Source organism: Zosterops lateralis (genome assembly GCF_965231275.1).
Source record: "Zosterops lateralis genome assembly, chromosome: 21".
In the NCBI taxonomy this organism is placed as follows: Eukaryota; Metazoa; Chordata; class Aves; order Passeriformes; family Zosteropidae; genus Zosterops; species Zosterops lateralis.
Genome location: NC_139781.1, coordinates 6,523,301 through 6,594,079, shown reverse-complemented (window position 1 = coordinate 6,594,079; position 70,779 = coordinate 6,523,301). Strand labels below are relative to the sequence as shown.

General features: G+C 50.1%; 1 protein-coding gene across 1 annotated transcript; it reads left to right on the top strand.

Annotated features, from left to right (window-relative positions):
* Positions 1-20,534: 20,534 nt before the first annotated feature.
* On the top strand, positions 20,535-60,060 carry LOC310917783 (gamma-aminobutyric acid receptor subunit gamma-4; the record flags this gene model as incomplete). The annotated part of the gene is made up of 9 exons (XM_083876318.1): positions 20,535-20,590; positions 25,812-25,960; positions 26,146-26,213; positions 48,400-48,620; positions 49,322-49,404; positions 51,459-51,596; positions 53,348-53,500; positions 56,231-56,433; positions 57,791-60,060. 9 exons carry the CDS (start codon positions 20,535-20,537, stop codon positions 58,082-58,084), a joined length of 1,365 nt encoding a protein of 454 aa, XP_083732444.1. The 3' UTR covers positions 58,085-60,060.
* Positions 60,061-70,779: the final 10,719 nt, after the last annotated feature.

The window sequence follows — 70,779 nt, the reverse complement described above, 5'->3', positions numbered from 1 at the left end:
CACAGGGCAGGTCTCCTCCAAGGGGCACGGACAGGAGGTCAACATGTAGAAAAATAAACTTCCTTCTTTTTTGCTCTGACAACTTCACTGCATGCATTCATTTCATGTCCTACAGTGACTCCGCCATCACAGGTGTCCCAGGTAAGGAGCAGAGATGTGCAGAGTTCAGGTAAGGATGCTCCAGAGCACATTGTGTGCTGTCCGTGGGGAGCTCAGGGTGGCCAGGAGTTGCATTTCACCCACAGCAGCCACTCCTCTCCCTTTTTGGGTTGCCATTCAGGCAGCGCAGTGCAAACCAACCTCCTGGGAAGCTGCTGGGGGTCAGCATCCCCCTGTGCCTGTCTGCTGGGATGGGCAGGCAGCTGGGTAGGAAATTCAGTGTGGGAATGAAGCCCAGTAGTCACAGGGCAGGTCTCCTCCAAGGGAGGTCAACATGTTCAGTGTTTTTCGCAGAATTATTGCTGGGGAGTCGGGTGACATTTTCCTTCCCTCGCTAAGTTTAGCGAGTAATTGTTGTGCTGCTTGTTTGGGCTTTTTTTTTTTTTTCAGTCCTGCTGTCTGGGGGCCTCATTTGGGTAATTTTTTTCGGGTCCTGGCTAATAATGACGTCGTGTAAAACCAATTCATCCTGCTGGACTGAGAGTGGGCTTCGTCGTCATGGTAACTTTTGATTTGGAGGCTTGCAGGAAGGAGACAGGTAAGTGCCTGAAATTGCCATATTTCAGCATGGTTTCAAATGCCTCGGACGTCTGAGGGCCATTTTCCATAAATGAAATTTCAAGCCTTGTTGAAGTACTTTGTAAACAAAAATTCATTTATTGCCTGAAGAAAAATGGAGGGGGATTCAATTGCAGAAAATACTTTCAGAAAAAAAAAAATAAAATTAGGGTTTCATGAAGCGCTCTGCAAAATAATGGGAGTTAAACACAAGCAGAATGTGCTAATGCTGCTTTGTTCCCAAAAACCAGCCCTGGAGAGAAGTGACCCTTTCCCTGTGAGGAGACAAAGTCCAGTGGCTCTCAGGGCTGGTCCAGCAAGGCTCAACTTTTGTGCTGGGGGAGGTAATGAAGAGGGACAGAAGCAGCTCTGATGGGAGCAATTTCTAATTAGTTTCAAATGCATCCCCCCCCCCAGAAGTGTGCTGTGTTCTACCTAGTCTGAATCAATGAGCCTCTCTGCTCCCAAAATTTGGGTCAATGTGTACTATAATAGTCAAAACACTCTGGAAGGCGAGATATTCATTCAGGGCTGGGTATCAACATGCTTGTTTGGAGCTGTGATTCTGAGTGCTTGTGGCTTCCCTGGAAATCAAACGGGGATGATGATCCCCTCTGGATACAAGTTACTCTGAACTGAGGCTGTAGGGGGATATTTCCAGCTGGGAAGCCCTGGGCTTCTGAAGAAAGGTTTCCAGTTTGGAGAGGCCGTGTAAAATCAGCCAAAGCTGTACAGAGCTGATTTCCTTTCCAAGTGAGAGTCAGCCTGGACCCAAAGGATCCCAGGAAAGGCAACGCTCAGCATTTGGCATCTGGATCCAGCCAATGCTCTGCTGTTGGAGCCTTTCATCCTGCAGCCCCTAAATGTTCTCCAAGGGGACATCCAAGGTCTGTGAATGCAGTTGTTTGGCCCATCACGATGTGAAAGGAGAACCTGGTGCATTGTTGTCACCAGGATCTGGGTTGCAGCCTTTACCCAAACCCTCTCCAGCATCATTTCTATATTCCTCTGAAGTGCTGTGTCTCTTCCTCTGCTTGGAACGGGGTGGCCATTGGGGGAACTTCCCTCCAAAGCTAAAACAATCCCCTGTCATTTAAACTGTTGCATAGAAAATGGCATTTTCTTCAAGGCAGGTGGTAAGAGAAACTGTTTAAGCCCAGCTGCAATTGGTGGTTTGGGGAGGGAGGGTGATAATGAGAGGAAATTAAATGTTCAAAGTCAGTTTGGACAGGGCTCAGAGCAACCTGGTGTGGTGGCAGGTGGTCCTGATGGAACTAGATGGTCTCTAAGGTCCCCTCTAACCCAAACCAGTCTGTGATTCCATGGCTTTATGAAGCCCAGGTGGGTCTGCAGAAATCCCCAGCCCAGGTGCAGCCTGTGGAGCCCCCACAGCTGCTGCAGGGAGCAGAGGAAACAGCTGGAGAATATTCAGGATGTGGCTCAAACAGAGGATTGCTGCTGGTGCAGGGATGGGCAGAGCTGGGACTGGTTCAGGGTTCTGCTCCAGCCCCATGGAAGTTCAAAAACCCTTCCTGGGAATTGCAGCAGCCCTGGCAAAGGAGGGACATTCCCCCAGCAGGATGGAGTGTGGTGGTGAGGAGGGAGCTCTGAGCAGATCCCCAAATTGGGCCGTGCTTCTTTGGGCTCCCAAAGAGCCTGTGCCTGAAATGGAAACACTTTGGAAATGGTGGGAAAGGAGTGGGTTTGAATGGCTACAACCCTTCTCCATGTGATTTTCTCAAACCTTCAGAGAAGTTGTTGCTTCTTTTGGTGGCAGAAGCTATTCGAGGAACTTGGACTGATTTTTTGCACCACTTTAGGCTGCTAGAAATTGCATTTATTTAAAGGAATAAGTCATTTGCTGGAAACACATTGTCCTGCTATGCAAAGGAGAAAAAAGCAGGTATTCCTAAAATTACCCCACAGTCAGTGCAGGTGTTTTCTGGGCTCCCAGTCTGCAGGCACTAAACTGGGAGAGCCCAAAGCCTTATCTAAAGAGTGATTTGTGACAGCACTCCAACAGCAGATGGTCCCTGTGATCTTGGGCTCTCACAGATCCTCAGCAGAGCACTCTCCCAGTGATCTGTGGTGCAGGGACTTGCCTGCAGGAGCCTCAGCCTTGTGCTGAATTATGGTCCCCCTCAGTGCTCTCTGCAGCTTCCTGGGCAGGGGAGGGAGGAGCTGAGCTCTTCTCCCTGTGATGGGATGTGGGGGAGAGGTTCAGAGCTGTTCTAGGGGATGTTCAGAGTGGATGTTAGGGAACATTTCTTTCCAGAGAGAGTGGTCAAACACTGGAACAGCCTTCCTGGAGAGCTGGCGGATACCCCAAGCCTCTCAGTGCTTGAGAGTTGTTTGGACAATGCCCTTAATAATTATTTTCACCTTTGCTGAGCCTTGAAGTGGTCATGGAGTTGGACTGAAGGATCATTTTTGGTCCCTTTGGGCTGAAAATCTCTGATTATAGTAACTCCTGATGAGTTCGTGATTTGGTCTTGAACTCACCCGTGACCACAGAAAGTAGTTTCTTGTTTTAATTGTGGTACAAAACCCCCACTTTATTTAGGTTTGGGGGCTCTGGTTTTCCCTTCCATTTGATGTCTCCTTGCCTGCTTTCATTAGAAGAGAAGTTAAACCCTTGGTCTCTGCCCATCCAGTGCCTGCCTCACACTATAATACACGTGGATTTTATGCACTACTTAAAGAATCACAGAATGGTTTGGGTTGGAAGGGGCCTGAAAGATCACCTAATTTCAATCCCTGTAGGCAGTGACACTGTTGCAATAAGACACAAAATAAAGGTGTCTGGCTCCAGTCAGGAGGCAGTAGAAATCAGAAGGTTTATTTACAATTCATTCAGCCCTTTTATAACACACTGTGCTAAAGGCACGTTATTGGTCCATAGGGCTGACACCTCTCCATTGGCTCAGGAACAGAAATAGCAAACAACTCCTGTTGTGATGGGAAAGGAATATTGTTCACACAAGGTTGTTTTGGGAAAAAGAAAAACTGTTGAAAAGTTTCTCTTGGGAAGAGCTCAGCAATTCTCAGGCTCAGAAAATATTGAGTCCACAGGACACCTTCTACTAGAGCAGGTGTTATCCCAATTTAAATACCTCAGTCATGGGGGCAGAGGGAGCCAAGGGCTCTGCACAGTGACATCCCAGCCCAAATCCCCACAGCAGGAGCTGAGTGTGTCCCCAGCTCTGGGCAGAGCTCACCCTGGCCCTGACAGGCTGCAGTCACAGCCTCCAGGGCTTCCTCAGCTCCTGGAAAGAGCTGCAGGAGCTCAGAGCTCGGTTTGGGCTGCTCTGTGTGCTGTGGGACCCTGCTGAGACGGAATTTCCACAGGACAAAACGAGGTTTTTCTGTAACTGGATAAGATGAGAGTTACCTGGGGGCAGTGGCAGTGCCTGGAGGTGCTGTGCCCCTGCTGCCCCAGCTCCCTACTCTGCTGGGGCTGTCACAGCTCTGACGAGGCTTTGCCCTTGCTCTGCTCAGCTGGGGCTCTCCAAGCTCGAGCTGAAGGATTCCCATTGTCCTGCTCCCAACTGCTGCCTGCCAGTCATGCCCAGTTCCCATGCAGGGGGTTCTAAAGATGTAGATAAATATTTCTTGAGAGCAGAGTTCACTTTATTAGTGATCAGCACAGCTTTTCTGGGACAAAACATGGATTTAGAGCTTAATCCCCGGCTCCTGCTGTGTTGCAAGCTCTCTCTAAAACCTTTATGGACACCAAGGCCATTTTGGAGTTTCAAAGTTAAACAATCCCTCTCTCCCCTGCATGTGAACACTGGGAGGATTAGAGAACCAAAGCCCCAGTTGTGAGTTTATTCTGGTTCTCAGGTGTCTCCCTGCCTTGAACCTGCTCGTGTGGCAAGACTCCAAATCTTCCCAGCTGATTTCCTGTGCTCGAGACTAGAGCTGGTCAGGGGAAAATCAAAACAATCACAACCCTCCTGAGGCATGAACGTGCTGTAAACAAAAGGGACAGCAAATTTTAGCATAAATAAATATTAATTTGGGGTGCTTTTTTTGGAAGCTTTTCATTTATTTGCCATCTGCGATTCTGCTGATTAAAAAAAATCATCCCATCATCTGATCCAAGACAGCAAAGGTCTGGCTGGGGCTTGGCTTGGCTCACTCTGTGGCACAGGGATCACTTTGGAGGCAGATGAACCCTGTGGTTAATTTGTGCCCGACAGGCTGAAAATGGCTCATCAAAAGTATCAGGCAAAGAGCTAAAAAATCTGCCAGGGAGAATTCAACAAGCACAGGCAGAGCCCAGTGCAGGGTTCATGTCCCTTTTAGGTTTGGGGGGCTCAGATCAGCAAAGCCCTTGCTTGGAATTGCACTTTCCTGGCCTTGCCTGGAATTCTGGAAACATCCTCCAACCACAGTAATTTGATGTTGGAGAGAGAAAGAGGGAGGGAAAACACAAAAGATGACCAGTAAAGTAAATGTGCGAGGAAGAAAAAAAATCAGTGGACAAAAGGCTTTTCTCTGCCAGCAGCCATTCAGGCAGCCACAATAGCTGCTCCCTCCTCATCCTGAGCACCCCAGCCCTGTGCATTTGTGGTTATTATCTCTCCTGGACCAGGCTGGTGTTGACAAACAAAAACCCCATGTAAGCTTTGATTTTCCACATGTGCAGGGACAGGGGGAAGCTGCCCCCTGCCCCTCGGTGCCTGCTGCTCTCACAGTCCTTGCTCTGCTTCATTCCCCTGGAACAAAGGCCTGAATGGTGGCAGAAGAGAAATTAAAGGGTTGAAAAACTATTAGAACAATTAGGCAAAGTGCAGGGGGAGAGCTGAGGAGTCCTTCAACGGCTGGAGGGCTCTGAGGGTTGGCTGGTGAGGCAGCAGGTCCTCAGGAGAGGAAGGGGAGGACTGCAGGAAGCCAGGAGTGGTGGTGGTGCTGCCATCAGCTGTCCTGTGCCTGGCTGTCCAGATAAGGGGACCCGACAGCCAAGGCTTTGTTGGCTCCACTTCTCCATCCTGAGCTGCCGTGGGCAGCAAATCCCTGTCACAATCACGACACAAAAGAATGACATTCACCCATCAGGTTGAGAAGTGAGGAGAGAAAAAAGTCACTTTGTTATGATTTGGGGTTTAAATATGATTTGGAATTTGATCAAGGATTGGGGGATGAGGGGACCACCTCCCTGACCCCAGTGGTCAACACAGAAGTCCATCAATTTGTCCTCCCACCTGGAAAGAATGTTGTTTACAAAACATCAGTCTTTATTTATTTTACAATTCATTACAAACTCCAGTAGAAATACAAAAACAATCAGAAGGCTGAAAAATCAGAGCGACAAATCCCAGCCCTGCCAAGGGAGGGGGGCAATGAGAGCCTAGAAAGCAAACAGAGAGGACAAGGGTAACTCCTGAGAGCTGACTGAAACCTGGAGGGTTCTGGAAAGGGAGGGAGTGTCCCTGCACCTGCCCCTTTCCTCAGCATCTCCTCTAGGAAGATGGGAAAAGAGGCACAGCAGGAACCTGCCTTTACCTGCCCTGGCCTCTTCTAAAATGGGCTGTTACCGTGCAGAGCTCCCTCCTTATTTCCTTGGGAAGGAAATTTTCTGCAGGAGGACAATGGCTGCTGAGAGCAGTGCAGAGTTCCTTGGTGCTCAGGGCACATGCTGGAGATCAGGATTATTCCTTCCATTACACGGCTGGGGAGCTGAGCACTGAGAAATCCCCCGCAGGCTCCAATCAAGACAGTTCAGAGCTGCAAACAGCCCCAGACCACGACATTTCTCCATGGAAAATGCTGCTTTCTCAGGATGGGATGAGAGGCTGAAATTCTCTAGGGTACCTGGATGGTAAGAAATAGCAGCGTGGATGGGGAGAACAGAAAAAACCCACAGAGCCAAGTCGCTGTCATTAATTTAATGTTTGTTAGATGTGCTGGGAGGCTGAGTGGTCCATAGGTTTCCCTTCTGCGCTACTGTTCCCAGAGCACTCTGTTTATTCTTTAGCCCAGGTTTGGAGAAAAGCTTTTATTTCCCCAAAATCAGCCTCGGTGTCAATGTAAAATGAGATCATTACTTTCTTGCTGGCAGAGTGGTGTGAAACAATGGTGACTCAAAAAATAGTAATCTCTGTAGAACCAAGGCCTGCTCTCGCTTGGCAGGTGTTATTTATTTTTCCTAGCAGAGGGAAGAAGAAACCATAGCTGGAATCTCCAGTTGGCTTCCCAAGATACTCCTGTGACATTTTAATGATCTAATTCCCCTCAAAGGTGGCATTTTCACTCGTTCCCCTGACCTATCACTGTACACTCGTCGTGAAACAAACTGTCTGCTATCAGCCCTGACATCTCAGGCTCAGAGGAAAATAAAATAAAATAAAATAACTCTCTGTGAGCCCAGAGCAGTGAATGGACTCTTCCCCCTGTAAATCCTTATGAGACAATGGGTTCTTTGGGACCAAGTCAGTGCCACTCACCTTGGCTGTGGCTTGGGGTGCACCCTGAGATCTCCTGGCCAATTAACACCCTGTTCCACTCATTAACACATGGCTGAAGTTGTTGTCCGTGCTGTGAGACCTTTCTCTTCTCTTCTCTTCTCTTCTCTTCTCTTCTCTTCTCTTCTCTTCTCTTCTCTTCTCTTCTCTTCTCTTCTCTTCTCTTCTCTTCCCTTCCCTTCCCTTCCCTTCCCTTCCCTTCCCTTCCCTTCCCTTCCCTTCCCTTCCCTTCCCTTCCCTTCTCTCTGCCTTGTTTGGAGGAGTCAGAGCAGGCAGAAATGCTGTTTGTGATGGGCATGGCTGGGATGAGGTGACCTGCAGAGGATGTGGCTCCCAGGGTGCCCTGCCCCACAGCCAGGCTCTCCTTCCTGCTCTCTGGAGAAAAACTGGTTCATGCTGGTGCAAAACGTGTGCAATGAATAACACAACTACAGCAAAATAGTTTATGTAAAGCACTGATGTGGGAGAAGTTTCATAAGAGGTTTCATACCTCAAAAAGGCCTTTTGTCAAAAATAGAAGCATTTTCTGTAAGGGGGGAAAAAAAAATCAAGTTTCTTGCACAGTCTTCCTGTCGTGCTAGCTGCCATGGAGACCTCCTTTCCTCCCAGAGTGCAAGATGCTGCTCCAAGTCCTTCAGTGAGCAGGACAGAGAGCAGAGGCAGCCCTGTGGGGAGTCACTGGGCTGGGGACACCAGCTGCAGGTCCTGTGAGATGTTCCAAGGGGAGCAGTGAGTGAGCCCTGCCTGGTGGGACACAGCTCAGGAATGGCTGAGTTGCTGGGAGGGAGCAGAGAGCAGAAACTGGCTGGGAAATTGTTGTGGGGAAACCTCCACCTCTGCCAGGAGGGTGGGACACACAAAGTTCTGGGTGCAGGTGCTGCTGAAGCTGCAGGTGAGGACCAACAGCTGGGTCTCCTTCCCCTGGGGAGAGAACACAGCAAAACCCCCAAAAAAGAGGCAGCAAACCAGTGCTCAGCTCCAGAGGGGCAGAGCAGCTCCAGGGACAGGAATCCAGGCAGGGAAACCAGGCCATGGGAGTCAATGCAAATGACTTTGATCACGGAGTTTCGAGCCCATTTGCTCTGTAGGAAGCAGGGCTGTCAGCAGGGATAGGCAGTGAGAGGGGTGGGATCTCACAGCTTGCAGGATGAGATGAAGAATGTGGCAGATGCTTTTTTTTTTTTCCCCCTCCCTTAGCTTCAGAAATCCCTTGGCATCACTTTAGGGGCCCAGAGGGGGCTGATTTCCATCTCCATGCCCCTGCTCCTCTGCCCAGCTAAGTGCCAGCACTGTGGGCACTGTTGGCATTGCTCCTGCAGGGTGATGGGATGGACTCCAGATGGAATTGGAGATGGAGCACTTGGATTTGGGCAGGCTTGGAGCACAGGAAAGCCCAGGAATGCCCTGGGAGGTGCCTGGTGAAGCAGCAGAGCCCCTCCAGGAGCCAGAGGCAGCAGCACGGGAAGGGAAATGGTACCTGCACAGGGCTCTGCGCCGGCCCTGGGGACAGCTCCAAAGAGGAAAAGCTCCAGTTCTGTCACTCATCATTTCTAGGCATTTTTAAAAAGAAATCCCTCCGGGGCAGAGGCTCTGTTTTCATTCAGAGCTGCACATGATGGGATGTGTGCCTTTGCTCTAGTTTCTGAGTGCCACTGTTGTTGTAGGTTAATTATCATTAGTAATTATTCACCACCACTCACAGAAAGGCTTTTCCCTGCTGGTCAGGAGTCACACAGAGCAGTAACAGCTTTTTTTTCTCCCCTGCAAACCCAGCTCCAGTTTGATTCAGGGACTCTTTTGGCCTTGGCAGCTGCCTTGGAGCCTCACAGCCCCTTGGAAGGTGGTCAGGGGGAGGCTGGGTTGTTGTCCTGCCTGGTAACTTTTTATTTTTTAACACACTTTAAGCACAGGTAGCTAAATTCTTTCCATGAGAAGCGTTGCACAGACTCTTCTAGACTAAGTCTTGTTGACTTTTTCCTTCCTTTAATAAGTTTCTGATGCAGTGAAACAGCTGAAGGAAAAAAAAAAATCTGATGATGCATCCAGTGGCAACACATCACTTTTCAAAGACGTAGCTAAAAAAAAAAAAAAAACCAAGTAACTGTAGCTACTGCTTTCACCATAATTGAAAAATAAACCCAAGATGAAGCCAAGGGAAGGAAGGTGGTGGCATCAGGATGTTTCTGCTGGAGAAGGAGAGACCCCAGGAGAGCCAGTGGCCTGGTTGTCACTCAGCCATGGGCACAGCCATGAGCACAGGGATGTCACGAGTGCTGCCACTTCCAGCACTGGCCTCTCCACAGCACTCTGGGGCTGGTTTATTTTTTCCCTCGCAGATCCAGCAGCCAAGATCCTAAAGCAGGTCAGGCATATGGGATCATGGCATGAGCAAACTCGGCTGGCTCCGGCTCAAATTTACAAAGAACTCAGTTACCATTTTATCTTTTTTTTTTTTTTTTTTTCATCCCCCTCTTCTCTTCCAACTCCAACCAAACCCCAAACACAAATTACACCAACCAGGCTCTTCCTGGCGCCTGCAGCTGCTCAACAAAATTGACTTTTTCCGTCAGCGCTGCTGCTGGGAGCACAAACCTGGCAGCTGAGCACCGGGCCCGGTTGGAGCCCTGCTTTTTCCCCCAATTCAACAAAAGTTCAGCCAGCTCGGAGCATTCCAGACTCAGCGAATTATCCCTCTGAACAAAGCCGTGGGTTTCTCAGGGAAATTTCCGGCCGCCTCTAATTGGGACAGCTGTTAAGGCGGCAGTTTTCACAAGAACCAAGAGTCGATTTCAGATGAGCGCAGCTCTTAAAACGGCTGCCGCTTTGATAGCTGCTCGTCGCCTTTCTTGTCTGATTATTGGGCTTAGTATCTCCCTGCAAGCTAAATTAAAAAATAAAAAAAAAAAAATCCACTTTGCCTGTTTCATCTTTCCCTTCTCTTCGCCCAACATTATCTCCTGCCCCTCCTCCTACTTCAAGGAGACTCTGTCAGTTTGAATTTGACCCTAAATCTGAGCTTTGCAAAAATTAACGTGTGGAGCGTTTCAGATTAAGAGAGTATCTCTTTCTCTCTCCCTCTCTCTCTCTCTTCTTATTTTTATTTTTTAGCCCCCCCAGGGTTCCCAAACACTGTTGAGAAGTCTAAGTAAACATTTGCCTTGTTGCTTTAACATGGGAGATCCTGCCAAGAAAATTAACGGGGCCTATCTCCACGAAGGGAGAAAACTCATTTCCTTCTGATGGGGGTACTGAGAGACTCGCTGCCTTTCCGTAATGACTTTGTTTTTAATTTAATTGTTTTTTTTTTTCCTTTCCTAATCCCACATACATTTTTTTGCCACTTAGCAAAGAAGTTGAATAAACCATACGAAGGTTCCTAAACAGCTAATTCAGCCCCAGAGTCTGTGAGCTGGAAATTTTATGTCCTTAGGGAGCCTTGAAGGCTTGACGAAAGCCCTTGAGAAAACGAGATTGAATCTTGCTCTGATCTGCTGGGAATTCCCACCAAGCCCACCTTGCTCCCCACGTGGCAACAGGAAGACCTGGAGCCCCAGAAGCCTCCAATGTCCTGCAATACACACTCCAGATAGGAAAATTGCTTTGGAGCAAAGTGAGGAATGGATTAAATTTGGTTCATATTGAATAATTTTTTTTTTTGTTTTGTATTATGGCTTTCCAGTGAAAGGGGAAAAAATGAAAAAAATTCATCTTGTCATTTCAGTATGTTGTTCAAACCAAAACAGTGGTTCTTTTTCTGTTCTTTTATTTAAAGAAAGTCAGGTTTTATATGAACAATGGTGTGCTGGAGTGGAAAAACTTGAAACATTTAATTTAGAACATGGATCGATGAAACATTTTGGCATTCTTAAGCAGAACATTTTATTTCAAAACAGGTAGGGGAAAAAAGGCTTTGATTGCAGCTGGTTTTGCTCGGACTGTGGTTTTGTTTGCCTTTCTTCTCGTTTAAACTAATTGCCAAATTCTGCCTATATTCACCAATTAATTTGATGCCCGGGGACTCTGTTGTGCACCAGACTTGCGCTTCATTTGAAATGAAAAATCTTTGCTCACAAATCATGTGTGTACAAGGAGCTAATGAAGGTCCTCTGACTTCTGCAGGGTTTTTTTTTTTTTCTTTTGGTTGTGCCTCCTGCCAATCCCCACGGGCAGTTCTGCTGCCCTTCACAACTTGGGAAAACCAGCACAGCCAACGCCACCCCTCTGGTTTTTCCTCACCAGGAAAAGCTGCCCAGGACCTACAGAATCCACACCTCAACTGGATGTGGGGTGTGGATTCCAGCTGCCAACCAGAGCCCCATCCATCCATCCCTGGGTGGCAGAGGGAAGGGATTTAAATGGAGTTTCTATTTAGAGCCGGGGGTTGCTCCTTCATCAGATTACGCCTGTTTTAAGTAGGTCAGGCGGGAGACCCGAGATATCCGAGTCCCCTTCAAAGGCATCCGTCCGTCACTTATTATTCCAGGCATTTCCCTTTCTCCCTGCCTTCCCTTCACAGCCCTTTGTCGCTGCTGCTGGGCTGTGCTGGCTCTCTCTGTCCTTCCCAACACTCCTTCCTTTCATTGCCTTCCCCACTCCTCCTCCTCCTCCTCCTCCCTGCTGGCTCTGGGACAGCCCTGGGGACAGCAGTGGCCTCAGCTGTGTCCCCAAGCCAAGGGGCACCCAAGGCCACTGCTCTGGGTGCAGCCAAGAGAGGGGAGGCTGCTGGTGTGGGGTGCTCCCTCAGCTGGGTTTTTAACCTGAGCACACACAGGGTTAGGTAAAAACCAGCGATGACAGCAAGAAAAACAGCCAAAACCTCAAAAGAATTGCTCAGACCTCTCTGTTTAACCCTATTCCAGGAAAACAATTTCCTGCTCAGCCCGAGAGCACCTGCCTGCTCTCCCCAGCAGCCCTGGCACCTGTTCCAGCCACTTTCCCCTGTAATCAATCCTAATAATAAAGGTTCTGGGCACGTCCTCCTGCACGCTCCTGGGCTGCCACACAAACAAACGCACACGAGGAGAACACGGGGTGCTGTCACAGGGCTCTGGGATGCAGCAGCCCTGTCACCTTCATTACCCACCAAGGCTGAAATCCCCCTCCTTCAGCACGGGCAGGTCTGACAGGGGCGGGTGCAGCAGAGCCTCAGGCTGCTCCTCCAGCAAACACTTCAGAGCGCATCACGTTGTGCTTGCCCAGCTGACTGGGGTTATCTGAGTGCTCCTAATTACAGATTTTATGGGGTGGTGGCAAGGAGCTGGCACCTGGGAGGAGAGGGGCAGGTCAGCAGGGCCCTGTGTCACCCATCCCAACCTCCCAGGCTCTGCTGGGGCTGGACCAGACCCTCCTGTGGGTCACCCTAACACATTCACCAGCCAAAATCACCATCAGGTCATCCCCTCTAGGATTTTTTTTTTTGAGCCATATTCTTTGCTCACTCCCAGTCTATTACGTTTTTCAACTCTCGGTGGAATTTTTTTTTTTTTTTTTAAACTCAAGGCCTCCTTCAAGCTGATCACAAGGGAACGCTGAGTGCTTGTTTTTTAATATTCTGACAGGTGCTATTTTGCTATTTGCTTGTGATGATTCAGGACATTTGCATGTCTTTGTCCTTAATTAAAAAGCACTTCACCCTTGCTGCAGGGGTATGGAAGACTTCTCTTGATCTCTTCATTTTGGGGGACTTTTAATCAACATATCCACTCTGTAGATGCGGGTGCCTTTCTGAGAGGGGAGTGAGGCAGTGTGGAGAGCTGCGTGGGTGTAATTATGGCTTACTCCTTCTTGTTGGGGGGTGGAGGGGAGAGAGGAGGGTGAGTTTTTGCTGCAGTTGAAAGGCATTTTCTAACACCCTCGTGGAAGACAGGAGTCCCCTGTCCACCAGGCACATGGGCAATGACAAAGGCAAAATTTGCTGCAAAGGCTGGAGCTGGCAGAGCTGCCTGGGGAGTCAGCACTCTGCCTCCCTGACACAGGCTCTGGCCAGCAGCCTGCAGACAGACTGACAGACTGTCCCCCAGCCTGCAGCACCTTCTGTAGAGCCCACCCTGCCTGCACAGGCAGGATCTGCCTCAGCTCACTCATCTCTGCAGGGCAAACCCCCGGGGCTGGGCATTTCCCCCTGCAGTGTGTGGGGCCCCCTTTTCTGCATTTGGATCATGCCATGGATGATCCTTGGTCTCCTCCAAACACAAGTATTCTTTGCAAGGTGAAAAGGCAGCACCTTTCCCAGCAGGGCCTTTTTCAATGGCAGCACGTGTTGCCTTGGGCTGTCAGGGAGGCTCCAAATGAGTTTGGAGGAAAAAGATTCAGCAGCAGCAGCTCAGCCGGCAGTGACAAGGGCAGAGTCTGAAAGCAGCTCCCACTGCGGGAACCTCCCAGGCCTTAGGGGAGGATATAAGGGGAGGGGAGAGCCCTCCAGGGATGTCCCTTGTTTGGGGGTGAGAGGGTGCTGGCACAGGGGTGGCAGGAACAAGGTGATGCTCTGCCCTGGTGATGGGACCCAGGCAGAGGCATCAGCCCGAGGTAATTCCTCTCATCCCCTCAGTACAGGCAGGTTTTTTGCAGCTGTTCCCACCTGACTGGATCATCCTCTCAGCTGGGGCAGTGGGAAGGGGCTGCAGCCCCCCCTGGAGGGAGTCACCCAGGGAAAAGCACCCAGCCCCTCCTGTGCTTCTGCTCTGTGTGGCCCTCACCCCCATGGGGAAAAGGGAACCAGCCTTGGGGACCTGAGCCTGCCAGGCAGAAGAGACCCAGGGAAGGGCCAAACCCTGCATGCTAAGATCCCATAACTGCTCTCTGATATCCCAGCCTTGACATTTCTATCTCCTCCTAGAAAACACCAGACTGAAAAACAGCTCCTGCAAGGCTCAGTGTTTATCTGCTCTGCTTTTCCAGGCTGGGGAGCACAGGCTCGTGGGAACCTTTGAAGATTATTTCTCTTCAGTTTTCTGAAGAGACTTCAGCCTCCTCTTGAATCTTTTTATTTTGCCTCCTTTCAACGCATCGGCCCGATTTCTCCGAGACTTAACAGCAATGAACAAGATTAAGATTGGAGCTTAGAGAGTATTAGGAGGCGATCTCTCCTTCCCTGACGTGCTGGCAATTGCCAGATCCCAGTGCCAGCATCCCTCTCTTGGAGAGGCTCTGTGTGTGTGGAGGCATTTCTGCTCCGATGGCTCTGGGAGCACAGGAGCTGCAGGGCAGTGTCTGCTCCTCTGCACTTCAGCTGCCACTGATTGCTGCTGGCACAGGGGCTGGGGTGGAGAGCAAACCAGAGGGGACAGGGCAGGTGGGTGCTGGACACGGCAGCACTGACTGTTGGCGGTTTGGGTTTGCACACTTTGGGTTGGGAAGGAGAATCCCGGAGTGGGGTACCTGGGTGAGGCAGCCAGAGCAGCACAGCCCTGTGCAGCACAGGGTTGATGTAGGTCAGTGTTTCACAGGGGATCCTAGAGCTGAGGAGCACAGCAGTGCTGGCATTTCTCCATGAACTCCTGTGAGCATGGAGTGAGGAGCAGCAGGATGGGGGAAAGGGGGCAATGGCAGCACCAGCAGTGGACAGAGAGCAGCTGGGTGGGGTGTGGGCTGGGGAGCAGCTCTGCCCAGGGACAACACCCCAATGGCAGGATTGTGGAGCTTGCAGTTATAGCAAACAGATTTTACCAAATACCTGTCTTTTGAGAAGTACAAAATATCAATCTGTCAGTAAGTATATCCTTAAGTGCAATTTTACGTCAGTAATGTAGGGAAAATGAAAAGAAAATCCTTTAGTTTTGATCAGAAATCCAGCATCTTGGGGGGCTCTCAGGGCTGCTGTGGGGCTCAGCTGTGCTGCTGTGTCCCACCTGGACCAAGAGGGCATTGAGGAGAGGCAGTCCCGTTGAATCCCCCATCTGGGAGTGGAAAACAGCAGTGCAGCACATGCTCCCTTCTTCCTGCATGGATGATGCTTTGGGACAGGGGTGCAGGAGGATCGGCCAAGCTGCTCCAGGAGCTGCCCCTGCCCTCAGCCAGGAGTGCTGGGGAGGCCAGAGGCTGGATGGGCAAAGTGCCTCTGTGTCTGCCATCCCTGTTCTCAGCTGGTCACTGAGCTCTTGCTGTTGGGGTGACACTCAGCGCCACAAAGGTCCCAAGCACTGCCTCCCCCAAAACCAACAAAAAACAGCCCATCCAAAATGTGTCCCTCGAGTTCAGGCATTTGAGAGAGAAGGGTCTTTCCCTCTTTTGCACAGGAGGCACTGGAGCTTCATGCAGGAGGAAATTAAAGAGGCCTGGAAAATGTCTAAGATCTCCCAAGAAGGAAAGAGGCGTGAAGAAAAGGGCTTGCTGCAGGCAACCGTCACAGAGCTTCAGAGTCAGCCCCAGCACAGGCAGCACACAACAGCTCCTGGGACCCCAGATCAGGCAGCACCTGCTGCAGGAGGGAAGGAAGGAAAGCTCCTTTCCCTGTTTTCTCCGCTTGTCAACAGTCCTGCATTATCCTCAGGCTGACAAAATGTCAAACTGCCAGCAGAGCACAGAGCCGGGGCGAGAGGAGAGCGGAGAGCAGGGCTGGGATCAGCAGGAGAGGGGAGGGCTGTAATTGAACATCCACACTCGGACACAGATGAGCAGTTCCCATTATTTACTGGTGTATAAACATTCCTGAGCCGGTGTACAGAGGAGGCATTGAAATCCCCACGCCCCTGGGCAGATAATGCCTACAGGTATTAACAATAAAAGGCAACTGTGCCTCCCTCTCTCCTTTCCTCAAATCCTTGGGGGTCAGCAAGTGCTGATGTGGCCTCAGCTGTGCCCTCAGGGCTGCAGCAGGGGAAGGGCCAGGCAGAGTCACTGCTGGCCACGGGGTTTTGATGGTCAGCACCACCTTCCACGTGTTGTCTCTGCTCTGAATCCCAGCCTGGCCTCTGGAGAACCCCAAGTTTTCCCCAGCTGTTGAGCAACCCTGGCAGGAATCATTGTGCCAAACACAGTTTGCATCCCAATGAGAGCATTTCTTGGATCCATAACCTTCCTGGCTGCTTTTCCCCTTCCCTGAACCACTGTGGCATGGGGTGACAAAGAGTACTGCACCTCCATCCAGAAGCAGCCACATTTCTGCAGTGAGGAGAAGCAGCTGTTCCTGTTCCTGCAGCTGCACATCCCCAAAGTTTGTGTCAGCAGTTGCACAGTATTCAAAATAAAGATGGGAGTTATTCTGAGGTCTAAACTACCAGCTCATGGTCCTGTGCTGGACGTGTCACATCAGATGTGCGGATGGCAGAGCTGCAAATTCCACTCAAAAAAAGTATTGAAACACCTGGTGCTCAGTTTGCTGAGATTTTTCCCTTTTTTTTCTGTCAAATGCTGCCAGTTCTCTTCCACTTCCCAACCTTTCTCATGTACATTTTCTCTTCTTTTGCATTTCATCCCTAGGAGAAGTGTAACATGTTAAGCCCTGCGTTGGGGAGGGTTTCAGAAAAGCAGAGCCATAAAAGCACAGGAAATGGCACCTTTCCCATCCCCAGGGTGACAGCAAGAGCTCTTCTGACACACAGGATCAGATCACCTAGCATTTGGTGATCTCTTCCCACTAAGAAAACTAATTTTGAAGAGGGGCTGCCTGCAATGGGAGGGGAGCAGAGGCTCCTTCAGGCCTGGCAGAGGAGCAGAGGATGAAGGTAAAGTTCTCGCTCCCGTCAACGCTCTCATCACCCCCGGGACAGGCTTGCACCAGCTCCTGCTACGGCCTGGGCTGTCCTCCCACACCCTTCACTCTCCTTGGAAAAATATTCACGTCACATTTGTTCAGCCTCCAAACACTTTTTTTTTTTTTTTTTAATCTGTCAGCAATGTGAGTTCACTCCAGCACCTAAAAACCGAACTGTGCCCTGTCTGCTTCATCTATCATTGCTGTCCATGAAGGTGGGGAGGCAGAGCACAGCTGAAGCTGTTATTGGTGTCATATGAGCCCAGATACAGCATCTGCCGCTGTGCCTGGTGAGCCTGAAAAAGACAAAACCTGGGTTATGTTGAACAAAAGCCCTGGTAGAGTAAACAACTGTTTCTACTGCACAGGACGTGCCCCAAGTCAGAGAACAGGGCCAAGCCTTATGCAGGGTTTTTCATCCTCCAAGTTTTGCAGAGGGACGCTGTAACCAGCTTCTCCTCAGCTGTCCTTCCCCTCTTTCCTCCAGGTGTGTCAGGAGAGGGACCAGCCCCTGCTCTCTGCCAGAGCACACGGCTCTAACCGTGGGGAGAGGGCTTGGCCTGACCCTGCGCTGCCCCCAGGGGATGCTGCGGCTCGGTGACAGCTCAAGGACCAGTTCAGTGCCAGGAGGACAGAGAGCACCAAGGACAGCGGCTCTCACCGTGCTCTGTCCTCAGCCATATGACGTGCGGAGTGAGGGAGGAGGGGAAGGCGAGTTCACCTCCATGCAGCCCTTCAGAGCAGTCTGCTGCATGGCCCTGGCACTGCTGCCTGTGAATGCCCTGGCAGCTCCTTGTCCTGGAGTGCCCAGCTCTGCCAGCAGTGCTCTCCAACCTGACCTGTCCCTGCAGAGCCCCGTGGGGTCTGTCTGTGCCTGGGGTCCTCCAGCCCTGCTGCCGGTGCTCCTCCAGCCTTGAGAGACACATATCTGTGTGAGGGAGCTCCTGCAAACACCAGGAGCCTGAGCTCTCTCAGAAATGAGCTCCTCAATACTTTGGGATAATACTTTTCCCCACTCTGATGTAGCCTGGAAGAAGAGCAGCCTCCTGAGGTGAGCAGTGACCAGCCCTTTGCACAGACAAGAGGAGGCAGAGCTTTGCCTCCTGCCCTCCCCTGCTGCTCCAGCCTGAGCCCCAAGCACACCCCCAGAGCAGGAGCAGCACCACACACCCCAAAAAGGGGCTCTGAGAGAGCCCAGAGGGGTTTGGAAAGGGCTGCAGATGTGCCCAGGCTCATCCCTCCCAGAGCACTGCCATCCTTGCAAGGTTTGGAATCCTTGGGCCAGGGCTGGAATTGTCTCCTTGTCTCCCAGAGCTAAATCCTGCAGTGAGGACTGCACTACCAAACCCTCATTTGCTGTGGCAGCTTGGCCCCCCAGGCTCTGAGATCATGAGGACTCTGTAAATAATAGGTTTTATTAGTTTTCCAGTTAAACTGCAATACCAGAAGGGATAAAAAACATCTTGAATAAAACATTGCATCTCCTGTTTAAGTTTCGAATCTCATGACAGTAGACCTCAAAACAAATGTCTCTTCAAAGTGGAAAATAGGGCCTGCTCCTTCCCAAAACATAAGAGCAGGACATTTTGTCCTTCTCAGCATTTGGACTGAGGGTGGTTTTCCTGGTCAGAACCATTCACTGAGAATTTGAAATGGATTTATCCCCAGCTGAGCCTGTGCTGCTGATAAATAAGGTGTTTGCTTGAAAAGCAGTGCCCTTGCTCTCCAACAGCATCAACAGGCTTCATTCTTATTCTTGGTTCCAGGAAAAGACTCGGCACCAGTTACAAAACAAAACCCCTGAAAATAAAGAAGACCAGAGAGGAGAACTGCCTGGAAGCTCCTGCTGCATAAAACTGCCTGGAAGGTGTCCCCAAAACAGCATCATGATTAGGGAATCTGTGATTCCCTAACATCTCCCAGCCCATCTGCACTGCTCCAAGCACAGATCTCTCAGTTCTCCAGCAGCAGAACGGGGCAGTCAAAAGAAATTAGTCCTGTGAATTTCCCCACACACCACTTCACATCCTGCGTCTTGAGGGGGAGCTGAAAGCACATATATGAACCCCTGGATTTCCTGTGGTCTGCTCCTGACCAGAATCCTTGACAGCTACATCTTCCCTGCAGCTATTCCTGCACCTTTCCCAACTTCAGCTTCATCTGGATCCCTGAAGAACTTCTGGAACAATCCAGTGGCTTGCTTTGAAGCTTAAAGAGCTCTTTTCCACCTTCACTGCTGCTTTGATATTCATTATTTACTCTTTTGACATGTGCTTCCTGTAAACTCTGCCATCCAGAGCTGGCTTCTTTGCATGAAGTGAAGGCAACATCATCTGTAGCTGCTTCACTCCAGGGAAATTCCATCTCGGAGCCCTGATGCCTGCAGCTGCCTCTTGTGGCTTTGGGCTGCTCAGATCTCACACTCTTGAGGGGTTAAGGTGGTCATTGCAGACATCAGAAAGGGAGAGAGGCTCAGAAAACCACCCAGATGTGCTGTTACTGCCTGAGTGTGCTCCTGTGGCATCCCCATCGCCCCCGAGACTGGTCCTGGCTGGGAGGAACTGCGGGAACGGGAATCTCTTTACTCTGAGCAGCACCAGGACGCTGCAGGGGGAAAGCAGAGGAGTGATTTGCCCCTGCTCAGGTGGGGAAGGCTGTGACAGGCCCAGCAGTGAGAGGAGAGATAGAAGGGATGGTCCTGCTCCGGTCCAGAGGGGCTGGATGTGCCCTCAGAATCCCCAGAGCTCCGGGAGATGCAGGGCCAGGCCTGTCTGAGGAGCAGCTCCTGCCCCTCAGCCTGTCACTGAACAATAAGGGACAATTACCGGCACCTCGTGCAGATCTAACAAAGTTTATTCGGAGCAGCTCCCACCCCAATCCCCCCCGGAAGGAATCCATCATTGCTCTTTGCCGGCCGGGTGTCGGCAGAGGGAAGAAACACCCCAGATGCAAACCCTGAAATGGCACAGAGCGACAGGCAGGGAGCCCGCAGCCCACCCGGCTCCTCCCCGCACACCCTCCCGCCTGTTTTTTGCGGGACATCCGCCCCAACAGGTGGGAAAGGACCCTCTCTCTTCTCTCCCCGCTGCATCCTCGCTGGCAGCTCATCCCGGCGGGGCCGGCCGCCTTTGCGTAATTTAGCGATAATTACCCACTCTTTCTTTTTTTAGACCAACACCCCAACTGCCGTGCATTGGAACGAGGAAAAAAAAAAAAAAAAAAAAAAGTGGGGGGAGTATTAAGAGAAATCCAACGCCTCGTTAGGCAGAGGGGGAGCGCGAGCTGCTGGCACCACGGAGGATGCTCGCTCCCCGGCGGCGCGGCCCCGGCAGATGCGCGGGCGCCTCTGGGCGCTGCCCCCCGCCGGCGCGGAGCCCCGGGGCTGCGGGGGAGCCCGGCCCCTGCGCGGGGCGGTAGGAGCCGCCGCCGGCCCCTCCCCGCCGCCGCCGCCGCCGCCCGGAGAAGAAGAGATGCCCAAGTTTGCGGAGCGCGGGCGGCGGCGCGGAGCGCGGGCCCGAGCGGGCGGCGGCGGGGCCGGAGCGCGGCGCTGCGGGCGGCGGGGGGAGCCCGGAGCCGCCCCCGGGCCGGCCCCGCGCTGAGCCCCGCCGGGCGGGAGCACGGCCGCCGCCGCCCCCCGGGCCGCCGCTCGCCTCGCAGAGATGCCCGGGACGGTGCTGCTGCTCTGCCTGGCCCTCGGGCCGGTCCTGCGAGCCAGGTGAGTCCCCACCTCACACCCCCCCACGCCGGCCGGACGCCCCCTCCTTGCCTCAGTTTACCCGTCGGGGCGGTGGGATGGGATTAGAGCGGCAGCGCTTCTCCCCACGCCGGCTCCGGCTCCGTGCCCCCGGCTGCTCCTTCCAGCGGGTCCCGTCGCGGCAGCACCGAGTGCCGCCCGCACGTCTCTGCGCCCCGCGCTCCCCTCCGCACCCCGCGCTCCATCCCTCCATCACCCCGCGGGATAATCCCAGGGGCCGAGCCCCCTCCGGGGTGCCCGGAGCAGGAGCAGAGGGACCCGGCACCTCCGGGGAGCTCCATCCGTCACCGGGGCATTTCCACGTGGAGTCGGGGCTGGTGGGAAGGAGCTCGGGTTCCCTTCCTTGCGCTCCATCCCCCGGGCCCCCTGAGCCCCGCGGGGTGTGCAGCCCGGGCTCCTGCCCTGCCCTGCCCTGCCCTGCCCTGCCCTGCCCTGCCCTGCCCTGCCCTGCTCCACAGGTCGTGGCTCTGGGTACCAGCCCGGTGCCCCCAGCGCGCTGGGCGAGGAGCGAGCGGAGGCAGGGGCAGGTGGCAGTGCAGTGATGTTCCCAGGGCCAGCCGTTGGTAGCGCTTTTCTGTAAACAGCGATGAAAGGGCCCACGCACGAGGGGCTTTCAAGTTTTCTTTTTCCTTTTTTTTTTTTTTTTTTCTTACAATTCCTAGCCCTGCTGATGAGTTTAATGGGTGGATGGGGAAAGAACATGTTGTCAGCAGATTGTTACCCCCAGGGCTTGGGGGAAGAGGGATTTTACTGGCTGAAGCTAATTGGCAGAATAAGCCGCCTTAAAGCCGATCAAATCCCATTACAGATGCAGTCAGGGACAGGGAGCATGAATCCTGCTACTGATGGTCTGCCCTGCCAATGCTTCCCGACCCCGGGGGTGGGCACAGAGAACATCCCTGTCATTGTCCTGTGTGGATTGGCCTTCCCAGGGTCGAGGAGCAGGAGCTGCCCCACTGCTCGTGTCCTGACACCCAGCCCCTGCCGTGCCCTGACACAGAAGCTCCCGGGAGGAGATCCATGCGGGTGCATCCATCCCGGGGGCACTGGAGGGCTGAGAGGGGCTGGATCCGTGGTGGTCCCGGTTCCTGTGCCCCGTCTGTGCCCTGCAGTGCATTGCCACCAGCCCTGCATTTGGAGAGAGTGAGTTCTCAGCTGCAAGATCACACGAGGAGCAGTTAAATCTTGTATTCTCATACCCTTGAGCAGGAATGTTCACCCCATAGCTGCCCTGGCCTCTCTTCTGCCCAGTGCCTCAAATCTGCCTCTACCCTGAGCCTGCTTTGCCAGGAGCAGTGGCTGTGGAGGTTTGGGGGTGTGGGCATGATGGAGTGGGAGAGGAATCCTGTGAGAGGAGAAAAAGAACAAGTTATATCAGGGTCTTGCTCTGCATTCACTGCATTTTTCCTGGATGCAGTTGTGGAGGGTGCATCTCCTCTTCCCTGTTCCTCATGGTAGGTGCTGGGGTGAGGAGCTCTGTTTGTGTGAGCAGAGCTCTGTGTGTGAGCTCTTCTCTCAATGCAAGACCCTTCCCCTGGCACTGGAACGGGCTGGCTGCTTTTGTCCAGCTGATCCAGCCCTCCCCAGATGGTTCCCCCAGCACAGAGACTCATTCTCCAGCATTTCCCAGGGCACTGCCTCTGCTGGGACCAGGGCAGCCACTCTGGGCCCTGAAGGCAGGATCCCTGCACAGCATCAACACCCGAGGCTGGGCTTGGCAGGTGGTGCAGAAACTGTGCAGGTTGGACCACTGGGGCTTCATGGGGTGTGTTGTCAGAGTAGGAAGGTATGTGAGATGGGGAGGGGGCAGTCAGAGCCCCCATCTTTAAATCCTCTGCCTGCTTCTAACTCAGAACCATCTGCCTCAACATCCCTGTGCCAACAACCCCTGTGCCTCCAACCCCTGTGCCTACAACCCCTGTGCCTACAACCCCTGTGCCTCCAACCCTGAGAGACACTGGGATGGGTGACTAGAAGGACACATTAACATGTGGTAATTAGAATTGACCCCACAGTGTTTTTCAACCAAGGGAAACAAAACGTTGTTCTTGCATTTGGCTGCTCTCTTTTCCTTGGGAGCAGGGAAGGCTTTCAGCTGTGTTTGCAGCAGGGCTGGATACAGCCTGGGGATCTGCATCTGTGCTGGGAGGTTTCTGCCTCAGGGCCACCAGCAGCTCATGGATAATAGTGTGTGTGCATCCCAGGCCAGCACCAGCAGCTGCCCCACCAGGCAAGGAGCAGCAGTGTCTTCAAGGGCTGGTGGCACATGTTGCTCTTCTCCTGCTCCTCCTGCCAAGGGAACACCTTGTCAGACAGCTGGGGCACTGGGGGAGGCAGCCAGCCACCAGCTCTTGAGGTGACTTTCCCCAGCAGTGTTTTTGGAAGCCTCAGCCAAACAGGTGTCTGCTGGAGTGGAAGGGAATTAGGGAGCTGAGGCACAGCTCTGTCCTGCTGTAATGCCACAGGCTGCCCAGGGAGAATTGTCCAACCTGATCCATTCATGTGAGCACATCCACGAGGACACCTCCCTGCCGTGCCAGCCTCCTGCTCAGGGCACCAGCAGGAGCTGCCATGGCCCCAACTCCTCTGTCAACACCAGGGGTTTCCCTGCAATGCCCCCAGTTCTGTCCTGCTGTCCCCCCCTGCCCACACTGTGGCTGTGTCCCAGCCCCATGGCCCTGCTCTGAGGGGGGTGTTCTCACACCTCAGCAATCAGAGGTGAGGAAACACAGCTCTGCCTTTCCCCCTGGCTGCACAGAGACATATGAGAGCTGGCTGTCCCCTGTCACCAAGCCAGTCACTTTGTGCCTGGAGATGGAGCTGCCAGGCCAGTGAGTGTTCACAGCCCGTTGGGGATCTCTGCAGGTCTGCAGCGTGACATTTCCATTAGCAGCTGGAGGGGGGATGCACATGTCACCTTAATACCTCTCCTCTGCTATAGATCTTCCCTTCTCAGTTTAAAGTGGGGCCACCAAGAAGAGAGACCAGGGAGGAGGCAGTGGCTTGCAGAGGGTGGCATGAGAGTTACACTCCTGACCAGGAAGGGCTGATGTGTGTCTGTGTGTGCACAGGCACTCAGAAAAAGCATATTTTCTCCAGCAAAAGCTGGCTTGCTTATGCTAAGATGGCTTAGTGTGGTTTAGTCGACTGGGATTAGCTGCATTAGCAAAAGCATATTTTTGGTAGTGTCCCTGCATCTGTAATAGGGATGTGACTCCCTGGAAATGCTACCACGAGCCTTGGGGTGTTAATCAGTGACACTAAATGGGGGGAAACCAGAAGACTGAGAGCAGGGCGAGCTCAGCCAGGGTTTGCTCAGCCCCCAAAGTGATATTTCAGACTCTGCTATAGCCTTAAAATTTCTCAGAGGACCAGGAATTTTGGCAGGGCAGGGGGACGTGCAGAGTTCAGTGCCGGCAGGTGACTTCAAGTAAGGCCAAGGGAGCACAGAGAAAAGGTTTCGGTGTGGCCATTCCCACTTTGCCAGAGGCAGCCTCCAGCACCCCGAGCTCTGGCGGCGAGGGGACGCAGTTTGGGGTCACTCTCCCTTGCCCTGAGCCGTGCTGCGAGCACAATGTCCCTCTGTTTGTCAGGAGCAGGGCCAGCCCCCGATTTCATCCCTGTGCCACCATGGGATGGGCTCACTGTGGTCCCCTGTGCAGGGCTCTCTCCTCGCTTAGATTTCAGAGGCAAAGCCACAGCGAGAGTCCAGCGAGAGAGAGAAGAGAGAGAAGAGCGAGCGCTGCTGGGATGGGGAAGCGCATCCTGACAGCGCTGCTTAACACTCCTTCAGCGCGGTTAGAAAGTGCAGAGCAATCAGACAGGAAACAATGAGCTGATGTACCAACACCTAATGCACAGCGGCAGGCAGCCAGCTGCGGGCAGCCCGGCCCTCGGCGGGGGGACATGAGCCCGAGAGATGCTGAGAGTTTTAAAGCTATTCTAAAAGCCAGTTTTGAAAGAGGAGCGTCTGATAAATCGTGTCGATTTAATGGTTTTTAGCTCTTCCTGAGTGGCCTGGCCAGGCTGTGTCTCCCCTGAAGGGGAGGGAGATGCGTGTCCGTGGTGCCTGATGACACCTCGGAGTTGGGAAGTGACAACGCGGTGACATCTCCCACTGTGAGACCCTCCCGTGTCGCCGGAGTAGGTGACACGATGACACGGCAGACGTGCCGGCAGTGGGAGCATCCTCTCCCACATATGGCCGTGTCATCCCGGGGACAGCCCCGTGAATGAGCTGCCCAGAGCGGCGGCAGGTGGTTGGAATCTCCCGGGTTTGACCGTGTGGACCTAATCTAATTAGACGGTTTAGGAAAAGTCCTTTAGGAAAAGGGAGGAGTGCAAAAGGTTTAGAGAGGGCAGATTTGAAAGGCGGTGAGAGAAGCTGTTGCTAAGTGGATCATGGCCAAAGGAGGATGGATAGGAGCTTTCCTTGCCTGCCTTGGAACTGGGAGATTGGGAAGATGGGGCATCTTTAAATGGGAGCTCACGCCACGGGCTGGGGAGGAAGGGCAGAAAATCGGCTGTGGCAGGTCTTGGCCTGGAGGCAGAAGAGTTTTCATAAGGCTTTAATTTCCAGGGATCTGTGCAGGGCAGATGGCTGGGCTCCTGGCACGTCAGACGTGCACGATGCCTGCATGGTAGGTTAGGACCTATTTTCTCTGAAATCCGTTTATTGCTAATGTCTTGCTCCCCAAAACCACTGTTTTGTCACTGTCTGTTTCCTCAGAGGAAGCCTGCTTCAGGTGTCAGCAGCAGGCAGAGCAGTGGAGGTATTTGAGGTTAACAGGCAGCTCTGGCAGCAGGAGCTGCGGGGTGGGATGAGTAGGAAGGCAGGGAAAGCAGGGGCTGGCTCCCACACCTCGGGGATGAGCAGTGTGTCTCCAAAGGGAGCTGAGGAGGAGGTGGAGCACTCCATGTGGAGTGATGATGGAGCACTCCAGTCTTTCCCACTAGTGGCAAGGCCCCTGCATATCTGGTGACCCTGAAGTGAGTAAAGGTGCCAGGTGAGTTGAGTCCTTAGCAGTGTGGCTGGGGAGATCCCTGAGCTCCTCATGCTCTGCCTTTTCGCTGCCCTGCATCCTCCTCCTTTGGTATCTCTGAAAAACAGCTGTGCCCCTGCTGCCAGGGAGTGCCAGAGAGCTGCCACAGCCACGTCCGTGCCCTTGTGTCTCCTCTCCAGGTGTGAGAGCACAGAGGAATACGATTACGATTACCTCAGCATCAATAAAACCTGGGTCCTCACCCCCAAGGCACAGGAGACTGATGCCACACAGATCCTCAACTCGCTGCTCAAGAACTATGACAACAAGCTGAGGCCTGACATTGGCAGTAAGTGTCCCCTGAAGCTCCCTGTGGCCACGGGTGGTCCCCTGGCCTGGCTGTGTCTTGTGTTTTCCATGCTTTGGTGCCTGCTGTCACTAGAGCCACACTCATCCCAGATGTTCCCCTTGTCTTCACCCCTCTGCAAATGCCCCTGGGCCCAGCTGATGGTGCCTGTTTTCCTGTCTTTGCAGTCAAGCCCACGTTCATTGATGTGGATATCTACGTGAACAGCATCGGGCCGGTGTCTGTCATCCAGATGGTGAGTGCTGTGCTGGCTGCAGGGCCACCATGTCCCCTCCCCGGGCCAGGGCTGCCCCAGGCTGTGCTGTGCTGGCTGGACGTGGTGTCAGGGTGGTGTTGGCATGAGAGGTTTCCTTTCCCTTGATGAGAGATGCTCTGCCCTGCTGGGAGCTGGAGAGACCTGAGCACCAGCCCTGGGCAGGAGCAAAGTCCCCAAGTGCCCTGGGGGAGCTCAGCAACCCTTCCCTGCCTGGGGGCTCAGGAGTGGGATGATGCTGCTGCTCTTTGGGCTCTGCTTTGCAGACACTTCTGCCTGCTGGCTTTGCCCTCTCCTCCCTGTGAGGTGTGTGAGCACCAGGATACTCAGGGTGAGGTAGAACAGGGGCAGTGTGTTCCAGGAGGGCTGAGGGAGATACCTGGAGGTGGTTCCAATGGCAGTGTGAAACTTGGGTGAAACTTGAGTGCCCAGGCCTGGCTTGTGGTGCTGAGCAAGGGGAAAGCAGGAGGACCTCTGGTCCAGGGTTTCTTCTTCATAGTGTAGCACCTTAGAGAGCTGGCATCGGGACTGGGATGATTCCTCCTCATGGCTCAGGACCCAGCAGTGCCCAGTTGTACCAAGAGCTGTGAAAACACTCAACAGAGACGCTCTTTGATCCAGAGAGCAACTGTTGACTATTTAATTTTCACAGGAAACTGCCATTATTATTATTATTATTATTTTCCCTGAAAAGTCATCCTTTTCCCCTTTTCTATCAAGGAACAAACCTGGCTGCTGTCAGGTTTTGAAAGGCTTCCCAAGTCTACTGGGCAAGTGAGGTAGAGGGGACAAAGGCAAGGTACAGCCAGGACAATTTGGCTTTTCTTGTTTCTCTCAATGCAAAAAAAAAAAAAAAAAGAGCAGGAGCAAAACCAGCCACATTAAACTGGAAAAAAAAACTTAAAAAAAAAAAAAAAATAGATAAAAAAACAACCAAGTTCCCAGGATGGGCAAGTTATTTTTACTTTCCAAAGTACAAAATCTCCAAGGAACAAACTCCCCCAGGGATGGAGGGATGGTACAGTAGCTGTAGTACCAGTTCCACTCCCAGGAGCACGTTTGGAGCAGCCCTTCTGGCCGGCCAGCACCGAGGATGTGCCCCCAGGCAGCTCCTGCTCACGAGCCACCAGATGGGCACGACCAGGGCACCATCAGGAGGCCCAGCAGGGATGGCCTCGAGGCTCAGAATTTCCTTGCACTGTTCCAGCATGTCCAGTCTCGAGGAGAGGAACCACAGCAGAGCAGTGTGGGTGTCACCCCTGGCTGCCAGCACAAGCCCCTCCAGCCCCTGGGGACGTGTGGCCAAAGTGACACAGGAGCAGCAGGGCAAGGGCTGGGTGTGCTCAGCCCTCCAGGCAGTGCTGTGCCTGCAGAGAGAGCACTGTCATGGTTCTGGCTTCTCTTGCTCTGCCAAGGTCAGGATTAACACATGGAAGATGCAGTTTTTGAGTTCAGACTTAGATGTTTATTGTTTCTTACCTATTTACAGACTCATGAGCTGTGAGCTCTAACTAGCAAGTTAGGAAAAATGAGGTAAAATGTAGAGCTTCTAACTCTTTCCAAGGTGATTTAAGTACTAATCACCCAATGACAAGGTGACACCTCTATTATTTATATTTCTGGCCCAATAATGACCACCCAAGGCCTGCAATGCAAACCTTTCCCACCCAATTACAGAAAACCACCTAAATCCATGAAGAAGAAGGTGAAGAAGAAGGGTTTAGACAATGCCCAACCTCCTCCATGTTGCCCCATACATTACTATATACTAAAATCTCAAATCTAAGTTTTTCACCCTGTGAGATCACACAATTCTGTTCAAACCACACACCCACAACCCCAGTGCTGTCACTCAATTTTGGAAGCCTGTTCCACAGCTTCAGGTCAAATGCAGGGTCAGTGCCTTTTGGCACAGAAAGCCTGAAATTTTCAGCCTCCAGTGTTCCAACAGAACACCAGGGTCATGTTCTGCCTGCTTTTCACTGCACAAGGATATGCCAAGAAACGCCCACAAAACCCAGAGCACATCCTAATCCTCCTCTTTCACTCTCAGCCATTCCCATCTCCCTTTTCCAGCCCTGCTGGAAGCTCTGCTCCCCTCTCTGCCATGGGAGCACTGCAGAACCGTGCAGGGGGGTAGCAACACAGCAGAGAGTGGATTCTAAAATCCAGTCTGCATCCAGAGTTCATCTCTCCTCCCAAACAGGGATACTGCTGCTAGGCTGGTTTCCTAAGAAACACAGCTTATGCCATGGTGATGGGGATGTGAGAACGTACCTACGTCCAGCCCAGGCTTTCAGGATTTGGGATCTGCTGGGCAAACACCAGCCATAAATGGCTGCAGGTACAGGAGCTTCAGGCACATTCAGTAGCTCTGGTATTTTTGGGAAAACAAGATGCCAGCAGTGACAACAGCCACCCCCACAGAGGGGAAAAGCTCTTGTGTGAACTCAGCCCTTACTAGAGACCAGGAAATCGTGTGGGGGAGCTCAACCCATGGGTTTAGCTCTTTCTAGGAGTCAGCAGAAGCTTTTTCTCAGTGAAAGGGGGCTCCACAAGTTGGAATGGCCAGGGTTCTGCTGGGGAAACTGCTGCCATGGGGCTGGTCCACCCATCTGCAGCCTTCCCACCTGAGGAAAGGATTGCTGTCTGTGGGAATGGCACAGCCAGGAGCTGCTCAGGCAGGGAGGAAACTGCTCAGTGTGGACGATTTTGAGGGGTTTTGTCGTATCAGTCACAACTGGCTGTGCTGTCCCTCTGAAGTGCCTTGGGGCTGCCAGTCCAGGGGTCCCTGTGGGGTCCCAGCAATGACCTGTGATTTGAGACACCTCTGTATGACACCCCAAGTAGACTCTCTAGGATCTCTCTCCTTCCTTGTTCCCTTAGGTAACTTCTTAAACTTGAACCTGTGATGCCCTTGAACTTTGAAACCTTTTCCCATGATATTGGGGTGATATTAAAGGCACTGAGGGCAGCTAGACCCAGGTCTCAGAGCCTCAGATTTCTGCTGTGTGTACCCCGTCTGCTTCCCCCTGCTCAAGGGAGAGGTTTCATCCTGCTACGTGGTGTCCTGAAGGAGAAAAGGGCAGTGACAAAGCTGCCACAGTGTCACCTCTAGACTTGGCTGCTTCACCCAGTTGTGTTGTGTTTGTTTTCCTTTCCGTGCTGATGCAGTGAATTAAATCATTCTGTGGGTCGTGCCAGTCCCTGGCAGGCTGGCACCAAACATGTGATGGATGATTTTTGGTGGGGACATGTCATTCCCACCCTGTCCCTGTTGATACAGCTTCTCCCACCCTGAGAACCTCTGCCCTCTCCCAGCTGCCAGGCCCATCCCACATGGCTCATCTTGCCCCTTTCCCACACACAACCTGAGGAAATGCACATTTCCAAGGGAAAGGAGCTAGAATTTGTCTCGGAGCTAGATCCCTCTGGAGCCCACGGTGACATTTCACTCTGCCACAGACAGAGAGGCTTGTGTGGGCTGGAAGGTCCACTGGAGGGGAAATGTCCCATTGATCTCTTTTAGGTGCATTGCCATGACAGCGCCTTACATAAATATTTCCCTCTCACACAGGCTGTGTAGAAGACAAAAACCCAAGTTCTGCTTTTAAAAGACACAGCAGCATTACTGTGGCTGTTAGCTTGGACCACTGTGGCTTATAAATCTGCAGCTGGAGGCTACAGGATGCTGCTGGAGTAGGAGGCTCCAGCTTCAGCAATCTGGTTTAAATTCTGGTCTCCTGTGGTCACCCTGCTCACCCTCAAAGGGTTAATGACTCACTGCTGTCTCCATCCTGCTGGTGCTCTGTCAGGGATTGGAAGCTGGCCGTGCACAGCCACTGCCCAGCCTCCAAATGATAAATCATGTCAGGATGCAAAACTGATTCCGGTCCTTAAAAATGAATAGGTGATTTGAAAATGCCCCGTGCTGGGCGTGAATTCTGCATCTCCCTCATCAATCACTTGTCATAAATAACATTAACATTCAGGAGTCAGCAGAAGGTGGGCAGGTTTGGAGCGGGGAGAAATGTAAAGTGATTTCCTGATATGTTTTGTACACCAGAATGGCAGGCTTGTTTCCCGTTTAGGTGGCAGATTTTATTCTCCCTTCCCTGGGGAAATGACCCTCTGTGCTGTCCAAGCAAAATGTGGAAGTGACCAGAAACAGAGCCAGAAGATGGTTCAGTGATAAGAAGTGGGACAGGGGGAGAAGTGGGACCATCAGGAGCATCAGTGGAGTGAAGACTCCAATCCCTGCACGGACTGAGATTTCCTCCCCAACCCCATGAATTTTGGGTGGGATTGGGGCACTTGGCACTTCTCAGAGAGGTTGGAGGTTGTGTTTACCCCATCAGGGAAGGATGCACTGGGCCATGAGCCCCTCCAGAGCTCTGGCTGTGGCTGAGCACTGCCCAGCAGCCCCTGGAGCACAATGAGTTATCACTTGGACTGCTGCAGCTCTCCAAGCTGTGTGGTGGAGCTGGATGCCCAGTTAGATTCCCACTAATACAGCGTTGGGGTGTCCCTGGATCATCAGAAGCTCAGCCTGGTGCAAAGATCCACCTTCATTCTCCAGGCATGTTTGTGGGAAGAGGTGCCAGCGAGGGCTGGGGCAAGGGAGGAGACTCTGGGTTCAAATTTTTCACTGAGTGGTTGTTTGCTGGAGGGATTTGCTGCTGGTTTTGTTTTGTAATGGCTTTATTGCTATAGATTATAGCTTTAACTGGTGTCAAGGGCACCTAGAGCTCTGGATCACCTTCCTTTAGGGATGCTTAACTCTCAGGAAATGATGCTGTAGAAGTAAAGCGGGTGCCAGCTCTTGGGGCTGAGTGTCTTTCAGCCCTGAGGATGTCCCTGACGTGTCCATGAGGGACAGGATGGCTGAGAGGGGGAGAAGTGCTTCTGTTCTGAGCTCGGGGATGGAGCAAATCTCACCCAGAGCTTCTCAGATTCCTCCCAGAGGCCAAAGCTGAATATCCTTTTCTTCCTTTCTTACACACAACCAGGCGTGAGGCTCGAGGAGCCACAGACAGAGCTGCAGACACTGTGGCAGCCTCCTGGCAAAGGTCAATGGAGACATTCCAGTCATCCAGGGACCTGCCTTGGTTACCTGCCTCAGGTGTCTGGGGTCAGAGGCACTGCAGTGAGGGCTGCTTTGGGTGCTGAGGACTCCTCTCTTTGCTGTGTGTGAGATGTCCTTGTGTGCCAAATTTTGTAGCTGAACAGAATGACAGCCCTTCTGCTGGCGTTGTACACCACCCCAATCTCGTTACCTAATGATAATAAAGATGGGAAGAGTAAAATTGGCCTCCATCATCCACCAGGGGCCAGATTCTGCTGTCTCAGAAGCACCTGTGATTTCCAGCGGGGTTTCTGGGCTCCTATCTCAGTTGTTACAGCAAATTGTTTTCTTATCTCTGCCTGTGAGTGGGGGGCTGGAACCTGAAGAGGGTGATATGTCCAAATGAAAGAGTTGGCTACTCCCCCCCTTTGCCTCTCCAGGAAGGAGATGCTGCACGCCATTAAACTCATAATGCTCTGCTTGGCTACATTAGTTACCATGCAACACACTCACGAAATTGAGGGTGAAGAACATATTTTCCCACATCTGGAGTACTGCAGAAAGCATTTAATAGATTTGCACGTAGGGTGCATTCGTGGAAACGCTGTGGAAAAAAAGGAGGGAGGGAGGGAGGGAGGGAAGAGGGAAATGTTTATTCGTTATCAGCTGATGAATAATTAATTCACAAACATTGTCTTGTTAAATATAAATTAAATCCTCATTTGACACACTTTATAATTTAGAAGTATAAGCCCAGCATGAATGAAGAGAACTCCCCACTGACTCCTTTCATGTAAATCCCGAGGAGGCAGAGAGGGAGGCTTGGCTTTCAAAGTTAAAGCTGACAAGGGGGAGTGCTTGGGGAGGAAGCTGATGCCACAGAGAGAGCTTGGGGATCTCAGGCACTTCATCTTTGCCCGTGGGGAGATGGCTGAGCAGGGCAGGGAGGCAGTGGGTGTCTGCAGAGCCCTTTTTCCAAGGATTGCTGCTGCACACTCTTTGGCTGAGCTGCTGGATCGCGGCTCTGGTGCCTTATCAGAGAGTGCAGCGAGGCAGCAGCTGCTTGAGAAGGGCTCAGCTACCCCAGCAACAGGAACAGAGACCCCCGAGAGGGGAGCAGAGCTCTGCAGGAGCTCAGCACCCTCCTGGATAGCCCCAGGCCAGCTGGAGGCTGGGGAAGCACATCCCACATCCCAAAAAAGTGCTGCGTTGGAAGGCAGCTCATGTGCCAGCCCTGGGTGACTGTCCCGCTGCAAGGCTTGGGTTAATTCCTTCCTTTCTCCCCCGAAAAGACGGGGAAATCGAGCCCAGTAATAATTGTCTGGCTCCGAGGAACACTTAAGTCTTGATTATACTTAGCTTTGGCTGCTTTGGAATAAGTAGGAAGGAAATGAATTGAAAATGGCACACTGTTTGAAATGCTCGGCTGTGTTCCTCTGGAGCACAAGATAAGCCTATAGGTAAAGGAAATTTGCTACCTCCCCCTTCCTTTCCTGATAATAATAGGTTCCAGCAGTTGCACAGCACTTCTCAACTGAAAGGACTTAAAAATCCTTCACAAATCATCTGTCTGGGAGGCAATAGCCCAGATGCACCCACTTTAGGGTGGATTGCAATGCCTAAAGCACGCTGCAGTGCCGTGCCAAGGATTGCAGCTCTCCTTGGCCTTGGTGTGCAGCGAGGGGCTGGTCATCAGCACAAATCTGCTGAGCTTCTGCAGGACAGGGCTAGGCTGGGTTTTGGTCCCCGAGAATTAATTTAAAGTGTTGGGGAATGGGTGCTGCTCACTAACAGCCCCAGTGCTTTTCCTGGCTGTTATTTTCCATGCCCGAGTGATGGCTCGGAGCTGGTGCTGCATTTATCACAAATGTCTTCACAAATGCTCCTGCGGCTTGGAGAGTGCTCACACCTCCTGATTCCTTGATGTTCAGCAGTGGCCAGGGGTCCCTGGTGCTGGTGTTGACACAGCAGTGAGGTCAGCTGTTTTTTCCTCTTTACTTTGAGGGGCAACACATTGCAACATGGGTGTGGACCCTCCCAGAGGACAGCAGGCAGCAGCAGGGACAATCATGGAAGGCTTTTTATTATCTGATTCTAATTAATTTATATACACTTTTTACAGAGGGCCGGGATTGGCCCAAGGAGGTGTCGTGGTTTGAAAGGAAAACGAGTGAGAGGCTCCAAGTCAGAAATACAATTTAACAAGAAGAAAGGTAAAAAGGTAAAAATAAAATAAAATCAATGCAATAACACAAAGGAGCACTGACAGAGTCAGAACACACCCTGAGCAGGGTGGTGGGAGCAGTCCAGGTGAGGGGCTCTTCCTGAAGCAGTGATCCCACAGAAAGGTCTGGCAGCTCTGCTCCTCTGGGAATCCAGTGGCTCAGGGCTGCTTGTCCTGTCCCAAATCCCAGATTCTCTCCAGGTGGGAATGCTTGGCTCCTCCCCCTGGGCATTGGGAGCATCTCCCAATGGGATGAGGAGTCGTGCAGTGGCTCCTTGATGGCCCATTAAACAGAGAGAGCTCCTGGAGGGAGTTCCCTGTGAGTCCTGGGCAAGGCATTGATGAGCCATGAGCAGAAGAGCCCAAAGGAGGGGCCTGGGAAAACACTGCCCCACCTGGTTCCAACAGCTCATGGGGATGGGGATGGAATAAATACTGTGTGCACATCCTACACTACAACCCAGGACAGGAGGTTACAACCTCCTGATTCCATTGGTCACTCTTACTTTCAATCAAGTTCTTCTCCTCTCAGAGAAGAACTATGCAAAACATACAGATAAATTCTAAGAATACACATTGTGAGAATGGTGCTGCAAAGATTCAAACACTTGACAGCAAGAAAATGCAGGGCAACAGTCAGCTACAGGAAGGGCAGCATGAAAAGTTTGTCTTTCCTTATGAAACCACCCCCTCCCAGGCCACTGAGGGAATGCCACCAACCCCGTGTGACTTGTGGGCCAAACCATGGGCTGCAACAAAAGCTCTGAAGAAATAAATAAGTTGCTCCCATCCTAAACATATCCCAAGAGCTCCCGGAATTGTCAAAGTTTGCTTCCAAAACGGAAAAGAGCTGATTTATTCACTATGAATAATTCAGCCAGCTCCTTTTATTATCCAGAACATACACTAATCCCCTCCAGATATTTTCTGTGTGACATCCATGTTGGTATTTTATTTACAGGCTGTGCAGAAAACTCAAGGAGTCTGTTATCAGGGAAGACGAGTGAAAAGCTGGAGGTTTGCATCTGAAATTTGGAGCTAAATAAAACATGAAAATCTGGACAGCGGCCTCCTGGGGGCAGGGAAAGTGCTTTTCCTGGGAGACATTTCTGGAGAGCAAAGCCCTAAAGTTAATTAACATCTGTGGTGGCAGCCTGGTGCTAAAAATGGGAGAATGTGGCTGTACTTAAAGGTTTCTTAAAGTGCAGCATCAGTCCTGGCACACAGGTGCCCACGGCTCGGGCAGCCTCTGGCCCTCGGGCAACGCAGGGATAAATCAACATCCATAATGAAGTAATCGGCTCTTGTAAATTCCTTCACGGATCCCATTTCCGCCCTTCTGCTGGCAGGAATGACTCAATCTCTCATTCATTTTGTGCCAGCCTTTGGAGAAAACTCGCGTTTCTTCAGCTGGGCTGGATGCAGGAGGGGTTTGTTCCCCCTGAACCTTTTGCAGGCAGCCTGGGAAGGATGCAGGAGGGGTTTGTGCACCCTGAACCTTTTGCAGGCAGCCTGGGAAGGATGCAGGAGGGGTTTGTGCACCCTGAACCTTTTGCAGGCAGCTTGGGAAGGATGCAGGAGGGGTTTGTGTGCCCTGAACCTTTTGCAAGCAGCTTGGGAAGGATGCTGCCAGTGGGTGCTTTGCAAGGAGCAGGCTGTACCTGACCTGTGAACATTCATTCCTCACCCTGAGGCACCAAAAAATCTTTCCTACAGTCTGGGGTCACAGCAGCTGCACCTGGTCCCCCTTTTCCAGAGGTTTCTGGTGGCTCCCTGCTTGTTAAAGACCTGTAGTGACACTTTCCAGTGACCAGGGGATGCTCCTTGCTGATAAATCAGTACAGAGAGAAGGAAAATGAGAGGGAGGGATGATAGAGTCAGGGTTTCTTCATGTCTGTGCCCTGGCCGTGCTGGCTGCTGGCTCTCAGTCTGGCAGGGCATTCAAAGAGGTTTTGCTGTCCTCAGTTTTGCAGGGCATTCCATTTGCTGTGTTCCAGAGGCTGTCAGTGGACAGCTGACCCTCCACTCTTCCAGAGTGCTGGCATTGATTATCCCAGACTCGAATGCTGAACTTTACAGCAGGAAATAACTGAGTGGAGAGGCAAAGCAGGGCTGGTCCCACCACCATCATCTGGAGGAGCTGCCCTGTGGATGGACCCCCAGGCTGTGCTCAGGGCCAGGGCAGGAGGGCTGTGTGTGATCCAGGCACTGATCTGTGCTCTGCCCCTCATTACATCGATTCTCCCAAGCCAAAGGGAGAGCGCTGCTGTGTCAAATGTGAAAGATGGATGGACTCTGAGCTGTACCAATAGCTGTCACTCGGTGGGATGAATTATTTTTAAGGCAGAGTTGATTTATCTGAGCTGAAGGGTTTAGATGTCTCTGCAGGAGGGGATGGGATATTTCAGGTGTGTGAGAATCAAGTCAAAGAGCTGGTCAGAGGCCAGGGTTTGAGGCCAAGGTTTCTGGTCTAGGGCAAACAGCAGCATCATAGGAGAGATAGGCTCATTCTCCCCTCCCACTTGGGACAAATAGCCAGGATTTTTCAGCATATCCAAGGAGAAATGGATTCAGGGAGAATCAAAACATTTACACTTAGTTTCATCAGATTGTTTTGATTTGCTCTTCATATGGTGATAAATTCTGTCCTGCATAAGTAAAGCACGAAAATGAGTATTTGGAAATAAACGTCAAAGTGAAGTGCATCAACTAGATAAGGGTAAAAGGAAATATTTTGTTAGCTTACTGAAGAAAAAGAAGTTTCTTGAATGAAATTATAAGGTTGAAGTAATTCATTTTAGGGTTTGACAATTTTAATTTATTTTGAGCAAAACTTCTTTGGTTTTTTTTCCCAGTAGAAATCAGTTCTATTTATTTCCTGCATTCCCAGATGAAGCCATCCTACCATTTCCCTTAAAAGGCTGTTGTGAAATCTGCCTGCTATAAATGTGTGACAAAATGGAGACCATTTCTCAGAATTCAGTGGTTGTGGGTGACCACCATCAATTTGCTTCAAGGACCTCTTCATGCCTCGGTGCTAAAGGCAGAATATTCTGATTACTGCATTCCATCTCCATGCACAGGAAGGGTTTAATTGCCTGTGGTATAAATTGGAGACGAGAAGCCAGGGTGAGCCTCCCTGGGGTTTTGCTTCTCCTCACATCTCCTCCCTGTCCCCACTGCCTTGGTGCCTGTCATAGGAGATGTGATCTTATGGTCTGATGCCTCATTGTCCCATCTGGGTCACTAGAAACTGATGCCTTGGGAAGGCTGAGCTGGAACAGAGACTGGACAGAGCTGGAGAATAAAGTAGATATTTATTGAAAGGCCTTTAGGGATCCACCTTGGGCAGGACAAGAGCCTGACCAGGGCTACACCCAAGGTGGACACAAAATGGTCACAAAAGGGACAAAGGGTCACAAGGTCTCACACTTTGATAAGTTTTGGTCCATTTGCATCTTGAGGTTGAATTGTCCAATTCCAGCTCCAGGCTGTGAGGTCTCATCCTTCTTGTTCCTCCCTTCAGCCCAGCCTTGTTTGTGCTTTTGGGCCTGAAAGTTGTCCTTGGTGTGCAGCAGGAAAAGGATTTGTTTTGTGTCCCTGCTCTGTGCAGAGCTGAGTGACACTGACTGTGAGCTCAGAGCTGCTCCCCTGGGCACCACAGAACCTGAAATACATGAAAACTAAAACTTAAGGCATCAGTCAGTGTGGGCAGGTGGACCCTGCAGCCGTTACACACCAGCACTGCTGACTGCCCCACCAACTCCCATTGCCAGCTTTTCACAGCCCCAGAGGGATCACACTGCCTGCTTGGGGCACTGTGGGTGGGGAAATAAAAGGGCATGATGGCTGGGGACCCAGGATAAGCCTTGTGTGTCCATCTCCACATCCAGAGAGCTTCATGGTGAGGATTTGTGTTCCCTGACCTGCACTTGGCTCCAACCATCTGATCAGCTTTGCTCCACAGGGGAATTGCAGGTGCTGGTAAAGGCTCCCCCCAGGCAGATGCCTGTGGGAGGTGTGAACCAAAACATTTGGGAGTGTGGGTGGGGGAACACCTTGTCTCCATGTGGCTGGGGAACAGGAGAGGTCAGAGCGGGGATTCTCCAAATGTTGGAAGCTTTGTTCCTGACAGTTCCCCTCCATCAGCTTCTCCCTCCCTCCAAATCTGCCACCTGTGATGCCTCCCACAGCAGACTGTGGCCTTGAGTCTGTCGTTCTCCTCCACAGACACCCAGAGCCACCTTATCAGTGTTGTGAGAGTGAGGAGAGGAAGCAGAGCAGCAGGGTAGAGGAGTGGGAAATCTTCAAGGAGTTTGGTTGGTTGTTCCTACAGCCACAGGGGTGAAGTTTAGATGATAACTGGGTGATCTTCATTTGGTTCTTGAAAAGAAACACTGAGAGACCTGTAACACTCAAGATAAACCATTTCCTCCCATGAAAGAAAGGAAACCCTAACCCTGTGAAATGAAAGATCATTTCCTTCCATGATCTGGCATGTCCAGGGATTGCAGCCATAGTTTCTCACATCAATCTGTACCTCATGAGAAGGCACAATGGACCCTGGTTCCTCTCTCTGGATCAGCAAGAGGAGGGATGAAAATTCCTCTCACAAAAAGCCAAAGCCAGGTGCTGGAATTTGGTAAGGAGCAGTTAAAGATGTGCTGTCTCACTCCTGGGAACCTTGGGCTAAGCCAAAGATCCCAAATTTTTTGCTTTCTTTCTGTGTATGATTCTGAGATGTCCAAGATCTGCCGGAGTATTTCTCACACCACTGTATAGAAAACGGAGCCTTTATCTTTTTCACCACTTCCCAAAAGTGTTCCAAAGTCTTTGAGGGGAGCTGGGGAAGGTCAAGTGTGTGAGTCTCAAAGGAGGCATCTACAGTAGGCAGAGAATGTAGAAAAGAGTTGGGAGCTGGAAAAAAAAAAAAAAGCTGGGAATATCGATCCCTCATTTCTGAGGAGAAGCGTTTGCACCCGGCAGGTGCCATGGGAAGTGAGCAGCCCTCAGAGCAGAGCTCAGCAGGTCCTGCTTGCCCAGGGGTGGGGACCTGGCTGCCAAATGACCTCCCTGAGGTGTGGGTGTCTGCCTGGAGAGGAGAATCAGCTGGCCTGGTAACCCTTCTGCAACTGCACTCCGGCTGCTCTGCCCTCCCAGGACCCAACAGAGGGAAATTGTTCTTTTTCTTTAACCTGATTAGCTTCTCCCAGCTGCTTTCCATGGCCTGGTGCTCCCTGGAAATCTCATTAGGGCTGGGCAGTGATTGTGTGGTGGCTTGAAAAGAACTGAGAAAGGAAAAACAAAACGAGGCAGAGAGAAGGAATATCAAGGAACTGGCAGGGCAGGGAGAGAGAGCACAGCAAGGGGGCATGAGAGACAACATGAAACAGATTTCCTTGAAAGAGCTGGTGAGGCAGAGCACCCTGCTCCCATCTCCTCCTTCATCTGGGGCCAGGAGATAACAGGGTCAGGAGCAAGGATCTCTGCAGAGGGCACAAACTGCTCCCTCTTGGTGAAACCAGAACTTTCTCAGATGTTTTGAATGTCCTTTTTTTTTTTTTTCCTTGAGGGTGAGAATTAGACAGTAATTTATACAATTGGTTATTCTCCTGGCCAATGCAGATATTTCCATAACTTGGGTGGTGGTGTTCTGTTGGGAAAGATGGGACAAGAAGAGTTTACAGATATGATTGCCTGGTAAGAAATGCTGGAGATGTAAAACCTGTGAGTGAAATAGAAATGAAGGGCAGCTTTGAGATGTGCTCATGGCAGGCAGGAAGACGGGGATGAGCTGGAGATGGGTGAAGGACAGAAAACAAAAGGACCCAAGGGTGCAGCCCCTCTCCACCCTGCCAAGGCATCAGGGAAAAGGTGGATAAGAAAAGTCTCTTTAGAGTTTAGAATACAGGATGATGTGGTGCTAGAGCAGTTCTCATGGGCTGCATGCAAAGTTTGTAGGTTTTGTATTTTTTGTGCTGGTTGGTCACTGTAAATTAGAATATTCAACACAAAAGGAGATAGAATGGATTGTAATAAGGTCCTCACTCTCTTCTACCTTTCTTACCTCTTACTCTGACCTCTCTCTCGTTCTTACCTCTCTCTTACCCCTCTTAGCTTTTTTACCTCCCTCACCTCATACTCTCTCTCTCTCTCTCTCTTTGGGGTTCTCTCCAGCCCAGGCTGGTGGCTGAAGGCAAAGCCCTTTTTACCCACGACCCTTGCAATAAACCCACGTGTTTCTAGAATATCTCAGCTCTGCAGAGTTCCTTCTCCCTGCCATCCATGTATGTCCCTACAGTATCCCAGGGATTTGGGTGCCCTGTGCTCTCTCAGGCCCAGCTCTGGGCTCTGCTGGATCCTCCACCCTCTCAACGTGCTGCCAGCAGAGGTGGTTTGACAGAGCTCAGTGCTGGCTGGCAGTGAGTGGTTCTCAGGGAGCAGGGCTGCAGCAGCTGCTTCCCCAGTCCTGGGCAGTGCTGGGCTGCCCATCCCAGTGTTTCATTTTAGTCACAGTGGGTGGCAGGGGAACGGGAAATGCAATTAAAGAAATCCCAGCTTCTCATGTGAATCTTGTCAAGCTGTTCTGGGGGAGCGATCCCGGGCAGTTAATGGTATGCAGTGAGAAAGTTTGTCTTCCACCCCTTTCCAAGGAAATTTCCTTTTGTCTCCTCAAGCATCCCATGAGCCAGAAGGACAAATGAACAAGAGCACCTGCCCGAAGCGGAAAATATTCTCCTCCAATTATCCTGTGTGCTTCCATCCTCACCTCTTCTCTTTCCCCACCTGCTTTCTTCTTCCTGCACAAAGTTCCTTTAATCCCAAACATTGTAGGGAGCAGTTGAGCATTTAGCAGTGAGGTGTGACATGAAGACACGACTTTGGACAAACCTGGCTTTGCTCTGTCCAGGTATTTTCCAGAGACTGTGGACACTGGCCTGCATCTTTGTTTGTATCAGAAGGTGTTTCCATGTGACTTTGCACCCAGGGCATGTCCTGTCCTGAGAGTGGAGGAAAAAAAAAAATCAAGCTAAAAGGAGGTGGTTCCTTCCCTGAGGTGCTTTGCATAATATTTCAGCAAAGTGTTCAGTACCTTCCCCTTTAATCAATTCTGCCCCATCTGCATAGAGCATCTCGTGTCCACATCTCTGCCTTCTCAGTAATAACCTCATCAGGGACAGCGCAGACAGGCTTGTGCTCCTGCAAAGCAGAGCCTGGCTGATGTCATGTCTCGCCTCAAGGACTTTGCTGGGTCCTCTGGGTAATGGCTGTTAACAGATGCTAAAACACACACGTGTAAGTCTTTGTGCCCCCAGGGCTCACAGGGAGAGGCTCCTGTGTTCCCATGGAAAGAGGAACAGGCGCCCTGGGGCTGCACGAGGAGATAACATCACTGCAGGGCAGATAGAGATGGTACAAGGGAACATCTCTGAAGGAAGGATTTGGGCTGGTTGGCTGTCAGGGGTGTAAAAGCTGCCTTTTAGATGATCCCCACCTGCACATCCACGGCAGCAGGAAGGAGCAGAGGTGTGGGGGAGTAGGCAGACAGGGATGTCAGAAGGCAGCAGAGTTTTGAAAGCCCTGTCCAGTTCCCATCTGCCGGCTCCAGGGGTGAGCAAGCTGTGACTGGGGGAGTTTGCAATCGACAGAGCAGCATTTATAGCATGACTTGTCTGACAGCTCCTGGCACGAGCACAGGACATGGACATGGTTTTTAATAGCACGTTTGTATTATAAAAAGAACTCTGTTTCAACTGAGATTCCCTGGACAGAGGCAGAAGACATTCAGGCAAGGTCAGTGCTGCCGGTGTTGCTGCAGAAGTGAAACAGATGGGAAGTTCAGTGTGTCACCTTGAAAACACAGATCATCACAGCTCTGCTCCTGCTGTCCTTGAGAGCTCCCCTAGTCACTCCAGCATCATGTCCAGAAATCTCTCTGGGGTCTGATTTGGAGGGAGGAGGACCTTGGAAGTGGAATTAAACTTACATTTGCATTCTTTTGGTCTTTGTGTTGGAGAGACAGATCTCTCCCAGAGCAGGGATGTGGAGGTGGCCACCAGTGAGGTGTTTCACACTACTAATGGGAGAACTGGGAGAAGCCTGGCACTGCCCAGCCAGTCCCTGAAGTGGTCAGTGTCGGGCACAGCACATGCTGTTGGTACCTGTCCCCTCTGTGCCTGCCCTCAGAGGGTGCTCACACATGCCATGCTTAGAAGCACATTCCAGCCCACCAGCTGTGGGGACAAGGAGTGGTGCATTCAGATGTCGAGATCATTCTAAACCACAGTTATTTTATTTAGGTTATTTGTTTAGTCTTGAAGGCATCCTCAGGCTTTTTACTATGGTTGAATATGTTCCCTGGGATGTGGAGACAGATGTGTGGTGCAAGCCAGGATTTGTCTGGGATGTTTGCAGGCTTGGGAGGGTGTGTGGGGTGTCCTGGAGAGGACAGTGCTCACCTGGGCACCTGTGGGGGTCTGGACATGCTGAGCACAGCTGTGTCTGAATGGGGGGGACCCTGTTTTGCAGAAGAGGGAGACTGGAGGAGAGGCTCCCTTGCCTTGACCTGCACAGAGCATCCTCCCAGCCCTTGAAAGAAAATCCACCCCATTCCTGGGTCTCCTCCAAGGAAGAACTTCTGAGAATTTCCTGAATTGCAGCATCCCTAAGAGTTTGCCTGTAATATTTGCTTTGCTTGGCTGCGTGATTGACAGCATGGAAACATCACATTCACGTCAGAGCACCTGAAATGCTGTCCCTGCTTCCCAGGAAAGCAGCCTGCTTTATTGGACTGCAGTGAGGGATTTGCTTAGAGGTGAAGAGGGAAGGGAGCTCTATGAGTAAAAACAAATATCAGAAGAATGAAAGCTAGAAAGCGACTGTCTAGGATATTAATCTCTCAGCCTCACTGTTATTTAGGATTTTTCACAGAGTATTCTGAGTTGGAAGAGGCTGAACTCTCTCTCCAGCAGAGGAAAATTGAGGAAGGTGTTTCCAGGTCTCTGAGCTCTCTGTTTAGGGGTTTTCTTGTTGCTGTTGAATGCAAGTGGAGTTGCAAAAACCACATTTTAATCCTTCATTTTATCCTAATTTAGGAGGCCACCTTGGACATGTTCATCTCGTGGCTTTGCACCTCTTTTTGGCATTTGGCAGAAAGCTGAGCTCTTAACATAGAAAAAGAACCAGAGTCCCCCTCTGGATCCCACTAATGGCACCCTTGAGAGGGGTCAGCTGAACTGAACACAAAAACCTGATAAAAGCCATATGAAAAATGATGTTTTGGCAGAGCCCAGCTGTGTTTATTTGGTGTGTAAGGTAACCTGAAAACACACACTGTTCACTTCAAATCTTGGCATGCAAACCCTGTGAGTTAAAGCTGTTGTTCTGAAACTCAGTAGCCCTAAATTATATTTGCTCTGTAGCCAGGGTGGAACTTGGTCCAGAGCAGAGTTCCTAAAGCCAATTCTGGCTGGAGGCATGGGCTGGTTCCCCATCTGTGAGGGCAGAGCAGCAGAGATAACCCAAGGAACAGGCACCAGGGTAGCACACAAGGCCGGCTCCCAGCTCTCCTGTGCTGGGGACAGGCTGCTTTCTGAAAAAGTCTCTTTTCTTTTGGATTGAAAATGTTTGGGGTTTTCTTAGAAATGAATTTTCACACAGCAAACTCGTAAAAAAAAAGGAAAGGATTTGAGAGTGCAATCAAATCTTTTTGTAGTTATTTTTTTCTTCCAATATGAAACACTCCTGTCAGCTCCCCATCCTTTTATTCCTCACAAATATTTTTTTTACCAAACACCATTCTATCCATTGAATGTTCTCAGGTTATGCCAACCTTCTGGAACTGTGTTTCCACCAGCCTTCTGTGCTGCCCACATGAGGAACAGCAGGGCTGATTGTGGTCCCCTCACTCAGAGGGGTCACAAGTTGCAACGTGGGTGTGGACTCTGACAGAGGACAGCAGGCAGCAGCAGGTTTTAGACATGGAAATCTTCTTTATTTTTCTGACTCCATTAACTTATATACACTTTTTACAGAAGGCCAGGATTGGCCAAAGAAGTTTAGACTTCATGACTCCATTGGTCACTCTGACCATTAGTTAAGTTCTCCTCTGAGAGAACAACTATGCAAAACACAAGATAATTTCTAAAAATACATATAGTTTACATGGAACAGTGTGAGAATCAGGTTGCAAAGATTCAAACACTCGAAAGCACGAAAATGCAGGGTGACAGCTGATCACTGTGCTGCAGTGCCAGGTGGTGACAGGGACCAAGGGCCAGCAGGGACATGCTGAGAGCCTGGGTTGGACATGAACACATTCAGGCAGCAGAGGCAAAGCTGCAGGGCATCCCTCAGCACGGGATAAACTCACATAACAGCATTTAGGGTGGGCAGCCCTCGGGGTTTGCCTTATGGGGAGTGTGATTTATTGTTTCATGACTGAAATTTGACGTAATATTGCACGCATGCCAACATGTGTGTGCTACCCCACGTGTGATCCAAATGGTGTGGCCAAACTGTTAAAGCAATTCCTCCTTCCTTCGTTAGCTCCTTCTGTTGAGAACACTAAAAATGCCTGTGCTTTCAGGGAGAAGTTAACAACCTCCATGTGCTGCACGGCAGATGGTGCAGTAATGGTGGAGGCGTATTTTACAATAACCCTTTTCCACATGGGGAAATCGAGGCATTGAGAATTCTCTTTCTGATGGTTGAGTGTCAGGGGCAGAGAAAAACTACAGAGGTGCAGGAGATGGAGAAACTGTGCCCTGAGATTTAGGGGCTGAGCTCATCCTGCCAAACTCCAGCCACTCAGCTTTGATCACTGGACTCTTCCAAGGTCAGGAAGAGTAAGAGGTGTTTCCAGAAGACAACCTGGATTTCTTCATATGGAGATCTCCCTCCAGAAGTCCCTACCCCTCTCTAAGGGCTGTAAGAAACCCATGGTCAAACTCCTCCTGTTCTAGTCACCTTGGCAGATGCCTACAGCTAAGTGGGATCTCAATAATGCCCAGAGAAGGGTCTGAGCACCTTCCCACAGCTGATCAGTGCAGAACCCCAGCCATGCAAGGCTCCTCAGCATCAGAGAGGGGATTCCTGATGGGAACAGGTGCTGAATTCTCCAGGAGCTGTGATGGTTTAACCCCAGTTGGCAGCTCAGCCACACAGCTGCTCCCTCACTCACTCACTCAGCAGCATGGGGGAGGAAGTGGGAAGGGTAGAAAGTCCTCCCAAAGGCCAGAGCACTTTTGTATAAATCTTGCCTCAGATAATTCTGAAAGAAAATACATTTGTAAATGCCAAAATTTCCCAATGGGCTCCCTACAGAGAGGCAAGGGAGCCAGCTCAGCTACTAAGTTCTGCCTTGTGAATAGCTGTGCTAATAATAGCCACTGAAATTAGATCAAACCACAGGACAGTGACAATAACAGCTCAGATTGTTCAGAGGAGCTGAATGACTTGTGCACCACACCTTTTGCAAAGGCTGGCTATGAATGGCACAAGAGGAGCTCTTTAATGCTGATCCCTCCTGGAAATCTGGGCTTGACAATAAGTGCTAAGCCCCTGGGACAGCTGACCCTCCACTCTTCCAGAGTGCTGGCATTGATTGTCCCAGACTTGAATGCTGAACTTTACAGCAGGACATAACTGAGCAGCCAGCCCAGAAGTGAGATGTCACCAGTGACTCCAGTTGGGAGTTAAACGCTGATAGTGACATCTAACACGAATTTATCACTGCATTTTTGGTTGCTTTCTCCTACACCAGAGATATTACTTAGGAGGAGCTAAGTAAACTCACATGAACTCAAACGGGGTGTGCAGTGATGGGGGAGAACATGTCAGATATTGTGCTATTTTGGCCCCAACGCTGTGCCAATGCTACTTTTATTTCGCATTTTTACATGCCTCCATCACCACATACCCTACATCCAAGCAGTACCCAGTGTGATCCAGCACATCCAGGTGATGGGATGGGCTCTCCTACGCCCCAGCAGTGGCCATGCCTGTTACTCCTTCACTTAGAGGGGCAACACGTTGTGATGTGGGTGTGGACCCTCACAAAGGACAGCAGGCAGCTGCAGGTCAAACATGGAAGGCTATTTTTTATCTGACTCCAATAGCTTATATACACTTTTTACAGAGGGCCCAGATTGGCCCAAGGAGGTCACAACCTCCTGACTCCATTGGTCACTGTGACCATCAGTCAAATTCTCTCTCAGAGAACAACTATGCAAAACATACAGATAAATTCTAAGAATACACATTGTTCACATGAAGCAGCGTGAGAATGGTGCTGCAAAGGTTCAAACACTTGAAAGCAAGAAATGCAGGGGCAACACATGCCTGTGCACTTGGCTGTGAGGGCTGCTGCTGTCCTTAGCCCTGTGCCCTCTCACATCTGTTTTGAATGAACTGTAGAGGCAAAGCCACCCCTCTGAAGGTGCTGCACCTGTCCCCATTCTCCCCACTCAGACATCCATCAGGACCCTGTCCCTTTGCTCATCCCAGTGTCTCACCAGGGTGAAGCATCAGCCTGGAGAGCGACTCAGCCGAGCTCTTCCCTCACCACCTCATTCCTATGCAAGGGACGTGCTGGGGACCCATCACTGCTCTCTCTTGGCTGCCAGGGGAGCAGGGGTGAGGAAGATGAAGTGGGGCCCGTGCTCTGCCCTGCCCTGCCCGCCCCCAGCAGGACACACTGTCCCAGGGGAGGGCTGCAGCTATTTTGGCAGCTGGAGGAGCCCGCTCGGAGCCAGCAGCGAGGGCAGCGCGGGGAGGATGTGCTGCAGTCATAAAAAATTCCACCGAGAATAAATCAATACAGGGAGGAGGAGAATGAGAGGGAGGGATGGCAAAGTCAGGCTTTCTTCATCTCTGCACACAAAAGAGGGGGAGGCAGTGAGGGTCACTCGGGTTCAACAGGAGCGAAAGGGACCAAAGGTCACGTCAGCAGCTCTCAGAGCAGGTGACTGATTGTAACATGTAGGGGTGGAACTGGATCTGGGGTCTGGTTCAGACAGCTGCTGGGTGCCAGACTTGTTCCTGCATGGCATTAATTAGCACCTTCTCAGGAGCAAATTGCCTTGCAGCAGCGAGCAGCAGAGTGGTGGGCTAATGGTGTGGGCTACTGCCAGTCCAATCCAGGCAGGAGCTGCCTCCCAGAACTGCCAGTTATCCATGAGCTAGGACACACTCTCTCACCAAAACTGAAGGTCCTTATTATGGTGGAAAATCTCTTTTCCATCAGGATTTTTAACTGGTTGCACCTAGAGCTGGGACCATGCAGCCCAAGATTTCTTTTGTAATCTCCAGCAAGGGGTATCTGCCCAAGGACCCAGAGTGCTCTGAGTTTTCACATGAACCCTTTGCAGTGTGTCCTGTAGCAAGGGGTAGATTGTCACTAGATTTATGCACAGTATTACTGTTGCTCTGTGTACAAATTAGGTGTGTGGAACAGGGCTGGGCTGTTCCAATAAATAATAAATAAATAACAATAAATAAATTGTTAATAAATAACAGAAAGAGCTGTCTGCTTGCCTTCTCTGCTAAGCTGGTGAGCAGCTTTCCCTGCCTGAGATTGAAATGTGTAGCTGAACTTAAGGCTGGACTCAGTCAATGTCCACACTGCCCCTTCATGCCTGTGCTTAAAAGTACTGAGTTGTCTGCCAAGAGGAAGCCCAAGGTCTTGTTTGTTTGGTCCTGATTTTCCAGGCAAGGGCCAGGCTCAGCCCACCACTAAACACAGAGTCTCTGGCTCTTCCTAAGTGTGCCATGGATGCCCTGGCCATGAGCTAATGATGAGCCCGGAAAGGTGTCAGTGGTCACCAACACCTGCTCCCAGACTGAGAAAATAAATGTCCTGGCTGTGACTGGCTGCAGAGCTGAATCCCTCTCAGAACACCCCATGTAGCAGCGTGGATTTTAGATAGTGGAGCTGCTGCCTATATCCCAATAAGCATCTCCTGTGGAGAAGCTGCTTGGGGGGATTCAGGCAAAGCAGCCAAGCTCACACATCACACACGCCATGGTTAGGTTCAGCAAGGAGAGGCAAGAAAGGCCTTTGTATGATCAGTTCCAGTGAGGTTTATTCCTTTATGCCAAAAGGAAATCAAGAACAAAGACCTGCCATGTTGTCTGCACTGGCCTAAATAGGGGTCAGGAACCAATGGTCAGAGGGCACAGAGTGGTACAAAGGGCAGGGCAAAGGGCAGTGCCCTATAGAGGACACAGGGCAGGCCACCAGGGATACCACAAGCAGTGGGGAAACAGGGAAAGGAGAAACCAGTACAGTTAGGGACTTATGGGGAAAGCAAACTGGAGTGGATCACAGTGTTGCAAGTCACCATGGGGGAAGCCTTTTCTTTCAGTCTAGGTGGAAACTCTATGGTGTGTCCTTCCAGGGCAGGACCCTGGGAATTCCCCTGAGAGCTTCCAGGGACTCCACTGCAGTGGGGAAATGGGCCACTGAATAACAGAACCAATCTGATTCCAACAGAAGCCATTTATTGTTTACATTACACGGCAGATATCGATTTTAGGTCTACTGTTCTCATGGGCACACATCTCTGGGTTGGCCAAGCTGCTTCTTCCTGAGGCAGGCACACATCCTTCAGGACATCCAATTGGTCAATGTCTATCCTCACGTTGTGCATCCCCTGTCTGGGATTTACATTTTTTGCAGAGAGTTTCTCAGGCTTTCTTCTTATTTCTGATCCTGTTGTTTTCTCTGTAACCTTGATGAATTCCTGAGCACTCCAACAACAAAACTGCAGGTGGTTTGGTAATATTCCTCACAACCAGTTTGGCTGGTACATCAGAATGGCCTGTTTTACAGACACATTGCTACACTCCACAACCCCATTCTTCCTTGCCTTTCCCAGGAATACACCATTGACATCTTCTTTGCCCAGACGTGGTACGACCGGCGCCTGCGCTTCAACAGCACCTTGAAGGCGCTGACGCTGAACACCAACATGGTGAGCCGCATCTGGATCCCCGACACCTTCTTCAGGAACTCCAAACGGGCTGATTCCCACTGGATCACCACTCCCAACCAGCTCCTCCGCATCTGGAATGACGGAAAAGTGCTCTACACGCTCAGGTACGCCCAGCAGGCTCTGCTGAGGGGAGGGAGCAAAGAGAGGGTCGAGTGGTTCCCTGATGCTGTTTTACACCACAATGACACAGACTCTGGGATTCAGAAGGCTGAAAATGACTCCTTTATTTTTGGGATGTGTTTCTCTTTTTTGCTGTTTCACACAGACCAGTTTGATTGGTGAAACAAAGGAAAATTTCTTCAATCACATTGGTCAGACCAGAGGGACATTAAGAAAAAAATCCCTCCTAAGAAAAAGAATGAATAACAGAGTGTACAGTTACAAAAATATTTCTCCTGTTTACAGAAAATTCCTTAAGGAAAAAAAATCAGAAAACCAAAACACTTCAGGCATGGAACCAGGGCTACAGTTCCCTAAGCTAAAATCCTTTAAAATGTTGTTTTGGTCCGTTCTGTTTTATTTTCTTAATAAACATTTGGCTTTTTGCTCCTGTAACTTCTTGCTTCCATAAACGAATCTGAAAAGTTGACTAAAGAAAAGGGGTTTTTTGAAGGTGAAACTTGGATGTTTTTTCCTCACCTTGAAAATATCCAAACATATATTTTTGGTTGGAATGTTCCTGCAAACAGACTGATCTTCAGCAAATTAGTTCTCAAGGAAGTGAGAATGCCTCTGTCACATTTAGGTGTTGGAATCCAACCAACTTCACCAGCTCAAAATCTCTTTCTCTCTCTCCGTGTCTCAGGCTGACAATCGAGGCTGAATGTCTGCTCCAGCTCCAGAATTTCCCAATGGACACTCACTCCTGCCCTTTGGTTTTTTCCAGTTGTGAGTATACATATTTTAAAGATAGATTTAGAAGGTGAGCAGAGAAACCTCAGTGGAGTAATACTTTCCTGGGGAAACCATTGTCCCTTTTAGCTACATTTTTGTCACCTAATTTCTTAATTTCACCCTTCCTGAGCCATTACCCTTCATGGCCTGAAGCATCTTCCCACTCCTGGGCTAGCAGAGGTTGTCAGGGACAAGTTCTCAACTTCTCTGAGTTTTTTCTTAATTTGGGTGGTTGGTTGGAGGAGATTATTTCACTGACCACCTGGTCACTCCGACAGCACACAGATATATTCTGGTGGATAAATGGCACTTGTCCTGCCTTGCATCTTCCCTCTTCTGGTCTGGAAATGTTCTGCTCCAAAGGAGGGTTACTCAGAGCTCCCCTCTCAGTCACTGCTCATCCAGACTCTTCAGCAGAGAGGGCTTCTGATGTTATCACATCTCCTCTGGTAATTTTGCAGGGAGCCTTTCTGCACCAAGAGATCCCTGTCCTCATGCGTGGGTGGGGAATCTGATTTAATCATCTGAGCTTGGGTTCTCCTGCTTTCCCTGCCACTGAAGAGATGCAGCTCAGAGCTCTGAGGTGCTTCAGAAGGAGGCAGCATGCTGAGGAAATCTCATCCCTTCATCTCCCACCACCCCTCATTTTTTGCTAATTAATGGTGCATGCCCTACATGCTTGATAATTAGGAACACATTGTTAGTTAGCTGCCAAACCCTTACTCCATCCTCCTCCAAGGGACTTTCTCCCAGGTCCCTGCTTTACAGCAGGCTTGTTTCTTTATCAGGAGAGCCAGAGGCAGGAGAGGCTGTGCTGCAGCCTGCAGGGCCAGGTTTTCTTCTCCTTGGAGAGTGCACCCCTTCTTTTCCATAGATCAGCTCCCAGGGCAGGAGTACAGGGGGCACACAGAGCAGCCAGAACCATGCTGGCAGCTTTGTATTCCCAGTGTAATCCTGCTGGGATGGCACTCATGAGGTGCCAGCTGCCTCAGGGAGATAAAACCCTTAAAGATTTCAGGCTGGTGGAGTCACAGAACAGTCAGGGCTGGAAGGGGCCTTTGGAGATCACCTATAACAGTCCCACTGACAGGCAGAGTCACCTAGAGCAGGTTACACAGGAGTGCAGCCAGGTGGGGGTTTGAATCCAGAGTTTTGACTTCGGAATCATGAGAGAGAGGCTCCACAACCTCCCTGGGAACACTGCTCCATTGCTCTGCCACCCTCTAAGAAGTTCCTCTCCAAACCAGCAGAGTCCTCTTGGTCTCATTCCCAGGAGTGCAATCCCTAGAAAGGCTCTGTTTCTGGCAGTGCTTTCTTTCTGGCATGTTGGATTATTCCCTTTTCTGACCCAGAGATGGGGCAGCTGAGAGGTGTTTAAAAAACTTTTATTCTATTTTCAATCTCATGTGAAGGGTGAGACAGTACAGATGTTATTTACACCACAATATTATTTACAGCTACAATTTACACCATCACAATCAAAAGCCAAATCCTAATTACAATGCATTATAAGCCTTTCTTGTCCTATTAGTTTTTGCCACACAATGCTATTAATGCCTTAAAGTCCTACTACAATGCACCTTTCATAGTTCTATTTCTCCAAAGTATCCAGTCTTATTTGCAAGGCCATCCTTTGAAACTTGTTCCTAGTTCCATTTCTCTCTCAACAATGTCCATCCTATCCCATGGCATTTCTAAGTCAGCATTTCTTATCTCAAAGTTTGCACACAGATGCACATTATGTGAGCCTTCTGTCAGGCTTTAAGAATTCTCCATAAATCCATTTCCCACACTGGCAGTCCCTTCCCCATCCCCAGGATCTGAAGCAGCCCAGGAGGGGAGATGCAGCCCCTACTCCTATTCTGTGTGGGAAAACCTCAGGGAATCCAAAACAAAAAGCACCACAAACACCTGCCTGAAGGGCTCCCGTTTGCAGGACGGCTCTGGTGAGATGGCAGTGAGGTGTCAGTGCTTTTGCAGTCAGGCTGGTGCCCGGGGTGGGGGTACAGGGCATGCTCTGCACTGATGCCCTGGCTGGATCTCCCCAGATGGATACCCCCGGGAGGAGATCGTCTATCGCTGGAGACGCTACTCCATCGAGGTCTCCGACCAGCGCACCTGGAGGCTCTACCAGTTTGACTTCACGGGGCTGAGGAACACCTCAGAAGTCCTCAGGACTGGGGCAGGTGAGGCCAGGGGAGGTGATGCTGTTGTACAGCACAATGACACAGATTTCGATTTCAGAAGGCTGAAAATGGTTCTTCTATTTTTGGGATGTATCTTCTTCATATACTTTTTTACCCAGACCAATTTGATTGGTGACAAGGAGACAAACTTCTTCAGTCACATTGGTCAGAGCAGAGGGACATCAAGAAGTCCCTCCTAGGGAAAAGAATGAAAACATAGGTATAGTTTACAGAAACCTGTTTCTTGCTCACAGAAAATTCCCTGGGAAAGGAATTTTAGAAAACCAAAATGTCTCAAACAGGAAACCAGGGCTAGAGGGAGGCAGCCCACAGGAGCACCCTGTGCTGGAGACCTGCTGGCAGGCAGAGGAGTGGGGAAGGAAGGTTACAGCAGCATGGTCAGAGAAAAAAAAACTGAAAATGAAGGGATGGACTTTGGCTGGAGGGAGCAGAAGGGATGAAGGATGAGGGGAAGATGGAGCAAGGAGAGGCCAGAGCCACTGACACCTGTGAACTGTGGGGTGACAGTGCTGATGTGAATGAAGCTACAATGCTGGTGTGAAATTAGCTATCCCTAACTGAAGGGTCAGGAGGGAGAGGAGAGGGAACTTAAATCCCCTCTTGTTGCAGTGTGTGCACACTATGTAGTCTCTGAGTGATGCTTAGGGGTGGAGAAATCAGAGCTTGCAGGTCTCAATCTTTCCTTCTGTAAACTCGTGCCAGGCTGATGAACACCCGAACAGGGACAAGGCTGCATGTGTGAAGAAACTAAAAAAAGGAAGCCCTTCAGCTCCTCCTCCTCTTCCTCATAATAGCTCACATCCCCTTTCCTTCCCACAGACAACTGAGGAAAGCCTCTGGATTCCTGAAGGTGGGGTGAGCTCATAGTTTTAAACCCTCTGAAACAGCAAGGAGCAGTTCTTCTCCCACTCTGCAGAAAGCTGCTGCTCTTAACAGTGGCAGCCAGGATAGAAAGGCAGCACAAACTGGGACAAGAAGTGAAAGTGCCTTGAATGCACCAGTGGCCCTCTGATGTTTGTAATTCTCTTTTTTTGGTAATTGCTTGCAAGCTCCATCTTAACCCCAGAGCTGTCAGGTGGCTTTCTTCCAACACTCACTGTGAGCCCCTGAAAAAAAGAAAGAACCACCACTGTAAGTCGCCAAATGAGCAATTAGGATGTACAGCACCACATGCCTTTTCCAGGGGCAGAAGCAGACTCTCAGTGGAAGTGATTGAAGGACACCTCCTTTGTCACAGCTCAGGTAGTTCGTTAGCAAGCCAGGCCATGGAGCCTATTACAGCCAAAGAGCTTCTGTAGAAAAGAAACCCTTGCAGCAGTCAGCTGGAGATAAATGCTGTCTGCAGTCCCTTCTCTGAAACTTTTTCAAACTGAGTGCTTTTCAGTGTCCTCGGTCAGGCCAGAATGAATGCAGCCTGGTGGCCATATGGACAGCCAGGCAAACAGCCAGTTGGGCAACCACAAAGCCAGCTCTTCAATTAGTCACAAAGACATCAGGCAGGACAGCTACAGAGCCAGCCAGGTAGCCACAGAATCCACTGGCCACAAAACCAGCGAGTCACCAAACCTACTCAGCCAACCACGTGAAGTTAACAATCTCGGCAGCCGCAAAACCAGATGGACAGGCACTTCAAATGAGAAAACCTCACCAAAAACTCCAAATTCTGATTTTTTTTTTTGCTTTAGGAAGCCCCATGTTACAATTCCAATGTCTCTGTTGCTTTTTCCTAGGGGAGTACATGGTGATGACAGTTTCTTTTGACCTAAGCAGACGTATGGGTTACTTTGCCATTCAGACCTACATTCCCTGCATCCTGACTGTCGTTCTTTCCTGGGTTTCCTTCTGGATCAAGAGAGACTCTACACCAGCCAGGACATCTCTGGGTAAGAGACAGGATGATGCATGTCTGATGCTTGTCAAACTCTGCCAGGCAAGCAGACTGGCAGTGTTGGATTACAAAATCTCCTGAAGCCATTTTCTGGCATTTTTGAGCTTACCAGAGAATGTTCCACTCCAGCTTCCTGTGTGTAACACTCCACAGCTCAACCAAATCTGGCTTGGGCTGCTGGATTATCTCAGGAGAGCACCTCACTCTCCTGGCTTCACCTGAAACCCAAGCACAGCCTTTTCCAGGCTGGCAGTGGGATATTCTCATGCACTAAAAGGGAGAGGCTGAGCTGTGGCATTGCAGTGCTGCCCTAAGGGCTCCTCTCCCATGCACATTTTCCATGTTTCCTCACAACTTTTCAAGGCTTCTGTGTAGGGCTGTTGAGAGGAAGGTTGTAGGGTTAATGGGCAGAGTTGCTCGGCTGCATGCACAGAGCCCCAGGCTCTGGCAGGAGCTGGAAGCCCTGTGGGTACAACCTTTTTCTGTCAGTCACCCCACAGGACCCAGAGAGTGACAACAGCTCTGCCTATTGTTTAGATTTTCTCAGCAAACTGCAGTGGCTCCTTGGGGCAGGAGAAACGCTCCTGTTGATTGAATGCTGCTCTGATAGGTGCTGGGGAGATCTTCCCAAGCCTCTAATACGCTTTGGCTGTATCTGCATTTTGCAGCAAGCTGTGATTCTCAGTGCTGTCCTTCCTATCAGCCCCGCTGACTTTGCCTTTAATTGGAGGTAGCATTCCCAGCCCTGCCTGCAGGTCTCTGTGGGGATGGAGAGGAGAGGAGGGGCCATCAGCTATTCACAGGCCATCCATGATGGCCATGTCTCCCCACCTCCCTCTCAAAATTAATTAGTCTGGTGCTGATGGAGAGAGGAGGAGGAAAGGAGTGTCATTTCCAATGAAGGTGAGGGTGTGCCATAGTCTGTCTCTGGGAATAGAATGAACATCAAGAGGAAAATGTGCCCAGCTCTAGTGACTGTCACAAAAAACAAAGGCAGGTTTCCCCAGGAGAGGGGCCCCTCTCTATGGGAAGGGACTGCAGCACATGAAGAATAATGTATTCCCTCCACAGCCCCTGTTGTACTTAATACAAATGATCCCCAGCACATTTCGAGCCTGCCAGCCTGCATTAGGGAGATGTAAACTGGACCAGTTCCACTGGCACTTCAGAAACATGGGAAGTCACATCACATCTGCTAATGCAAGTACAGCAGGAAAACATGAAAATCTTCTGCCATGCTCACCCCCAGAGCCACTGAGGTGACCTCAGGAAAGGGTGGCAGGTGGATTTAGGTGGATGCTGGAGAAGGAGAAACAGGTGGACTTCTTGCTTCTTCCCCACATCCTGAAAATCAGTGGAAGAGATCACAATACCAACTGCTGCAGCTGATCCTTTGCTGGCTCCTGACATTTCGTCTCTGGAAGCAGAAACGTGAGCATTTCTGCTTCTGCAAAAACAATTCCAAGCTCCACTCATGTCAAAAGAAATTCCTTATCACCTCCTACGCACTTGCCCTCTGCATCAAGGAATGGAGAGATCGTGAAGAGCTGTCTCTGAAGAATAGCCAGGAGCAAATTGAAAATTATGGGTAGGAATGAGACCAAGGAAATAAAGGGAACTTTGTGATTGTTATCTGCTACAGGGCAGCCTGATGACCAGGGAGCAGAACAGCACTGGCAGATTTTTCAGGACATTTTCCAAAGAGCACAAGGGCTCTCAATCCCAGGTGTAAGAAATCAGGAAAGGAAGGCAAGAGAACAGCATGGATGTGTCAAGAGCTTCTGGTCAGACTTAAAGGGTGAAAGGAAATGCACAGGCAGTGGAAGCAGGGACAGGTATCCTGAGAGCAGTACAGGGACAATACCCAATTGTGTAGGGATGTGGTCAGGAATGCAGAGGATACTAACAGGGGTTTCTCCACATTTGTCAGCTGTAAAGGGAAGGTCAAAGCAAGCTGAATACAACTGGCAAAAACTGGTAAAAATGGAAGAGGAAGAGGCTGAGGTACTTTTTTGCCTCAGTCTTCACTGGCAGCCTCTCCCCACATTCCAGAGTGGATGGACTGCAAGGCAGGGACTGGAGCAGCAAAGTCCCTCTCACTGCAAGTGTCCCTCTCAGCTTTGAGACCACCTGAGGAACCTGAATATCCAAAAGTCTGTGGGACCTGACAAGATACATCCCAGAGCACGGCTGATGTGGTTTCCAACCCACTCTCCATGATACCTGAAAAGCCATGGTAGTAACCAGAAAAAGTGAAATATTGCACCCATTTGTTCAAAGGGTAGAAAGGAGGACCCCAGGAGCTACAGACCTGTCAGCCTCCCCTCTGTGCCTGGGAATATCATGGAACAGATCCTTCTAGAGGCTGTGCTGAGGCACATGGAGGACAGGAGATGAGGATCAACCTCATCTGCATGATCAACCCAGCCTCATGCAGAGTCTGAGTTTCCAGCTCATTTACCAGTCCACATTGATGAGCTGTGTGATGTTCAAAACCTGAGTTTCAAACATCATTCTTTTTCACAGAGCATTGTCAGAGCTCTATTTCCATAGAGCACTGTCATTCTTTTTCACAGAGCATCAGTTCCTCAAAGCCAGAGTCTGGCTGAGCAGAGCAAAAATGGGACCAGACAACCAGAGCAGAGGGAAAAAGGGGCTGTTCTGAGGGGTGTTGAAGACGGAAGTGCTGCTTGTCAGTACTTAAGGCAGCTGTTTTCTCCCCCAGGTATCACGACTGTGCTCACCATGACCACCCTGAGCACCATCTCCCGCAAGCACCTGCCCCGTGTGTCCTACATCACAGCCATGGACCTCTTCGTCTCCGTCTGCTTCATCTTCGTCTTTGCCGCCCTCATGGAGTACGCCACGCTCAACTACCTGGTGGGGAACAAGAAACCACTGGAGCACAGCCACAGGAAGGCCAGGCTGGTAGGTCACAGGGGCTGGCAGAGGTGGATGCTGGTTATGACCCCGAGCTGTTTAAAAATGTCCTTCCTGAGCCTGCTTTGGAAGCTGCTGATGTGGTTTAGTGTTGCCAGATGGACACGAAAAAACTCCGTTCAATCGTGCGAGCAAAAGAAGGAGGTTTATTTTGGGATTAGGGTTTAAATAGTTTTTGGAGTTTGATCAGGGATTGCAGGATGAGGTTGACACCTCTTTGACCCCACTGGTCAAACTAGAAGTCCATCAATTTGTCCTTCCCCCAGAAAGGAATGCACAGTTTACAAAACATCACTCTTAGTTTTTATGTTACAATGAGTGAGAAAACTCCAAAAATGTAGACATCAGAAGGCTGAAAAAATCAGGGCGACAGTTTAGTGCCTGACCTGTACTGAGCTCATCCCCACACCACTGTGTGCTGGGTCTGAGAGGTGAGACACAACCAGAGAAAGCAGCTGAGGCTCCCTTAAAACAAGGAAGGCCCTGTCAGAGCCAGGGCACCCTGTGCTCTCTTCAGAATTGCTGGAGAGCTTATCAGAGCCATTTAGAATGGCTCATACGACTGAATGTAAATGCCACTGTAAGACACATGTATCAGTTTGATCTCTGGATTAGAGGTATCTTAAGTCACAGAGAGGCAGAAACTGACTTTTTTTGTGGAATTCCATCAGAAGACCTCCTGAGTGTGGGGATAGTGAACCCATGGTGGTCATAATTCTCTTCATGAGATCTGCCCAAGCTCATGGCAGGTATTTCTGACACACAAACTTCTGAACTGGGGCAGAACTGAAACAGTAAAGGACATATCTCTTCTGGGCCAGGCTCATTTCCCAGTACACCCCTATATCCCCTCACCCTACATGCCCCAGGGTGGACAGAGCTCTTCCCTGAGGCCCTTGATGGGCAAGAGGCACACAGCCTGTGCCCAGCTTTTCTCCAGTAACTGGCAGCAAGCAGCAGACACATCTGGGCTGTGTGCTGTGTCTTCAGTGATATCTGAGCTCAGGGAAATGAGGGGAGAGGCCAGAACAGATCGAACAGGTCACATTTCTGCACTGACTGTTATTGGCACAGATGGGGAATTGGTGCAATCAGACCTTTGCTGAGCAGGGCTGTGCCCTGGGGTGCCAGGAAGAACACTACTCACAGTCATGCAGGGAGCAGCCAGTTCCCCAAGCACTCAAAAGTGGTGATTCACAACCAGGTGCAGAGACTGGGGATGATCAGTCATCCCTCTCCGCTGAACTGCACCCATGATGATCTGATCTATTGCCAGCTGGGTGGGGAACAGAGGCTTTTTTTGCCTTTTCCTCTCTTTTAACCTGCCTTTATCTCCCCCTCCCAGCCACCCGCTGGTGCACAGGTGATGCCAACCTTCACCACCATCAACATCAACCACATCATGCACTGGCCCCCGGAGATGGAGGAGGATGAGGATGACGACCCCGGCTCCCCGTGCCTGGAGGGGAAGGAGTGTGAGAGGTTCTTTTGCTGCATCGAGGACTGCCAGACAGGGATGTGGCGGGAGGGGCGGGTCCGCATCCACATATCCCGCCTGGACTCCTACTCCCGAGTCTTCTTCCCCACCGCCTTCCTGCTCTTCAACATCGTCTACTGGATTGCCTATCTCTATCTCTAGCCCTCCTTCAGCTGGGGCGGACTGGGCACCAGCAAGAGGGGCTTCTCGAGGGGCATAGAGAACAGCGTCTCTCCTGCTGTGGTCAGTCTGAACAACCCCACTGGTGATTCCCTCCTCCTGCTCTCTCATCTCTTCTGAGAAGAACCAAACAGCTTTTTTTTAGCCTTCTAACATATCTTTTTAGAAAATCTGCCCTTCTCCAGACAGCCCTCTCTCCAACACCACCAGCATTTTACTCCTTGTAAGATTACCCAAAAACATCCTATTCCCATCTCAAGCATTAGGGATTTTTGTCAAAAACAAAAACCTTAATGCATTTCATTTTTTCATCCAATCCTACTCCGAAATTTCAAGGGAAGCGATGGCAAATGGAGTTTTCTGCCTAGTTATTAAGACTGCAAAGGAAATAAAATACATCTTATGACTTCTGCACCACTTCCACCAGAACAGACTTTGTGGGGTGACAGAAGCTTGGAAAGGTCAGAAGGAAATAGTGTGGAAAAGGAAAAGCAGAGCAGCTTCCCCACAGAAGCTGGGCTTGGCTAAAACATTCTGGGCCTGCCCAGACATCTGATGGTGGCACTGACGAGGACGGAGTTGCTGCAAGCCTCCCCCAGCTCCCCGCAGAGCATCTCTGAAGCATTCCTCACGGATCACTCCAGGACACCCACCCACCCAGGCACTGCTGATTCCCCTCAGACGGTGATGAAAAGCACTCCACGAGCTGCAAGGGCCCACCTGCCTTACTGGAGCAGGTTCTTCAGGGCCCACGGTGACATTTCTGCCGGGTGACCAGGACTCTGGGCAGGCTCTGCAGTTGGGTGTAGCCAAAAGAGGGAGGAATCCTTGTGGGAAAGGCCAGAAGAAGGCTCCTGAGCCTGTTGTGAGGTAGTTTTCCTCAGCCTGTGTCTCACGGGCTGTGAATCACAGAGGGGCAGTGCTGTCCCACGCAGTGACACTCGTTGGTGCCATCAGAGCTGTGCTGGGTGGTCGGTGCCAACCTGAGGAAAGGGTGTAGGAAAGGGAACACACAGCTACCAGTGCATTCCTGCTGCTCAGGTGTGTTCCCTTCTTTATTTCTTTCATAATTGCATAAAACAAGAGTTTTCAGTCTAACTGGATGACCTCTCCCAGTTGCCATCATCACTTGGCCTGTTTCCTCATAAAATCAGGAAATGGAGAGAGTTGTCCTTGATGGATTTTAAGGACAAACATAGTGAGCTGATCCCATCTTAAAGAGATGGAGAAACGCATAACACAGTTTCATCTGGGGAGAAACTGAGTAATAAAGGAGAGGAAACTCAGGCCCAGGGTCTATAATGTGTCAACTGGCTGCCTCCCCATTTACACCAGCTGCTGATGTGGCCCACAGCATGATTGTGAAAAGCAGTGGGCCGTTAATAGTTACTTACTGTGTAAATTAGAAACAGAGAAGATCTTTTTTTAAAACCAGCATGTTTTAGGGAAAAAAAAAAATTAGGACTTAAAAGGCTTGTCAGGAGAAGAAAGCTGGCATGGCTGCAGAGGAAAAGTTGGGAAAGGATGGCTCACAGGACAGCTATCAGGGGCAGGAGTTTTTTACATATTCTTGGAGAGCAATTTGATCTGGTTTAAAGACGGATTTTGACGCCGTTAAATCTGATCTGAATAATGAAGTGTCATGTTTAATTCATTCACAAATGCAGCCTTACCTGGGTTCCAGATGAACAGCTAGAGCATCTTATTAAGTATACAATAGTACAACACTCAGCTAAGTATAACCTAATGGGGTCAGACCAGCAGAGCTCTGAAAGGGGAAATTGTGCCTGTCTAACCTGTTACAGTTCTTTTAAAATACCAAGTAAGAGATAAAGGTTACTCAGAAGCATAATTTGCTTAGCTACTCCGACAGCTCCTGAAAGGGAGGAAAGAAATTGTGGCGGGCGGTTCTAACTGAGGAAATTGATTTAGCAAAAGAATTATTAAGGAGGTTCTAATTAGAGGAAATTAACTGAGGGGGGGGGGGGGGAAGAATTGTTAAGGAAGCTCTAATTAGAGGAAATTAATGTTTTAGAGAGAAAGACACAGAGAAGGAGAAGTCTAAGAAAAGAATCAAAACAACTTGCAGACAAGGGGAGCTGCTGGGTGACAGTGCCGACTCCCAGCCAAGCTGGTTGATGTTCTGCTCCCAGTAGCAAAGCGTTATTAGATGTAGCAACAGAAAAAAACCTCCTATGACTCAGCCCTGCACCGACAGGGAGCTGGAATAACCAGGGTCCTGTGATCTCTGTGGGGAGCCAAAAGGAAAGAGCATCCTAGATTCAAACTGGCTCACACGACGGGCTCTGAGTGAGGCACGTCCTCACTTTTGGCAAGGCAGCTGTCGGAGGGGTGTGTGGGAGTGTGCCCCGGTGGCAAACCAGGGTCTGTGCCAGATATCTCCCCAGCAGGATGGTGGCTTGAAAGGTGTGCAGGCAGTGGAGGCTGCACTGAGCACAGGGAGCAAAATGTGCAAGGGGAGCAGCTGAGAAAGGGAGGGTGGAAGGGAAAAATTAACAACCCTCTGCAATGGAGCCCAAACGGCTGCAAATTTGCTGGAGCTTCGGAGCTCTTGGTGAGCACATCTGATTATCATGGGCACTGGAGAACAGACTTCAGCTCTGAGAGCAGCAACTTGTTGAAATTAGACTTTTTTACAAAATCAGCCAGGAGAGAAACAGGGTGTAAAAAAAAAAAAAAAAGCCTAAGAGGATGACAGGGACTCGGACAAAGTAGACTTGAAAGATTGTACAATTTCACCAAAAAAAGATAAAGCCAACACACACCTAGGTAATTTAACCAATGATGGAGGATTTGACAGAGGAAAATAGTCTAGCGTGGGCTGGAGCACAAGGAAGCTGATTACTAAGGCTGGGGAAGGAGGAGGGAGGGGGCTTTTTGGCTTAGGAAAGTCTGTGCCCATCATCCACAGCACAATAAATAAAGGCATGTATAAATTCAATCATGCTTTTAATTTTCTATAGTATCTCAAAAGAAAAAAAAAAAAAAAAAAAAAAAAAAAAAAAAAAAGCTAAGAAAAGCCAAAAAGAAAAATCTGCCGTTCCTTTGGAATTACTTTGCAAGGCTCCAGTTTCCTTATAAAATGGTTTTGCAGCTATCAGGAGGGAGCCCAGGGCACAGAGACACACAGGAGCTGTGAGTTGTCTTGCTCAGTGTCATCCTGAGAGTCAAACCCCTCTGTGCCCTCCTAGGCTGGCATTAGACACAGAAAGAGTGTGGGGTTGTGCTGCTCTGGGCAGGGAGGACAGAGGCACCAGGGCTGCTGCAAAGCCCTTGGGTTTTTCAGACCCCTAAAGGCTGTGCTGCCTTCTCCTCTCATGGAGGTTTCAACATCCTCCCCTCCCCAGGAATTTGGTGGAGGAGCTTCATGCTGCCAGCCTCACCAGCCAGGTGGACACTGGGCTTCCCTCACCTCCTGCCTCCCCTTCCCAGGGAGCAGCAGGTCACACTCCCAGCCCTGCACATCCCCCTGCCGTGGTGAAGACAAACATCTGGGACATCCCAGGCCAGCAGGAGCAGGGCAGGGACCTGTCCCTCACTGCTGGGCTCCGCTGAGGCCACACCTCAACCCCTGGGGTCAGTTTGGGAACAGAGCTGGGGAAGGGTCTGGAGCACAAGCCTGATGAGGGGAAGCTGAGGGAGCTGGAGGGGCTCAGCCTGGAGAAAAGGAGGCTCAGGTGGGACCTTATTGCTCTCTACAGCTCCCTGAGAGGAGGGTGTGATGAGGGGTGGGTCAGTGTCTTCTCACAGATAACAAGAAACAGGATAAGAGAAAATATGCTCTAATTGTGCCAGGGCAGGTTTAGGTTGGATATTGGGGAAAATTTCTTACTTGGAAGGGTGGTCAGGTTTTGGAACAAGCTGCCCAGGGAAGTGGTGGAGTCACCATCCCTGGAGGTGTTTAAAGATGTGGAGATGTTGCACTTGGGGAGGTGGTTTAATGGAGTTCTTGGCAGTGTTAGATTTACATTTGGACACAATGATCATAAAAGGTCTTTTCCAACCTAAATGATTTGATGATTCTATCACTCTGCTATCCTAGTGTCTAATGATGGGGACTGGAAATTATGATCTCAGCATTTATGTCTTGTGGCCTTTGGAATATAAAAGGAAATCAGGAAAAAGGTTGATTTGTCATTTCTCTGCCTCCAGTTCCTATTCTTCCCCTCCAAATTATGCCACATAAGGAACCATTTTTAGCCTGTATGCTCTTCAGGACAGGGATTCTGTTATTACTGTGTGTTTGTACAGGGGCTGGCACTCTGGGGCTTGGTCCTTGACTGAGATTTCTGGATGCTTCTTTATGATACATAATAAACAACATTATACACTGCCCATCCTCACCACTGTCTGTCTACGCCTTGTAAGAAGAGTAAAAATTGTCTCCTGTCCCCCTCCTGATGGGGTTACTGGAGCTGGTAAATTTATTTCCCTAGAGAAAACTGTCTTGTTGGAAAGTAGGGAAAAATGTCACTGATATTTTTGATAGGTGGTGGATATTTTTGTGTTTAAGAAACCCATATTCTGCCTTAAGAAAGGCAGAAGTTGCTTCAAGTCAGCCCTGCTCAGGAGCAGTCCCAGCCATTTAAAGTCATTTATTTGTAAAGCAGGAGAAAGCCTTGCTTGTCCTCCTCAGTCTGTTGACATTGTAAATAAAGTAAATTATATTTCCCCAAGTGTCTTGGTGGGGAGGGGGTTTGGCAGTAATATTTGGTGAACTTTATTCCAGCCCTTCTACATCCCCATTCCTGCTGGTAATTTTGGAGCCATCCTAACCCAAAGCTCTGGAGAAGTCCTCCCTCAAGAGGTCTGGGCCCACACCAGTGGCACTTTAACATTTTAATCATTTTATCCCCCTTTCTTGCCCCACTTTTGAGTGCCAGTGAGGCACAGGGGGGAAGGTGCTGTTTTCCCAGGGACCCCTTGCTCAGCTCCAACCCAGAAATGGAGCACCTCCACCTCTCCCTGGCACACTCTGTATCCCTCCAAGATTTAGCAGCTCCCAAAATGTTAAAAAACATGAGGTCACTAAGGGGGAGGGAAGGGGAGAAGAGAAAGTTATATTAAGTCGTTACTTTTTATATTCCTAATACGCATTCATTATAATTTGTCTTCCTCTTAATGCCTCAGATTTGTAGGCCTTGGGAAGATGGAATTTAAGGAGAATGAGAGTGGCCAAAAATGTTCCAAGGCTCAGGGTGAGGGAGGAGGCACGAACACTCCTGTCTGCATGGGATGGGAGCTGCCTCCCTTCATGCAGAAATGGTTCCATCAGAAAACCTCTGGCAGCCCATGGAGGGCAGGAGGCACCTGCTGTGAAGGGCTGGGGTAGAGCACACCATTGTCTTCCCGTGCTCACATCAGAGTGGGTGAAGAAACCCAGGGGAAATGCCCCATTGCCTGCAGATCTCCAATTTAAAAAAAAAAAGAAAAAAAAAAGGAAAATAATTGATTGGTGGGATTATTTTTGTCATTGAGGTTTTTTTGTTTGTTTTTTTTTAAAGGGTTGTGCATGAGAAAATTGACTCAACTTTCTGTCAGAAGGACCCTCAGGTCTTTCAGGATGCTTTGTTGTTGTTGATGCTCGACACGATTTTAGCCCTCTCTACTTTTTTTTTTCCTCTTCTACTCACATCTTCCAGAAGAAGTAACTCATAGAGTCTGGGCCCTCTCTGCCACCCTTCTGGCCCCACCTGAGCCTCTCTGACAGGAGGAACAATGCAGGATGGAGGAGAGCTGAGGGAGCCTCCAGAGTTGCTCCCAGCAGGTCGGCATAGCAACATCTCCAGGGAGAGCGAGCGCTCCATGGGGTAATTTCCATTCACTTCAGAGCCCACTTGGGCTGCTGGAGTGGTATAAAAGGAACTCAGAAAAAGCCTGTTAATTAGGATTAGCAGCTTCAGGAGCATCAAGCCACAGTGCTCTGAGCTGAGCCATTTATCTGAGAGAACTCGAGGCTCTTGGCTGCCTCCTTCACAAGGCACAGGACACCACGTGGCAGGGCTGACAATGCTGAAATCAGATGGCAGAGCCATCTCTGAGAGAAGGGCCCTACCCTGGGTGCTGAATGGCTCTGCTGCCCCTCTCCTGTGCTCACACCACCCTTGGCTGGGCTCAGGAGGCTCAGACCTGTTACCCCTTCACGTTGCAACGTGGGTGTGGACCCTCCCAGAGGACAGCAGGCAGCATCAGGGTCAAACATGGAAGGCTTTTTATTATCTTACTCTAATTAACTTATATACACTTTTTACAGAGGGCCCAGATTGGCCCAAGGAGGTCACAAACTCCTGACCCCATTGGTCACTGTGACCATCAGTCAAATTCTCTCTCAGAGAACAACTATGCAAAACACACAGATAAATTCTAAAAATACGTATTGTTTACATCAAGCAGTGTGAGAATGGTGCTGCAAAGGTTCAAACACTTGAAAGCAAGAAAATCAGGGGCAACACAGACCCATCTTATCAACACAAGATAACCCACAGGGCATGTGCTGGGTGAGGATTTGGGATGATGAACATGCCATGGATGTCTGAAGAGCCCCAAGGGAAAGCAGCCACTGTGGACAGGAGGTGGCACCCATGGGTGTCACCAGGCTCTTCCATGGGCTCCTTGGAAAAGCAAGGCAGGGACATTTTCACAGCTGCTGGGATATGAATTTTATTCAGCTGCCATAAGGTTCCTGCCTTTCATCATTCTGCTGCATGAAAGGCCCAAGGAAGGTGATAAGTCTGTAAAAACGAAACCCGTCTTTGCAGCAGCCTGTGTCACACACGGGCAAAAACAGGCTGTAGGGAAAGGTTGAGTCATTGCCAGGCTGCCATTGGGCTGATTTGCATCTCTGGAGTGTTACTGACCCTGACAAACCTCCTCGGGAACTTTTGCTGCCACCTCCCCTTGCCAAATGTGTGGTGAAACACAGATGTCTCCCTCACATTATCCTGATTCTCTGGGTGTTTTCACCTCCTCAGGGTAAAACATTACCTGAATCAGAGCTGGAGGCAAAGCTGCCCATCTGGGACTGGAGCACCAGTTTCCTGCTATACTTTACTCTTCCTGGGGGAAATATCTTTAGGTCTGGTCAAAAAATACCCATGGCAGCAATTCAGTTGTTCACACTGCAATCTGTTTTTTCAAGATGATGCAGTCCAGGCAGCCATGCTCTCAGTTGTGCCCATCACAAAGGAAAAAGAACTTTGCCATATTGGCATATTGGCCATATTGACTTCTGGACCAGGTTCAGGCAGCTCTGAAACAAAATTTAAGGCAGAAAGGGGCCAATTCTCCTCCCATTTTAGCCACAGAAACTCCCAGTTACCTCAAAGATTAGATATAGCAGCAGAAACTCAGCAGGTAAGAAAGACAGGGAATCCCTGCCCCAGAGTTTACAGCCAGCATCTCAGAAATGCTCAGTGTCTGCTGTGGCCCTTGGCATGAGGACATTCCATGAGGAACATCCTTCACCAACCAGCCTTTCTGTCACAGCCAGGCCCCCTCCAGCATCCAACAGAGATCAGGAGCTCAGGGAAGGAAATCAAGACAAGGTGTGAGGAGGAAAAGCTGTAGTAGGGATTTTTAGTCAGCCAGAACTGTCACACCTCGAGATAACAGGTACAATAACCATTCTAGGTGACTGAGTTTCTGAGTAAGAGCACACATTAGCCAAACTGCTGGAAACATAGAATTGAAGAATAGTTTGGGTTAGGAGGAATGTTTAAATTCAAACCAGTCCAATCTCCCTGCAATGAGCAGGGAAATGTTCATCGAGATCAGGTTGCTCAGAGCCTCAGAACCTGACCTTGGATGTTCTCAGAGATGGAGCTTCTACGTCAGCAACCTATGCCAGGTTTTCACCACTCTCATTATTAAAAATAAATTGTCCTTGTGTCTAGTCTGAACTTACCATTTTTTTAGTGTAAAACCATTACTCCTGGTCCCATTTTGGCACTAAACCAAAGAGCAGAAGGACCTGCACAGCCCCTGTACCCCCTCTGCCCGGCACCACTGGGATATTAAAGCCTAACAGCCGAGTGCAGGAACATGCTGAGCTCATTCAGGCATTTCTCATTAGTTTCCCATGACTTCTCAATATCCTGCTACTCAATATATTCATCTGGCAGCAAATTAGAGATGAGGGAAAAGCGTCTCTCCCCAAGTCATCCAGAGAACACAAAGCGACGAAGCAAAATCATAACAGACAGGGAGACTTCTTGTGAGTCATCATCTTCCCTCCTTCCCCTCTCCCTCTGCAGTATTGCTGATTGCCCCAGGATTGCTCCATGAAGCCTGGAACCAAAATACCTATTCCTGCTTTTTTTTTTTTTTTTTTTTTTGCTTTCATTTCACAGGAGGAAAGGAAGAAAGCAGCAATTGGATCTTTGTGTCTCTCCACTTCAGACACCTTGTACATGCTCTGCTGAGATTGATGGCCCAGTTATGCCAAATCCATGACATAAATTAACTGTTCCCTTTCCCATCGTATCCAATGAGATCTTACCCACCCACCATCCCCAAAAAAAGAACACCAAACCAACAAAAAAAAAAAAAAAAAACAAAAAAAAAAAACAAATGAAACAAACCAAGCAAGTGGATTCATCAAAGAGAACACCAGAGCAGCTGTGATCAGTGCCAAACAATCCAGGGGTGCTACACATGAAAGGAAGGGAAATGGTCTCATGTCTGTAGAACAAAGAAAGTGTTTTTTTGTCAAATCTTCAGATCCGTGTGTTCAAACTGCAAGGTAATTTCAGTGGCATTGGTTTTGCTGTATCCTACCACATATTTCAAATTATAGCTTGATCATCAACTTTCACTGCTCAGAAAGGGAGATAAAAATTTGCTCTAGGCTGCTGTATTTTAAAGAACCATTTCTGATTTCTTTGGCCAAATTTTCGGAACAAATACATTTGTCCTTGAGATATGTTTTATTTGATCTGCATTGATATTCACAAAGTAACCCACTTCTCCCTGGCTGAAGGGACTGAAATGTTTGCCACAGGGATTTTAGATAAGCCATTAATAAATGTTGCTGGGTTTAGGGGTTACAGGGTCACCATTCCATGTGGACCTAGAGGTGGCCAACATTCCTTCAAAGTTTAGGACTTGAATTCAAATTCACTGCCAATGTATATGTAGATATTAGGGGAAAACTTGGCAGGTTGAAATCATCCCCATCTTTCATCAGCTAAAGCAACAGAAATATCTAGTTTGGAACTCTTGGAATCTAAAAGTGCAGAAAACTGAGTCCACACACATCATCCCTCTTGTGAAAAGAGAGGTGCTGTGGTTTGAAAGCAAAACGAGTGAGAGGCTCCAAGTCAGAAATACAATTTAATAAGAAGAAAGGTAATAAAATAAAATAAAATAAAATAAAATAAAATAAAATAAAATAAAATAAAATAAATGAAATTACACAAAGGACCACTGACAGAGTCAGAATACAGCCTGAGCAGGGTGGTGGGAGCAGTCCAGGTGAGGGGCTCTTCCTGAAGCAGTGATCCCACAGAAAGGTCTGGGAGCTCTGCTCCTCTGGGAATCCAGTGGCTCAGGGCTGCTTGTCCTGTCCCAAATCCCAGATTCTCTCCAGGTGGGAATGCTTGGCTCCTCCCCCTGGGCATTGGGAGCATCTCCCAATGGGATGAGGAGTCGTGCAGTGGCTCCTTGATGGCCCATTAAACAGAGAGAGCTCCTGGAGGGAGTTCCCTGTGAGTCCTGGGCAAGGCATTGATGGGCCATGAGCAGAAGAGCCCAAAGGAGGGGCCTGGGAAAACACTGCCCCACCTGGTTCAAACAGCTCATGGGGATGGGGATGGAATAAATACTGTGCGTACATCCTACACCACAACCCAGGACAAGGGGTGAAAAGCAGTGAGGTCTTGGCCTGGCACTCTAGAAAGGCAATGCCATGAGCTCAGCTCATCCCTGGTGTCTGCCACCTCCCTTCTGTTCTGTGACTCCTTTCACTGAGCCTGCTGCCTTTGCAGACTGGAAAATCTATATCAAGGGATGTGCAAAAACAATCCAAAGGCACAGGAGTTTGTTCCCTGAGTCACATACACACACAAAACTGCTTTTTCACACCAAATACCTCTTGCAGTGACAGCTTTCACCTGCTGATTGTCCCAGCACCTCTCCAGGGGGGTTGGTTTGTCTTGAAAATACCAAGTCAGGAGGAGAGATCTGGAGTTTATGGACCATGCTGGGTTTTACCATCTTGGGATGGCCAGAGGTCCAGGCCCATCAGGAGTAGGGTCCCAAGGGAGCAGAAATTCATTTGGCTGGTAGATGAGTTTGCAGGGAGAAGGGAGAAAAGCAGGATGTGACTTTAGAAGAGGTTTTACTCCAGAAGGCAGATGATGAATGCAGGTAACTCACCTGACCTCACATGTAGTTCATGACTTTGGATGGAACAAGCACAGAGAGGAAAAAAAAAAAGAAAAAAAATAATTCCAAAAATAATACAGATTTTCAGCCACCTAAAAGTGTTTGGGAACAGAAACAACTTCTCACTGTGGTCAGATTCTAGAGCAAAGCCTGAGCTCTCCTCAGAAGATCAGATCCTTTGTTGGTGGCCCAAAACAACCTCTGTGAGGATAAAGCACAAGGACCTCACTTTCAAGCAATTAAAAAGCCTCCTGACCTCAAGCCACCCAAAGCAGCTTTTTGTAACATTTCCCAGAGCCAAGCCTGGCCCTACACACTCCCACTGCATGGGGGCAATTGAAAATTGCTCCAGAAACCTCCAGTACCTGGGGGCAGGTCTCCTTCACCAGAAATCCCACTGTTCTCCCACAGTGGGCTCTAGGAAATGACATTATTCCCGTGATGCATCCAGACATCCTGCAATACATGAAGAGGAAATAAATAGATTGAGGCACTTTGCTTTTCCTTCATAAAATCCAGGGCAGCCAGGACACAGCCAAGCTTTTCCTGCACCCTGAAATGGGAGAGGGTCCCTGGCAGGACCCTCATCCCCTCATCTCTCATTGTACAGGCAGATTATTATACTGCAAATTTTATTTTAGCTATAACTGGGAAAAAGTAATCAAAGCAAATGCAACAGCTCAGAAGGAATCAGAGTAGGATTAGACATTTATATGAGCAAGAATAGCTCCTGCACTTTGACTTGCTGCGATAAAAATAATAAGAAGCTCAGTTTTCACGCTCCAGGGCAGAAAAATGATCTCTGAACAAGGTGTTAGAAATAAATTTCCTCTCACAACAGTAGTCCTCAACTGCCCAGGCCACAGCACAGGGTCTGGGGATGTGTAGTGGTCACTGCTAGAGGCACAGCTGGGCTTGTTTAGCCCGTGGGCTTGTTCAGGAGCTGCTGCAGCCCTGAGAGCAGGAGAGGGGTTGCAGAGTGTCAGGAGTAAATGGAGCAAGGCCATCACTCCCTTTTCTCTGTGCATTTCCTTGCTAAGCCCTAGCCCACACCAAATGAAGATCACTGACTCTGTGTACTGGATCCCAGGGATCTCCTCACTTTCTCTGGCTTGTTCCTCTGCAGAGATGGATCACTGCCACCCCTCCTTTTCCCCCCCAGGCTGAGCCTTTAAGTGGTAATGGCCTTAGCCCCAGCTGATGGATAAACTGGCTTGAGACTGATCTCTCCGGACCATTAAACCTTTCCCCAGCGACTAGCCATTAATCCCTCCAAAAGCTCTCCTAGATGAGGTTGTTGTTAGCAGCATCAATCCTTTTTAAGGCCCCAATTTGCAGGGGAAAGGAGCAGGGAAGTGCGGGAAATGGGTGCATTTGTCAGACGGTGCCATCTGTTCCCCGGGTCACAGACAGCCCGGCCCGAGCTCAGGGCTCACAGCCAGGTGAGTGTGGCCCTGATTTTTCAGCCTTCTGATGTTTTCATTCTCGGATTGGAAAGTTCTCACTCATTGTAATAAAAATAAAGACTGATAGTTTGTAAATACAAAGGGGAAGGTGTTGGGAAAGATGGGACAGGATATGATTGCCTGGTAAGAAATACTGGAGATGTAAAAGCTGTGAGTGAAATAGAAATGAAGGGCAGCTTTGAGATGTGATCATGGCAGGCAGGAAGACAGGGATGAGCTGGAGATGGGTTGAAGGAGAGAAAACAAAAGGACCCAAGGGTGCAGCCCCTCTCCACCCTGCCAAGGTATCAGGGAAAAGGTAGATAAGAAAAGCATCTACTTAGAGACCCAAACAAGTCCCCTTGTCTTAGCTCCTCTTTCTAATTCCAATATCTGCACTATTGAAACAGCCACACCTTCATCCAGAAGACTTCATTTGCCTTAACGCTGACTCTGGAAAGTGGAATTTCAACCACCCAGTCCCTATCCCCCTGCCCCTTTCAGCCTCTTCCCTTCACTGTCAGCACACTAGCCCTGGTTATCTTTCCTTAGCTCTTCCAGAACCTTTTCTCATCCTTAAATCTCATTACCCTGAGCCATTCTTAGGAGCTTGGGAGGAGGATGGTGGCAGTAGAGGTGCTGAACTGTCCCTGCCACTGATGGTGGCAGTGTGGAAATCACATCTGCAAAACCACAGCCCAGTGTTTCTGCATTTTAACCTAAAACCTCACAGCTATTTTTTCCCCTCCCCTGTGTCTGAAAAGTGGCAACTTTTGAACTCTGGGTTTATGCCCATGTGAGGTTTTCAAATGAATGTTTAAGATCAGG